The sequence below is a fragment of the Triticum urartu genome, chromosome 5A (assembly GCF_056163025.1).
Source record: "Triticum urartu cultivar PI428250 chromosome 5A, HENAU_Tu73, whole genome shotgun sequence".
NCBI lineage: Eukaryota > Viridiplantae > Streptophyta > Magnoliopsida > Poales > Poaceae > Triticum > Triticum urartu.
Window position 1 is genome coordinate 566823063 of NC_141877.1, and position 71140 is coordinate 566894202.

Sequence of the window (71140 nt, forward strand, 5' to 3'; positions counted from 1 at the left end):
GGGGTGAATAGGCGATTTTTATGAAAGTCTTCAAAACATGTAAGTTTCGAAGACAAACGATAGAAATAAACCTATTATCATGCAGCGGAAGGTAGAGTACACTAGACAAACCATAGTCACGTATCCAATGAAGTGAAAGCACAATGACTAATAGCAGCTAGGTAGTAAGGATCAGGTAGGAAGATATTGTGAAGCCAATCAGAACAAGTAATCACTCAGTGAAGTCGAATGGTGATGCTATCGTACAATGACTTCACAAGAACCAACAGTAAGTAAAGGGAAGGGAAGGATGAAACCAGTGACTTGTTGAAGACAATGGTTTGTTGGACCAGTTCCAGTTGCTGTGACAACTGTACGTCTAGTTAGGGAGGCTGACATTCAACTCAGAAGACCTCGTCTTCACCTTATTCCCCTTGAGCTAAGGACACCCAGTCCTCGCCCAATCACTCTGGTAAGTCTTCAAGGTAGTCTTCCAAACCTTCACAGACTTCGTTCACCGGCGATCCACAATGACTCTTGGATGCTCAGAACGCGACGCCTAACCGGCTGGAGGATTCACAGTCCTCAAGTGTAATAAGTCTTCAGATCACACAGACAAGAAGACTTAAGTGATGCCTAACACTCTTTGACTCTGGGTGGTTAGGGGCTTTATCCTCTCAAGGAATTCTCTCTCAAAGGCTTCGAGGTGGGTTGCTCTCAAACGACAAAAGCCGTACTTTAACTCTGAGCAGCCAACCGTTCATGGTTGTAGGGGGTGGGCTATTTATAGCCACTAGGCAACCCGACCTGATTTGTCCGAAATGACCCTCGGTCACTAAGGAACTGACACGTGTTCCAACGGTCAGATTTCAAACACACACGGCAACTTTACTTGGGCTACAAGCAAAGCTGACTTGTCCAACTCTGAACAAGATTCACTCTCATAGTTTTCACTCGAAGACATAGGATTTTGGTTAAGCATCACTTCAGTCATTCTGACTGGTTCTCTTGGACCCCACTTAACAGTACGGTGGTTCCTATGACTCAACAAAGAAGAAAAAGAACTACGAAAGATCTAAGTCTTCGCGCTCCATAGTCTTCATGCGATGTCTTCTCTTGTCATAGTCTTCAATGAGAATGTCTTCACATACCACCTTTGACTTCAATGTCTTCATACATTTTTAGGGGTCATCTCTGGTAGGAAAACGAATCAATGAGGGACTTCTACCTGTGTTATCCTGCAATTCTCACAAACACATTAGTCCCTCAACTAGGTTTGTCGTCAATACTCCAAAACCAACTAGGGGTGGCACTAGATGCACTTACAGAGGCCCATCTGTCCCAGTTCTGGATTGAACCGGGACTAAAGGGACAGGGCATTGGTACCGACCCTTTAGTCCCGGTTCAGGAACCGGGACAAAAGGTCCTTACGAACCGGGACAATAGGCCCTTTTTCTACTAGTGTATACATGTTCCTATGACTATGAGATTATGCAACTCCCGTTTACCGAAGGAACACTTTGTGTGCCACCAAACGTCACAATGTAACTGGGTGATTATAAAGGTGCTCTACAGGTGTCTCCAAAGGTACTTGTTGGGTTGGCGTATTTCGAGATTAGGATTTGTCACTCCGATTGTCGGAGAGGTATCTCTAGGCCCACTCGGTAATGTACATAACTATAAGCCTTGCAAGCATTGCAACTAATGAGTTAGTTGCGGGATGATGTATTACGGAACGAGTAAAGAGACTTGCCGGTAACGAGATTGAACTAGGTATTGAGATACCGACGATAGAATCTCGGGCAAGTAACATACCGATGACAAAGGGAACAACGTATGTTGTTATGCGGTCTGACCGATAAAGATCTTCGTAGAATATGTTAGCCAATATGGGCATCCAGGTCCCGCTATTGGTTATTGACCATAGAGGTGTCTCAGTCATGTCTACATAGTTCTCGAACCCATAGGGTCCGCATGCTTAACGTTCGTTGACGATATAGTACTTTATGAGTTATGTATGTTGATGACCGAATGTTTTTCGGAGTCCGGGATGAGATCACGGACATGACTAGGAACTCCGGAATGGTCCGGAGATAAAGTTTGATATATGGGATAATAGTGTTTGGTCACCGGAAGGGTTCCGTAAATCACCGGAAGGGGTTCCGGATGTTTCCCGAAATGTTTGGATACGAGAACACTTTATTTGGGCCAAAGGGGAAAACCCACAAGGTTTTTGGAAAGCGCAAAAGGAAGTTTTGCGGAGTCCAGTGGCCAGACGCCAGGGTCCCTGGCGTCTGGGTCCAGACGGCGGGAACCCTGGCGTCTGGCCCTGGAGTCCGACAAGGACTCTTGCCTTTCGGGTGAAACCGACTTTGTGGAGGCTTTTACTCCAAGTTTCGACCCCAAGGCTCAACATATAAATAGAGGGGTAGGGCTAGCACCCAAGACACATCAAGAAACACCAAGCCGTGTGCCGGCAACCCCGTCCCCTCTAGTTTATCCTCCGTCATAGTTTTCGTAGTGCTTAGGCGAAGCCCTGCGGAGATTGTTCTTCACCAACACCGTCACCACGCTGTCGTGCTGTGGAACTCATCTACTACTTCGCCCCTCTTGCTGGATCGAGAAGGCGAGGACGTCACCGAGCCGAACGTGTGCAGAACTCGGAGGTGCCGTGCTTTCGGTACCTGGATCGGTCGTACGTGAAGACATACGACTACATCAACCGCGTTGATATAACGCTTCCGCGAACGGTCTACCAGGATACGTAGACAACACTCTCCCCTCTCGTTGCTATGCATCACCATGATCTTGCGTGTGCGTAGGAATTTTTTTTGAAATTACTACGTTCCCCAACACCCCCAACGAGTATACAAAGAAGCAGTGCTCCAGCTTCGAAAAAAAATGTAGAAACCATACTATCGACGATTACATGTTAGAATTCCTATGGAGCAGAGGAGGAATGTGAATGACTCATGGTTAGGAGATGCTAGTCCACTTAATCAACAATACCCTACGATTATACAACAGTGTTCTTGTAATGCCCTCGATGCGGCTATATCTCCCACGTGTCGAAGCACGACTTAGAGGCATAACCGCATTGAAAGCAATGTCGCAAATGAGGTAATCTTCACACAACCCATGTAATACATAAGGGAAAGAGATACATAGCTGGCTTACAATCGCCAGTACACACAAGTACATGAGTAAAGCATTACATCATCCAAATACAATCAAGGTCCGACTACGGAACCAAAATAAAAGAAGAACCCCAAATGCGACAAAGGTCCCCGATCGACCCCAACTGGGCACCACTACTGATCAACTAGAACGAAACAACACAAAGGACAAGATCTTCATCGAGCTCCTCCTGAGCTTGGTTGCGTCATCTGCACAGACTCATCGGCACCTGCAAGCTGGTTTTGGGAGTATCTGTGAGCCACGGGGACTCAGCAATCTCGCACCCTCGCGATCAAGACTATTTAAGCTTATGGGTAAGGTAAAGGTATGAGGTGGAGCTGCAGCAAGCGATTAGCATATATGGTGGCTAACATACGCAAATGAGAGCGGGAAGAGAAGGCAAAGCACGGTCGATAAAAGTATGATCAAGAAGTGATCCTAAAACAACCTACGTCAAACATAACTCCAACACCGTGTTCGCTTCCCGGACTCCGCCGGAAAGAGACCATCACGGTTACACACGCAGTTGACTCATTTTAATTAAGTTAAGGTTCAAGTTATCTACAACCGGACATTAACAAATTCCCATCTGCCCATAACCGCGGGCATGGCTTTCGAAAGTTCAAAACCCTGCAGTGGTGTCCCAACTTAGCCCATGACAAGCTCTCACGGTCAGCGAAGGAATAGACCTCCTCCCGAGACGTTCCGGTCAGACTCGGTATCCTGGTTCTTCAAGACACTTCGACAGGTTAAAACAAATCCAGCAACACCGCCCGAATGTGCCGACAAATCCCGATAGGAGCCGCACATATCTCTTTCTCAGGGCACACTCAGATGAGACATTCTACAAGTAAAACCAACCCTCAAGTTGCCCCGAGGTGGCCTCGCAGTCTACTCGGTCGGACCAACACTCAGAGGAGCACTGGCCCAGGGGGGTTAAAATAATGATGACCCTCGAGAGAGCGACTCCCAGGGGAAAAGTAGGTGGTGGTGAGGCAAATGGTAAAACCAAGGTTGGGCATTGCTGGAGGAGTTTTATTCAAGGCGAACTGTCAAGGGGTTCCCATTATTACCCAACCGCGTAAGGAACGCAAAATCCGGGAACATAACACCGATATGACGGAAACTAGGGCGGCAAGAGTGGAACAAAACACCAGGCATAAGGCCGAGCCTTCCACCCTTTACCAAGTATATAGATGCATTAATTAAATAAGATATATTGTGATATCCCAACAAGTAAACATGTTCCAACAAGGAACAACTGTTGGGGAACGTTGCAGAAAACAAAAATTTTCCTACTCGTTTCACCAAGATCATCTAGGAGTTCATCTAGCAACGAGTCATTGGATGCATCTACATACCTTTGTAGATGGCGCACGGAAGCGTTCGAAAGAACGGTGATGATGTAGTTGTACACGACGTGATCCAAATCACCGATGACCAAGCGCCGAATGGACGGCACCTCCGCGTTCAACACACGTACGGGACGGGAGACGTCTCCTCCTTCTTGATCCAGCAAGGGGGAAGGAGAGGTTGATGAAGATCCAGCAGCACGATGACGTGGTGGTGGATGCAGGGCGTCACAGTAGCAGGGCTTCGCCTATACTACGAGAGAGAGACGTAACGGGGAGAGAGGGAGGCGCCAGGGGCTGGTGTATGAAATCCCTCCTCTCCCCCACTATATATAGGAGGGCCAAGGGGGGGTGGTGCGCAGCCTAGGAGATCTGATCTCCTAGGTGCGGCGGCCAGGGGGAGGATTCCCTCCCCCCCAAGGCACCTAGAGGTGCCTTCCACCACTTGGACTCCTCCCCCATGGAAACCCTAGGCGCATGGGCCTAGTAGGGCTGGTGCCCTTGGCCCATGTAGGACAAGGCGCACCCCCTACAGCCCATGTGGCCCCCCGGGACAGGTGGCCCCACCCGGTGGGCCCCCGGGACCCCTCCGGTGGTCCCGGTACAATACCGATAACCCCGAAACTTGTCCCGATGGCCGAAACAGCATTTCCTATATATAATTCTTTACCTCCGGACCATTCCGAAACTCCTCGTGGCATACGGGATCTCATCCGGGACTCCGAACAACATTCGGGTTTCTGCATATACATATCTTCACAACCCTAGCGTCACCGAACCTTAAGTGTGTAGACCCTACGGGTTCGGGAGACAAGCAGACATGACCGAGACGACTCTCCGGTCAATAACCAACAGCGGGATCTGGATACCCATGTTGGCTCCCACATGCTCCACGATGATCTCATCGGATGAACCACGATGTCGAGGATTCAATCAACCCCGTATGCAATTCCCTTTGTCAATCGATATGTTACTTGCCCGAGATTCGATCGTCGGTATCCCAATACCTCGTTCAATCTCGTTACCGGCAAGTCACTTTACTCGTACCGTAATGCATGATCCCGTGACCAGACACTTGGTCACTTTGAGCTCATTATGATGATGCATTACCGAGTGGGCCCAGTGATACCTCTCCGTCATACGGAGTGACAAATCCCAGTCTTGATCCATGGCAACCCAACAGACACTTTCGGAGATACCCGTAGTGTACCTTTATAGTCACCCAGTTACGTTGTGACGTTTGGCATACCCAAAGCACTCCTACGGTATCCGGGAGTTACACGATCTCATGGTCTAAGGAAAAGATACTTTGACATTGGAAAACTCTAGCAAACGAACTATATGATCTTGTGCTATGTTTAGGATTGGGTCTAGTCCATCACATCATTCTCCTAATGATGTGATCTCGTTATCAATGACATCCAATGTCCATAGTCAGGAAACCATGACTATCTGTTGATCAACGAGCTAGTCAACTAGAGGCTTACTAGGGACATGTTGGTGTCTGTTATTCACACATGTATTACGATTTCCGGATAATACAATTATAGCATGAATAAAGACAATTATCATGAACAAGGAAATATAATAATAGTGCTTTTATTATTGCCTCTAGGGCATATTTCCAACAACAACATCTCCATGTTCCAACAAGGAACAAACTTCAATCTTCACCTGCAACTAACAATGCTATAAGAGGGGCTGAGCAAAGCGGTAACATAGCCAAACAACGGTTTGCTAGGACAAGGTGGGTTAGAGGCTTGGTTCAACAATATAGGAGGCATGATAAGCAAGTGGTAGGCATCGTAGCATAGGCCTAGCAAAAGAGCGAGCATCTAGCAAGCAAAGATAGAAGTGATTTCGAGGGTATGATCATCTTGCCTGAAATCCCGCAAGGAAGAAGAACGAGTCCATGAAGAAGACAAACGAATGTAGACGAACGGGTCCTCACAAACACGACGTTACCGGATCCAACCCGAAGAAGCAAACACCGGAAAGAAGCACACAACATAGTAAACAACCAACACATGAACATGGTATGCTATGCGGGATGCGGTATGCGATGCATATGCATGATTTGACAAGGAATGATTGAACCTGGCCTCAACTTGGGAATCCAAGTGTGCCACTGGAAAGATGAGATGAAATCTCTTGAAAACGATATAAAGATCACCGGAAACAGAGCTACGGTTTGGAAATGGCAAACAATTCAATTATGACACCGGTCTGAGATTTACAGCAAGTAGCCATCTAAATGCAATGAGATGAACATGCTACAGCACCCAAACATGGCATCAAAATACATGGCAGAAATCCATTCATGATGCTTAACAAAAGATGAACACTGAGCTACGGCCAATTCATCCATTAACAGGTTCAAACAAGCATGGTAAAAATGCATATGGTAAACAGATTTCAGACTTAGTGAAATTAACACTTGCCTGGAATTTCAGATCAGGTAGCACTCTTCGGAGCATGAAAACTATATGCGACAGGATCTGAACATGGCAAAGTAAAGCATGGCATGGAGCTACTCAAAGAGCTTAACAAAAGTCCCTTAGTGACCTTGAGCCAAAAGGGATCAGAAAATACAATTGCAAGCATGTGAACATGGCAAAAACATAATCAGATCACAGACTTAGTGAAAACTGGAGCATGCTGAAAACAGATATCAAGTAGGCATGTTTACGAGCTCGATGCACTCACTACGGAGCAAGTCATGACAAACTAAGCATACATCCATCAAGAATACACAAAATGCAAGCTAGACATGGCAAGAACAATAACATAGCATGCACGGATCAACTACAACATCATCGGCAAAATCGCTAACAAGTAGACAATCTGCCCAGATTCACGAAATGACAAAAGTAGAGTTCGATTGACTCAAGCTAGGGTGCTCCATAATTGCAAACAAAGACATGTATGGATAGAGCACTACAAGATTAACAAAATATCCTTACTGATCATCCTCAAAAGAGGCACGGATCACTAGGAAACAACATGAACATATGGACATATGAGATAAACAGCTCAAGGACTTAGTGGAAATGCTAAGTTCCTGAAATCAGCATTAACAAATGCCTCACTTTGCAAGCTTGTGCTAGTCACCACACACATCACAAAAATACATGGGTTGCACCTCTGGAAAGATGGCAAAACCCTTAACAAAACATATGTAGAGCTCATGGGCATATCATGCACACAATAATCATGGCAAAAATGACAAATATCTAAATGGAGCAGCAGATCTGACAATTATCTCAAGTAGCACTCTTCCAACAGCATTTCGGGCATCAAGATGAACTCAAATGAAAATGATGCAATGAGATGAAATGATGTACTCTCTGAGACGAACATCTTGATATGCTATATGCTCAAAACAGATCTACGGATGCAAAGTTACGAGGCGATGAACATGTGCATTTAAAATGTGGGAAACTCGGGGCGAGGCTTAGCAGGACGCTCACCAAGTGGGCTTGGCCCACGGGAAGAGGAGAAGGCAGGCCGGCGGGCCGGCTGGAGCTGGGCCTGCGAGGCCAAGGCCCACGCGGCCACGCACGGTCAACGGCGTCGATCGGAGCTGGATCGGTTCCTCCCGATCCATGGTGGTGGCGGCGCTGGAGAATCTCCGGCGAGGCTCGAGGCGACGACGACGGCCGGAGAGTGATGGGAAACGCCGGGGACGGCGCGGGGGCTGCCGGATCTGGCCGGAGGTGGCCGGATCCGGGCGATGGCGAGGTGGAGTGAGGCGCCGGAGCGGGTGGCGCTCGCCGGCGAGTTGTGCCGCGGCGGAGGCGGCGAGTGGCACGGCGGCGGCGAAGCGCGCCGGCGAGGAGGCGGCGAGGACGGGCGGAGCTGGCGGCGGAAGGACCCGGGCCGGGGAGGGCCGGATCTGGGCGCCTCGGGCCCGGCGGCGCAGGGACGGCGGCGGTGGACAGGTGGCGCACCGCGGTTGGATGCGGACGACGGAGCGGACATGTCCTGCGCGGGGGAATTTTGTCCGGCGGCGCGGAGAGGACGAAGTTAGGGTTTCATCCGCGAATTTTGGGAGGGGAGCACATATTTATAGGTAGAGGGAGCTAGGAGAGTCCAAATGAGGTGCGGTTTTCGCCCACGCGATCATGATAGATGATGGAGAGGGTTTTGGTGGGTTTTGGGTCAAATTGGAAGGGTGTTAGGCTGCAACACACACGAGGCCTTTTCGGTCCCTCGGTTAACCGTTGGAATATCAAACGAAGTCCAAATGGCACGAAACTTGACAGGCGATCTACCGGTAGTAAACCAAGGCCGCATGACAAGTCTCGGTCCAATCCGGAAATGTTTAATCCCCACACATGAGAAGAAGATAGAAATGACCACCGGAGGAGAACGGAGCACCGGAATGCAAAACGGACAACGGAGAAAATGCTCGGATGCATGAGACGAACACGTATGCAAATGAAATGCACATGATGACATGATATGCAATGCATGACATGCAAGCAATGACAAGGCAACAATGGCGAATAACTGGACGACACCTGGCACATCGGTCTCGGGGCGTTACAGTTCTAGTGGAAACATGTTTCATTTGCAGATGTTATAATCGTGGTATCACCAATGTTAGCTTTCGAAGGACGCTTCAAAGATATCTGTCCTGGCTCCATTTGGTTCAGCGGTAAATGTGGATTAGCCCAGCATAAAACAAGTGTAATAACCTAACACATGAGCCGAGTGTGACAATGCGTTCCAATTTAGCTCCATGTTTTAGGCTCTTTCTCATTGAAATCAATGTATGTGCCTACTAGGTGAATGATGATTATCAATTTTGCAGTCAAAATCTTTATTTGGTACATGTGTAGAGGACCGCCCTCATATTTTGTGCCCTTGAAGTGGATTTGTATGGCATGTCGCAGTCTGTCATCCTTGGGTGATACTAGTAATATTCCCAACTCTCAAGGACAAAGTCAGCAAGCACCGGTGACTTGATGGCGGTTCCCGAGATGAAGCCAATGGAAAAAATCGCCCAAGCTCCACCTCCCACTTTGAGATCCTTTTAGTGGAATGTTGACTCATATCAATCCTAGGGATAATTGGTTGAGATCACCAGCAGATGTGCTTGGAAGTAATCTCGCACCTTGCGGGAGACCAGGACCACTTTGTAAAACTTCAAGGTGGTCGGGCATCGTTTCTTGGGACCATGTAGAACCTCACTGACAAAGTATACCTGTCACTGTTTCCTCTCATATTGTCCTTCCTCCTCTTGTCGCATGACCACCTGGATGCCACTCGCGACTATCGGTCTTGCCGCAATGTAAAGTTCATCGAGCTTGGGAGCTACCAGGACTGGAGGATTGGTAAGGTAGGATTTGACATATTGGAACGTTGTGTCAAATTCTTTAATCCACTTGAACTTGCCCATCTTATAGAGCACCTTGAAGAAAGAGGGGTCTTTGTTGCTCAGTCGAGCAATGAAGCGACCGATAGTGGTCATGCACCCGTTGACCCGCTACTCATCTTTTATTTTTTTCGAGGGGTTTCATTTATTTGATAACTTTGATCTTCAATGAATTGACCTCAACACAATATTGGATAACATGAACGTAAGAAGCTTGCCAACATTAACACCATAGATGCACTTCTCAGGGTTGAGCATCATATGTTTTTTCTTCGGATGCAGAAAGTGTGTGGGACTAGTCCCCCCTTCTTATTGGACAACATCGGGTGATTGATGTACAATTCATGTTTCAGCCCATCTGCTCTTCAAAGCTACTATGGTAAGTAGTCACAATATTAACTAGGTTGAAAGCATCTTGGCGTAACAAAACACTCCTAGTAGTGTGATGTGATTCAGAACTTCATGCTCACTTGGCGATATAAAGAGTATGCATCCCGAACACAAAGGTACTCGTGGTCTGATGTTGAGTCGACTATCTCATGGATTCACGATAGGGGTACATATATTTGGGACAAGCTTTCTTGAGGTTGATGAAGTCTAGGCACATCTGCCACTTACTTGTTGGGTTTCAGGACCAACACCAGCTTGGCTAGCCAGTCGAGGTGTTTTTGATGTCTGACCGATCTCTTCTTGAATGGCGACCTTTCGGTCAGGGGCTAATATTCCAAACTTCTGCAGGATAGCCACCAGGGAACACATGAAGGTGATATTCAACAACTTCTCGTGGGATCCCCAACATGTCCAAGCTGTAACAGTAACATCTAGATGGTTTGGAAGGACGCGAGGAGTTCCTGCTCATGCCGAGCATCTAGTGTTGCCCCTGATCTCGACGATTAGGGAGGGGTCTAAAGTGACCCCCTGACCTCACTGTGTATAGTCACAACCACCTTAATTAGGTTGGGCGTGCTTCTTCATGCCCGAGAATCCGATGATGGCCATGTCCAGGACAGACGCCTGCCGCGTTGTCATTGCCCTGTTTCTAACATGAGAGTTGTAGACGAGATTTGTTCGGGTCCCATAGTGGGCTTGAATTGTCGATGATTAATTCACCATCGGTCGTATGTTCTACTGGGAGGTTGTGGAAGACAGTAGTGGGAAGAGTGGTGCTCCAAGAATTTCATTGATGGTGATGGTGACATGGTGGTTTTACCCAAGTTTAAGCCCTCGGATGGGTAGGTGATGGTGACATGGTGGTTTTACCCAAGTTTAAGCCCCCGAATGGGTAAAAGCCCCTGCATGTGGTGTATATTGATCAATTGGGGAATTACAGTAGTGTAATCTATGTCGATAGTCAGGCAGTTATTTGTAGGGAGATACGATATGATTTAAAGACCATGTTGTTACTCGGGCATAGCTAGATCACAGGCTTAGTGTGCTAGTCCTTATCCCTTTTGAGTGTCTACTCGGGCATGACTGGATGTGGGCCCCGGTATGTACCAAATGTAAAAAAGAGGAGGAAAATAAATAAATAACTGCTAAGCTACAGGGGTTACCGTTGGAGTTGGATCATTGTCTGGGGCTAAAAAATGGAGCAGCCCCATTTGACATCCACGGGCTTTGTTTTACGGCTTTCTGCTAGAAATTCTCTAAGGTTCGAAATAAAGATTATTATAGCCTTTATCTTTAATCTATTGTCATTCGCCGAACTACCGTTGGCAAGGGATGCTCTGTCATCACACGTACTGTATACTCGTAACTACTCCCCCGTTGTCTGGGAGATAAGCCCTGTGAATCGGGAATGAGGGAGTATTTTCAGCATGAGCGGTGCTATGCTGAGCATCAACTGGGAATAAACAACTAGCTAGTCAACGATCCCGTCCATAGTTCCATATTGATAGAGTTAGAGACCCATCGACGCTCTGGAGGTCATAGTGCTGCCGCAGTAACCCGAGCAATTAATGTGGATGCAGAGATCTCGATCCCCATCTTCACTAGCCGCCGGGTCGTCGGAGCCAGTAGCAGATAAGGCGTGAGATCCACTCGTTCGAATCAGATCCGATGATTTCTTTCGCTTCTTTTTTCCCGCCTTGCGATCCTCGTGTGTACAGTGTACGTTAGACTACTCACTGGCCGGGCTATAAAAGGAGCCGGTGTTTCCTTTCATGGCAGGACACGATCTAGCTCGCTCGCCCTTCTCATCATTCTCTCTAAGGCAGCCTCCATTACAGGCAGCTCTCAGGCTGCTGAGTTCATCCTGCTGTTGCGAGAAGGTATCGGTTTCTCGCGCTTGTGTTGTGCGCTGCACACACATTCCATTGCCCGTTTCTACTTTTGTGGTATACACACACATACAGTATTACCGTACGTGTAGTCCCTGAGCTTTGGTTGTTCTCTGTCAACTGTTAAATACTCCTACATGCTGGGACCGTTGTATTTGTGCCGGCTGGTTTTGAAATTTCGATGTGTTCAGGTATAGGTAGATTGATATGTGTTAAACCTAGCTATAATCATGCTGGTTTCCACTAACTTGATGCATGCCGCCGCCAAGAGAGGAACCTCTTACTGCAATAGCCCACAGCCCCACAACTGTTCTTCTTTGCTGCATATATAAGATTCGTCGAATGTTTACTCACATAATTGGTATCCCTTTACTCAGGTCTAAGTATAGTCAGACAAGATGGGGAGTGTGCACAAGGCCACCTTCGTTCTCCTCATGTTCTGCTTGGCGGTGCTGGGGAGAGCAGAATATCTCAAGTACAAGGACCCGAAGCAGTCGATTGGTGTTCGCGTCAAGGACCTGCTCGGCCGGATGACTCTCGCGGAGAAGATCGGCCAGATGACGCAGATCGAGAGAGAGAACGCCACGACGGGGGTGCTATCCAAGTACTTCATAGGTAAACCATAGCTAAATAGTATGTTGCAAAATATGGTGAAGGACTGCAGAGTTTGTGTTTGATATTGGTGTGCATGCTGTGATGCAGGTAGCGTGCTGAGTGGTGGAGGCAGCGTGCCTTCTTCCAAGGCATCCGTTGCGGCTTGGCAGTCGATGGTGAACGAAATGCAGAAGGACGCCATGTCCACCCGCCTGGGTATTCCGATTATCTACGGTATTGACGCTGTGCATGGTCACAATAACGTCTACAAAGCCACCGTCTTCCCCCATAACGTTGGCCTCGGAGCTACCAGGTGTGAATTTCTCTTGATTTTTGATAGGTTGTGATAATTTTGTACAAGAAGAGAAGACCACAATGTGATGCATATGTTAATTCCCCGTCTATATGTATTGTTAACGTGTCCCGGTCTTCCAGGGACCCTGAGTTGGTGAAGAGGATAGGAGAAGCAACTGCTCTTGAAGTTAGAGCTACCGGGATTCCATATGTCTTCGCTCCGTGTATTGCGGTAATGGATAATATTGTTGCGTCTTGAACAGTTGGTCTGCATAACAAACATTTTTTTGAAGAAAATATGGCAAAGATTTACTGTACTTTCTTACTCATTTATTTGTTTATGATCAGGTTTGTAGAGACCCAAGATGGGGACGCTGCTATGAAAGCTACAGCGAAGACCCAAATGTTGTCCGTTCAATGACCACAATTATCTCTGGCTTGCAAGGTGATGTTCCCTCAGGTTCCGAGGGAAGACCATATGTTGGTGGAAGGTATATAATATACATCTAAAAGATTTCCATTATTTATGGTCTTATACCCGAACGTGTAAATGTGAAAGTAATGTTACATTAGGAGAAAAAATGTGACTAACTTTGTCATCGCTTCGATACCCCTTTGCAGTAAGAAAGTTGCCGCATGTGCAAAGCACTATGTTGGTGATGGTGGTACGTTTATGGGGATCAATGAGGGCAATACAATCATCGACGAGCATGGGATGATGACTATTCATATGCCTGCTTATTATAATTCTATCATCAGAGGCGTCTCTACTATTATGGTCTCATACAACAGTTGGAACGGAAAGAAAATGCACGCCAACCATCACCTAATCACGGATTTCCTCAAGAACAAGCTCAAATTTAGGGTATGTTTCTCGTGACTGGCAAAAGATTGATCTCCGTATTTGTTTTTCTTCTTCAATATTAAGAGATACTCATGTCATTAATCTCTTGGTATTTTGTGCATATAGGGTTTTGTGATTTCTGACTGGCAAGGCATTGATCGGATTACTACTCCCGAACACCTGAACTATTCCTATTCAATTGAGGCTGGAGTTGGTGCTGGTATTGACATGGTAAGCAAAGTCCAAGCACCTTCTATGGACAAAGGTTGAGTTAATAGCTAGCATGATAAAGTATGTTCCTTGTCTGGTTATGATACATTCTTGACAATTATTGTTATCTCATCTGCATCTAATACAAATGTGGCATTTTTTTCACTAGCTATTTGTAATATAGTACACATAATCATAAAAGAACAAGTTAATTTTAAGATGCAAATTAAAATATGAGAAAACATACCAATAGGCTTCACCTCTCTCTCTCTCTCTCTCTCTCTCTCTTCATTATTGGTTAAAAGGGTATTTTTCATGTGTTGTTTTGCAGATCATGGTTCCTTTTGCCTACACAGAATTCATCGATGAACTTACATCCCAAGTTAAGAAGAACATTATCCCCATGAGCAGAATCGACGATGCTGTCTACAGGATTCTTCGGGTCAAGTTCACCATGGGTCTATTTGAGAACCCTTATGCCGATCCAAGCCTCGCCGGCGAACTCGGAAAGCAAGTTAGTTCCGGACAACATACTTTCTTTCTCTCACACTTCATTCTTGAAAATATAAAATTCTTACTGTAAATTCCTTCCCATTGTTAGGAACACCGAGAAATTGCTCGGGAAGCCGTCAGAAAATCACTGGTGTTGCTGAAAAATGGAAAATCCGCCTACACTCCATTGTTGCCCCTCCCCAAGAAGGCCGGCAAGATCCTCGTCGCTGGAAGCCACGCCGACAACTTGGGCAACCAATGTGGAGGATGGACGATCACATGGCAAGGATTGACCGGCAACGACAATACTACTGGTAAATAGTGTCTGTTGTTTCACTGCTTCTAGTGCTAATTTGTAGCAACGTCGCCGTTCATCAATGAAACAAAAATTCATGGAAACGTATGATGAAACGCAGGGACGACCATCCTTTCGGCGATCAAGTCCACCGTCGACCCCAGCACGCAGGTGGTCTTCTCGGAGAACCCGGACAGCGCCGCCGTGGACAGCGGCAAGTACGACTACGCGGTTGTGGTTATCGGCGAGCCGCCCTATGCTGAGACGTTCGGCGACAACCTGAACCTGACGATCCCTGCCCCCGGACCCTCGGTGATCCAGACCGTCTGCAAGAGTGTCAAGTGCGTGGTCGTCCTCATTTCCGGCAGGCCGCTGGTGGTGGAGCCATACATCGGCGCCATGGACGCGTTCGTCGCCGCGTGGCTGCCCGGCACTGAAGGGCAGGGCGTGGCCGACGTTTTGTTCGGCGACTACGGGTTCACCGGGAAGTTGGCGAGGACGTGGTTCAAGTCGGTGGACCAGCTGCCGATGAACGTCGGCGACAAGCACTACGACCCGCTGTTCCCCTTCGGGTTTGGCCTCACCACGCAGGCCAAGAAGTGAGTCCGGTGAGATGACCGAGATGGAATGTATCTCGGTTGGGCTGTGAGAGATGGGATACATTGCGTTTATGGTTGATTTGCTTTCAATAAAAGAGCGATGTATTCTTCCGGCTGTTGTGGTGTTAGTTCTGTTGTGCAACAAAATCTAGCGCTTTGTTCTTGAGACTAGCGCTTTGTTGTTCGACATCCTCCCATCAGAGAGTACGTGAGAAACAACGCCCCAGCCTTTCAAAAATGTAGGGAGACCCAAAAGTGAAACAGCGCCCCAGCTTGGTGTGTAGTACTTGGCTCTACCTCTCTTGGATTGGCAACTAAAAAGAGTAGACTTTCAATTCCTTGAGCACAAGGTTCCAGGGAGGCTTGTCTCATGGGAGGGCAAGAATATCACTGCATTGGCCGCACCGCTCTTGTCAAGTCGGTGTTCACCTCTCAAGGGGTTTATCATCCGAGCACCCCTTACCTCGACCCCTCTTTGTCATCCAGATCCCACCTTGTTTCTGCTCGAGGGAGTTGGGAGCCGCCGCCCCTCTCCTCGACCCCCTCCCTCCCGATCTAATCTAAGGCTTCAAGCCACCGCCGCCCCTCTCCTCGCTGCCGCTGGAGCTCCGCGGGGCAAAGCCCAGGCGGGGGATGATGGCGGCGGCGGGGCCTTCCTCTACCGCGACGCCAGGATGCGGCTGCGGTGGAGATCCATGCGGGTGTCCTAGACTTGCGCATCGGTGGCGTAGCGGTGTGGGGCCCTCCGCCGTCGATGGCTCACCCAGGCGGGGCGGCGGTTTTCGGGCGGTGGTGCGGCTCTGGTCGTGCGGTTTCCTAGCGGCGGACGTCATCCATGGGCATGCTGGATGACGGAGGAGGTTGATCTGGTGGTCTAGCCGGGGATGGGCGCGAATTTGCCAGTGAAATCTTGGTTTGGTGTCAGCCAGAAACTGCCAACGACGCCGCCCGCGAGTGTTGTTACCTCGTTGGAGGCGTTGTGGGCGATTTGTGTTCCCTGTGTGCCCCGGGGAAAACACCAGATTTGGGCTTTCCAGATCGGATGATGGCAAGGTTCCTGCGTCGTCACCCCCATGGCATCATCTTTTGGGTTGTACATCAGCTGGAGGGACAAGTGTTTGGCTTGCTGGTGGTTGGGAGCAGGTCTCCGTATGCTTCTTATGCGGTAACCAAGGTGGAGCGGCGTGCCATCTACAGTATCGACGACGGTGAGTCTTGGCGGCAAGGTGCAGCGGAGTCTCGACGCTGGATACCATATGATGAGCACGCGTAGGAGGCTGGCGTTGTCCGGCATCGTGGTGGTGTCGACGGCAGAAGGGCCTGGAATGATCGGTGCATTGATTGCTCATGGGACTACGAAAGAAGGCGGTGACGGATTCTACAGCGTGCGCATGCGGTGCATGATGAAGGTTTACTAAACCAGTTGGTGCTCCCGGCTAGCCAGCGGGCGGCTTGGTGAGGCCACCGGATTTCTAGGTGTGCATGGCGTGACGTCAGGGCACATCATTTATCTCGTGGGTAGGGCGATTGTTTTTGCCAGAAAGGTGTGGCTTTGGGTTGATCTATGCATTTATTTTGTAAGACCTTATCGAATAAAATAGTAAAGATGGTTGTGTGCATCGCTTGATGCCGAAGAGGGGATAATCCTCCTTTGCGAAAGAGAAAAAAATCCAAGCACCCTTCACAATGTTAAGCTAGAGTAGGCTTTCCTTTGGTCGAGAACGAACAAGACCTTGGTGTAGAATGCGAAGTCAATTGGCATATTATTGTCCGGTGGCATGACTTTTGCGGTTTTCGTGTGCTCAATACCGAGAAATTCACAAGGCTCTTATATTGCATAGACCTTGGTTTGAATGGAAGGAGCTAAGCAAGATGTGGGTTGGAATGGCCAATCTTTGCGATGAAACGGGCGTCAAATTGTTATATCATTCACTACCATCGTCGTTGGTGACGACGCGAGGACTCCTTTTTGGGACTTCCCCTTGGTGAAGGGCATAATCCCCAGGAGATAACACCACTCATATATGTGGCATCCACGAGAAATAATTTGAAGGCAAGATAAACTTTAAAGGATGATGTTTAGATCACCAAGATCAAAATTTCTACTATCTCTCTATGACTCACATTCGAGAATTTATAACCCTTAGGGCACTTCTTCGCGACTTGCACCTGAATGAAAATGCGTGGTAGACATTGTTTGGAAGCACATGGCTAGTGGCCACTACTTGGGGGCATATGCGTACATGGCATAATTTTTGGGGCTACCCCTATGGACCTCACGGTGTGGTAAGCTTGGGCATCGTCAAAGATCAAATTCTTTGCTTGGATGCCTATCCAAAATAGGATTTGGACCGCCGATATACTGGACAAGAGAGGGTGGCCAAATTGCTCCTATGCCCCTAATGCAAAAGAGAGCATGAATATGTGGTGCATATTTTCTAAAAGTACTGGTTCATTCTGAGGCTATGGAATTTGACCAATGAGTGGTTCCAACTCGAGAGCATTGTCACATCCACATGACACTTGGAGCTCTCTAACAAGGACTGGTGGCTTAATTTATTTAAAAAATACAAATATGAAAGCCATAGCCTCCCTCACTAAGCCCATTAATTAGTTGGACTCTCCTGAACGAGCTTCCAGGAGTAGCAGGACGTTGGTCCTTGGAAGGTTGCTACGAAGCAGGACTGGGCAGAGAAGGTGCCGCTCGTGGACCATTTCCAGATCAGCTGGTCCGGTGCATCAGATAGGATGGTATGCGCGCGATCTGCCATAGCTACAGGTATTGGCTGATCTCATGGATGCAAGGATGCAGTGTATGTCGTGCGCCCAGGTGTTGCCATTGAGCCCTTCCACCACCGTTCTGGCCTTGCGCTGGCACTTGGGGATGCAGCTATAGAGCATGGGCATAAGCTCGCAATTTGACAACCCATTAAGCCAACGATCCTCCCTAAATAGGGCAGTCGATCCATTCTCAATAATCATGAAAGTAGATACCGAAAGAACCGCGCTTTCATCAGTGGAGAACTGAAGGTCGAGCCCCTGCCATGCGCACTCTGGGTCCGTGCGAGAGAACCAGAGCCAACACAGCTGGAGCGGAAGCCCGACATGCTCCATATCGCGAACTCCCAGACCACCAAGCTTGAGCGGGCGGCAAACATGGCGCCAGTCCTTCGTTGGCGTCTCCCTGGATTTTCTCTAGTTGCTAATGGCGTAGCTATGTACGTTGCTGGGGTGGCTGTGCCCCCCTAACATTGGACCAACTTGTGAAGGAAAATTTTCTTTGAGTGCTTAGGTGAAAACTTTTTTAGCTTTTGCCCCCCCCCCCAAACACAGATATTTTACCTTTCGCCCCCCCCTCCCCCCCCCCCTCCCCCCCCCCCCCCCCCCCACTGATTGTGTCTAGCTCCGCCACTGCTAGTTGCCTCGGATTTTTCTTTGGGGGGGAGGGGGGGGGGGCACGAGTAGCTAATGCACGGTTTTGTTCATCAGTCAAGCCTTGCAGGCTGGTAAGTGTCCGGCAATTGTGTCAACAAGGGGCTGCAACTGTGCGGCACAGGGGCGGCGCATCGTTAGTGGGATGCCGGGCATCCTAAACTGGTGATCGTTACTGGGAAGTGTTGCAACTTGCAAATCCTCATCAAGTTCAGCACATTGTTGCGCAGACGATCAGCTCCGGCCCTCAGCTCGGCCATATCTTGCTCTCTTTGAACACCTGCACAGAAAATAAGCAGAAAACACGATCTCAAAAAAGGATTTGATAAGCTTTTTGTCAAATGTAGCTCGATTTCGAGCATCCAAATGGCCCAGGTTACAGCAGACAAAAGTCCCACGGTATAAAATGTTGAGAAGATTCTTCCTCTCTACTACTAGTAATTTAGTGTGGGTTAGGCTGATAGAGCATCTCCAATAGACGGTTCAAATGTAAAAATACTTAACTTTTGGACCGTCTGGGGCAAAAAAACGCTGCTTCAACAGACGGTTCATATACAAAAAAAATTGGACCGCAGCCTCTTCGTGATGTAAAATGCAACACATCGCAATGCAAATATACATCGCGAGAGGCATCTGGTCCAAAACGAGCCGCCGCCCGTGAACGCCCAACCACCACTTCATTTTCGTTCCCGCCCGCCCGCGCCCATCCACCCGCATGCGACCCTCCCGGCCGCCGCCGCCCCCCGCCGTCCGGCGCCGCCATGGCCGATGCCGACGACCCTGCCGCCGCCGGTGGGCTGACCACGTGGCCACCGCCGCTGCCGCCGCTGCCATCCCGCCCGCATCCGTGACCATGCCGACGCCCCCCCCCCCCCCCCCCCGCCCGCCGGTCCCGATTGGCGCCGCCCCGGCCGGTGGCCACCGCGCAGTAGGCGAAGCCAGCGAAGGGACGAGGAGGCAGCGTCAAACGGCTGCCCAACCACAGCCGCAACCTGGCTGACAGTTCTACGCGACCGTTGAAGCTTTCAAAGGCGGCCGCGGCGGCTCGGGGCGACGAGTCACAGACGATGCGGCCGGCGGCCTCCTCCAGCAGCCACACATCCATTCCGCGTGGAGGAAGATGTGGCTGAACCGTGGCTGAGCAGTGGCTGGTAGCAGCCGTGCGGCCGTTTTCATCTTCATTTTGGACCATCTATTGGAGTTGCAAATTTGGACCATCTGTTGGAGTTGAGCTTTTTTTTGGAGCTCCAAACCGCATTTTTTGGCGGTTCAAATTTTATATCTCCGATTTTGGACTGCTAAATTTTGGACCATTTATTGGAGATGCTTTTAGGCTCTACCATGCATTGACTGATTCACGTGTGATCAGACTGTACTCATATTATTTTCACTTTTTCAATATGAACTGCGCCGGACGGTATGTGTAGGAGTACTAGTTAGCGTGGTCAGCATCAACGGCGAATTAACAACTAGTTAGCCAGCGATCTCGTCCACAGAGAGACGTCTCAATCGATTGATAATGAGAGAGATACCCATGGATCTTCTCTGGTGATCGTAGTGGTGCTGCAGTAACGCAGGCAGAGATCGGACTGTTCCTATATATAGCACAGCACGATCCGCCGTGGTCGTCGCTGCTACTAGCAAGTAAGGCGTGAGGTCCACTCTTGCGAATCAAACCCAATGATCTCTTTCGTTTCTTTTTGTTATCTTGAGATCCTCGTGTGTACCTGAGACCACTCACGAGGGTATAAGAGCAGCCATTGTTTCCTTTCATGACATGACATGCTCGCTCACCCTTCTCATCATTCTCACGCAGCCAAGATGGGGAGTTTGCACAAGGCCACCTTTGTCCTCCTCATGCTATGCTTGTCAGCATTTGGGAGAGCGGAATATCTCAAGTACAAGGACCCGAATCAGCCCGTCGGCGCCCGCATCAAGGATCTGCTCGGACGAATGACCCTCGCGGAGAAGATAGGCCAGATGACGCAGATCGAGAGGGTAAACGCCACCGCGGAGGTGCTATCGAAATACTTCATAGGTAAAATCATATCCCACGCTCACGCTAAAACATGTGCAAATGGTGAATGCCGTCTGCTGACTTTGTGTTTGACATTGGTGTGCGGTGACGAATGCAGGTAGCGTCCTGAGTAGCGGCGGTAGCCCGCCTTTTCCCCGAGCGTCTGCTGAGGATTGGGCTTCAATGGTGGATGAAATGCAAAGAGCCGCCCTCTCTACCCGCCTAGGCATTCCGATGATCTACGGCATTGACGCTGTGCATGGTCACAATAACGTCTACAAAGCTACCATCTTCCCTCATAACGTTGGTCTCGGAGCTACCAGGTATAAATGAATTGCTCTTAAATTTTTTTGTGATAAGATAGATAGATTTTGTATATTACGTCGATAGGGTGTGACAATTATGTAGAAAAAGAATAAACACAAAATGTGATATGCATATAGTTTGCAATGCATATGATTCCGTTTATATTGTTAATGTCTCGTGGCCTTCCAGGGACCCTATGCTGGTCAAGAGGATAGGAGAAGCAACTGCTCTTGAAGTTAGAGCTACCGGGATTCCATACGTCTTTGCTCCATGTATTGCGGTAATAGATAATACATGTTGCAGGTTGGTCTGGATAGCAAAGATTATTGTTCTTAGTTACTCATTTGCTTATTTTATTACTCAGGTTTGCAGAGACCCAAGATGGGGACGCTGCTATGAAAGCTATAGTGAAGACCCAAACATTGTCCGGTCAATGACCACAATCATCTCTGGCTTGCAAGGTGATGTTCCCTCAGGTTCCGAGGGAAGACCATATGTTGGTGGAAGGTAATATAATCCAACACATGGTAGCCAAATTGTCTCCCGGACGTGTAAATGTGAAAGTAACGTTACATTAGAAGATGTGACTAACTTTGCCGCCACTCGGATATCCTCTGCGGTAAGAAAGTTGCCGCATGCGCAAAGCACTATGTTGGTGATGGTGGCACGTTTATGGGGATCAATGAGGGCAATACAATCATCGACAACCATGGGATGATGACTATCCATATGCCTGCTTACTACAATTCTATCATCAGGGGCGTATCCACTATTATGGTCTCATTCAATAGTTGGAATGGAACGAAAATGCACGCCAACCATTACCTAATCACAGATTTTCTCAAGAACAAACTCAAATTTAGGGTATGTTGCTCATTCTCGCAGAAGATGTCTCCCCCTAGCTATTTGTTTTTCTTCTTGTATATTAAGATATATTGGTGTCATTAATTTATTACGACTTTGTGCAAACAGGGTTTCGTGATTTCAGACTGGCAAGGCATTGATAAGATTACGACTCCCCCACACTTGAACTATTCCTATTCAATTGAGGCCGGAATTGGTGCTGGTATTGACATGGTAAGCCAAGTCCAATCAACTTGTATCGACAAAACTCGAGTTGATAGCTAGCATGATAAAGGATGTTCCTTGTCTGGTTATGATACATCCTTGACGATTGTTATCTCATTTGCAACTAATACAGATGTGACAATTTATTCGGTAGCTATTTTCCATATAAGTACACATGATCATAAAATAGTATGCTAATTTTAAGATACAACTTCACTAGAAGGAAAATATACATTTGTTATACAATTTAAACTGAGAAAACATATCAATAGACTACACCCTCTCTCTATCTCAACACCCAAAAATTCATATTTTTGTTGAAAAATGTTTAGCATATTTTATTTTGCAGATCATGGTTCCTTTTGGCTACACAGAATTCATTGATGATCTGACATCCCAAGTTGAGAAAAACATTATCCCTATGAGCAGAATCGACGATGCTGTCTACAGGATTCTTTGGGTCAAGTTTACCATGGGTTTATTTGAGAACCCTTATGCTGATCGAAGTCTTGTTGGTGAACTCGGGAAGCAAGTTAGTTTTTACCACCACATTTTATTTCACTGACACTTCATTCGTTAAGATACTAGAAAGCTTTACTATAAATTTCTTCCCATCGTTAGGAACACCGAGAACTCGCTAGGGAAGCCGTCAGGAAATCATTGGTGTTGCTGAAAAATGGAAAACGTGCATCCACCCCATTGTTGCCTCTCCCAAAGAAGGCTGGTAAGATACTTGTAGCCGGGAGCCACGCCGACAACTTGGGCAACCAGTGTGGAGGATGGACAATCGAATGGCAAGGAGACACCGGCAACAATAAAACTGTTGGTAAATGGGTGTCTCTTATTTCAGTGCATGTTGTACTAATTAGTAGGAGCATCGTTGATCATTGGAACAAAAGCTCATGGAATCATGTGATGAAACGCAGGGACGACGATCCTTTCGGCGATCAAGTCAACCGTCGACCCTAGCACACGAGTGGTCTTCTCTGTTAACCCAGATAGCACTGTCGTGGAAAATGGCAAGTATGATTATGCCATCGTGGTGGTGGGTGAGGCACCCTATGTCGAGACATTCGGCGACAATCTAAACTTGACGATCCCTGCCCCCGGCCCCTCGGTGATCCAGACTGTCTGCAAGAAGATCAACTGTGTGGTGGTGCTCATCTCTAGTAGACCGCTGGTGGTGGAACCCTACATCGGTGCCACGGATGCGTTAGTCGCCGCCTGGCTACCCGGCACGGAGGGCCAAGGTGTCGCCGACGTGCTCTTCGGCAACTACGGGTTCTCCGGGAAGCTGGCGAGGACATGGTTCAAGTCGGTGGACCAGCTGCCAATGAACGTTGGGGACAAGCACTATGACCCGTTGTTCCCCTTCGGGTTTGGCCTCACCACGGAGGCAAAAAAGTGAACGGGGTGAGATAATTGAAATGGGAGGAATGACGGTTGGTATGCGAGAGACGAGACTGTCAACTGTTGAATCATGTCAACCTCCATAGGGTGCGCATGGCTTTATCTATCTACTATCTACAACTTATTACCTGTACTTGTATAAATAAAAACACGAGTGGGGTGAATCCAAATAATCTCACTCATTTGACCACCTATATCCAATGTGTCCATGCACCAATGAGCTGCAGTCTATGTTACGGCCTAGCAAAGCACCTAGCCAAGTCACTCAACTGGTGGTGCATACGGAGGTTGCACATCGAGCTAGACCAGAGCAACTCAGAAGCAACATCACCAAGGACGGCGAACCATATGTTGCGAGTTAGGACCTTGTCGTCTGAGAAGCTGAAACCTAAAGGCGCGACCTATCCTTTTAGTGGACAATAAGGACACCAATGAAGGCTGCAATCGATGCAATGTTACCACAGTCATACATGCACCATGTCATATCTCAGATTCTTGGAAGACCAAAACCTTAGGGGACATCCACGTAGACAAAGGGGAGTCGCCGGAGTGAAGGACGTCAAGGTAAAGCTTGGAAATATGCTATTGAATTGGACATGTGTTGCACCTGCGCGATTACTAGTATCGATAGGCATAAGAGCCAAAGAATTGTTCTAAAAAAACATACAAGCAAAATTATTCTCAGAAAAAAACCGTACAAGCAAAATTAATAACTGAACAAACTGAAACCAGTGAATATAAAAGTATAACGTTACTTCTTGAATATACGCTAACAGGGTGTCATGATAACTCACGAAACATGCATGTACATGAGTAACCAACATAAGAATAAAAGTAACTAACTTCATCCCACAATACAGACCATAGTAGACCATACAAGATACAACAAACCAGGGCACCCTTCTTTATCTTTGGTACTGAAGATTAAAAGCTGCAGTCGAAAATAAAATCCCTTCACAACATCAGACCATGTCCCTTCTGAGTAACTGAAAAAATATTGGAGACCAGGGAGAGCTGCTGGACAACCAAAAAGATCCCATTAGTACGCATGAACAGACATTTTCTATCAAGTCTACTACTCCACTGTATTCAATCAATTGCATCTTCAATGAACCTTTTTGATGGAATCAACAGAAACTTCCGAATATACAACTCCAGTGCTTCAATTAAAAATAGTTGGAGCCATGGAGCTAAGCAAAATGGATGTGAAACACTGGTTTCAGATTACATATATTGTCTCAGCTGTGAATCCCTATTTCTCCTCTATTTTAGATATCCATCATTTCAAATTTGATCTTTCACTGTGGGTTAGTTTACAGTTTGCATTGTGGCGATTCTCCTTTTGAAAACCATCCAAGCTTGAGATATTAGTACTATTTCACAAGCTGTCTATCAAGTACCAACCATCCATTATAATTTCCCACATGTATTTTCTTTGTTTCTTCGAAGCCTTGTTAACAATCCTTGTGTGTTTTCACAATCTATCCCGGAAAATCCATTTCTGAAATCTTGAATGTGGATCACATGGTGCTGTGATCAGTATGATTTTAGCATTTCTTGTGCTCAAATAGTTAGAGAAAAAAAATTGCACGTAGAGGATAAAGTGATCATAACGAGCGATAAAGATCCCTAAACACAGCAATAGCTACAGAGCGCACCACAAACGTGTGGTAACCAAACAATGAAAAGTACCTAAATTCCGTGAATGAACTACGATGCAAAGGACTTGTATAATGAGGTCTGAATCTAACAGTTCCTCATATGCTGCATGTGTGCTCACATGTACAAGAAAAATTGTCTTCCCAAATAACATTTGACAATTAAATAAAGACATCAAAAAGGAATAAAATAAGACAGAGCTATAAACTGAAAGGAAGTAGAGCAAACCTGGAACCACAGGGCATTTGGTGCAAACAAAAATATAATCGAAGGGTTTCCATATCAGTTGCTTCCTGGTAAGTTCCTCATCCAACATGAGGCGTATGAAAAGGAGTCTTGTAGCTCGTCATATCCATACCTCATCTCACCCAAGTATAGAACTTTGCAGGTATCAAAATTGTAGGCCACTGTTCTGGAGGCCCCATGAAAGAAAACAACCTCTTTGTAAGGATGAAATCCAAGACAATAAAAATAATCCCGATAACCACCCTTGTCATCCCAATCATCTGTGCTAACCACGTATTCATTGTCAGAGTCCCAGTCAAAATCGCCTTCCGTCATTGCTTTGTCATTGTCATGTGCAGGCTGAAGACTGATGTCATTCTTCAACACCAGGTCCATCTGATCCTCCGGCTGCAAGACCCAGTATGGACCATCAGCGTGGTTGGCAGGATAAATTTCCACTACTCGCTGAAGGTCGATGACATTCCTCAGTGCCCACTCCATCTGACCATGGATTTTTTGTCGAAAGAGACCCTCTGCCCACTGGAATTGCTAAAAAAGACCCCCTGCGGACGAAATTGACAAAAAAGACTCCCTCACTAGTGGTGGCAGGCGCGGCAGGCGACACATGTCACCTGCCGCCACGCCATGAGGCGGCGGGCCCTGCCGCCACCAGAGGAGGCGGCCGCGCGGGGCACAACGGCCTTCGTACAGTGCAGCGTGCCGCGACGGAACGGGCCGGGCTAGGTGGGCCCGGCCGCCAACGGGTGAGGCGGCCTCCACTGCCACTGCCGCTCCCCGGCCGACACGGCCTGCTGCGCGCGCGACGAGACAGCAGGCCCGGCCGCCACCGGGTGAGGCGGCAGCGCTGCATGTGGCCCGACAGGCGCGCGCAGCGACACTTTTTCAGGTGCTGATTCCCGTGCGCGACACTTTTTCAGGCGCTGATTCCCATGCGCGACACTTTTTCAGGTGCTGATTCCCGTGCGCGACACTTTTGTTGCTTTGCCAGGCGCAACGACGACGAATTTCACGGGCTCGCTGTTGCTAACTGGGCTGATTCCCACGCGCGGAGGACGACCAATTTCACGGGCGGGAATCACTCTGGCTTTTGTTTCTTTTGCCTCAGCGGATGCAGCGGCACTACGAGAATCACGTTGATTATTGCTTCAGCAGATTCGATGGCACTGCGGGAATCACTTGCTGCAGGAATCCGAGGCTGCGGCAACCTGTTGTGTCGACACTACAGGGATCCTCTTCCTTTTATATAGTATGCTTCTGCTCCGTGCGCAAGCACACCGGCATCCTCTTCTACCTTCTGAGTGTGTAAGAACAGAGAGAAAGAAAAACTCAGTAGGCACATTCACTCGTGATTTAGGGCGATTGAGAGTTGGATTTTGAATATGTTGAAGTTGAAGAAAAGATAGACGAAGGTAAGATCTATCCATTTTTGTTGGTTTCGTTTGCATGCATGATGTTTTTACTCTTTTTGTTTAGTTCATAACTATGTGTTATCTATTTTGTTAGGCATTATTTCATCACTTTTTGGAGTCATTTAGAGTTTCAGGAGTACGATTTACCTAGCGAAGTGAACTACGAAGTTGAAGATCAAGGTATGAGCTTTGCAATAAATTGATTTTTTTTGTGCATGCAAGGTGGTAATTAGTTAGTCTTTTAGCTCATCATTAGCTATGCAATGTTAGTGATTAGAGGTTAGAAATAATTTCAGACGACAGATGTAGCATTTATAATATATTTTTTAGAAGAGTAGGTTGAAGATGTTGTATCAATGTTAGGTGCGTCCATTAGTATTGACATGCAAGAAATCTTAATACGGTAATTAAGAAACACTTGTACTGTAATTGTTCATTGCATGTGGTATGTTATTTCATGTGGTATGTTTATTAATAAGTCTATAGTTAGGAGGCTGTAGGTCTACTTTGTTATGTTGCAATAATCTAAATTTTATATGTTACGAATATGTGCTAATGTACTTGATGATGTATGTAATTAGGTAAAATAATTCATCTTAGTAGCAAACAAGGAGGAGATGACGTGATTGAAGAAATTGTGTTTCCATCTTCGCTGTCTCTTTTGAGGTGATGACCACATACATGCAAGTGTTATTTTCATATTTTTGATAGCAGAAAGAAAAATTCGTGTTTAATATTGATGTTCATATGATAATAGGTTGACTCTATTCATGTAGTACTGGTGACGGATATTTATTCGAACTATTTGGACTCTTAATTGCATTCGCAAGTACATCCATATTGGAGCTAAGGTATAAAATGACACCGTAATTTTGTTAATATTTTTTATATTGATGTACTGTTGTGAATAATGTGCATGCCCCTGCAAATATTATTATTTGTAAATAAATGATTGTTATCGTATGATATGAAAAAAAATTATGAAGCCGGAAGAAATTAAATGTTTTACTCATATGATATTAAAATGTTATTATCGTACTATTATGTATAGTGGTTGTTTGGATAGTGAGTAATTACCCTCGGTTTTGTCATAACTTGTTGTAAGAAAATTAGCTTTTACTAATAGTCGTTTTTTCAAAAGCTCGGTTTTTGCATGTTACGAGAACCAGTTTAGGATATTTTAGGGGTAGTTAGAGATAAGCAAACAGAGTTTTAGTTTGTGACGCTAGTAGACGAGTTTGAGAAAAATTAGATCTCTAAATACCCGTTAACCAAACAACCCCGGAAAGTCTAAGCAAATGATTCTAGAAACAAACCGAATATTTGTAGCGAAAATACGATTATTATTTTAGTCGTATGATATGTAAATGTTGTCATCGTACTACTACTAAATGTTCTGTTACTAATTGTTTGCAATGTAAATATGTATGTTGGTTAGGTACTATGGAAAATTTAGTAGTGTACTATGGGAACGTCTTACGCGACGGTCCATTGGGGGTGGATGTGTCCTTGTGCGAGTCGACTACTGTTGTAGTGAGAGACATGGTGAACGTGGGTTACGCAGCAGTTAGAAGGTGCATCCCAGAGGTGTTTGGCCCAGGGATGCAGGGGAAAAAAATGACAATGGAGGCCTTCGTCGTTGACGGAGGAAATGATGGGACAGTTGCCCGTTGGGGTTTGCGGCCGGTCATAGGTGATCGGTCGTGGGGGTCGTACATGAGGTTTGCAAGCAATCCCAATAACTCAATGTATGGTCAGCCGATGGTGTATGTGGATTTCATTTCAGTCACTGATGTTGCCGGATGCAGTAGCAGGGGTGGTGAGGTCGAGTTGGCCATCACATCAGCCCCTAGCGTCGGCCCATCGGAACCGACGGGCGGCCAGCCTGTGTATGACACAGGATATTGGTCTGCGGCCGTTGACATGAGAGAACATGTGGAGGGATTGCCGGAGGCGCTAGATGATGATGATCATTCTTCCGCGTCTTCGGAGTCAAGCGAAGAAGAAGATGTTCCTCCTCAGAGGGCGGTCGCGGCGGCACTGCAACCTGGGTTTTTACAGGATATGAGCATCACCAACGAATTTCACTCTGCTTCTGGCCTAGGAGCGGGGAGCCTGGAGGTTGGGCAAGTTTTCCCAGACAAGAAGTCTGCTTACCAGGCAATGGGTAGGTATGCAATCGGCATCCACCGCCAGCATAGAGTGAAGCAGTCTGATAAAAAAGAGTTGAAGGTCATATGCATCCACACCGCGAAAGGTTGCCGCAGAAGAGTTCTCGCTAGACTGAAGCCTGGGGTATGTCAGTCATGGCATATCACAAAAATAGTGGAGCATACCTGTGAGCAAACTGGGACTCTTTCAGATCACTGCAAGGTGACAGCAAAATATGTGGCACAGACGATGGAAACAATTGTGCAGGGAAGTCTCAACATTAGTGTTAGGGCTCTGCAAAAAGATGCAGGGGATCTAATTGGATTCCCTGTTAGCTACAGCAAGGCTAGGCGTGCGAAGGAAAATATATTCAAGAACTTGTATGGTACCTATGAGGAGGCATATTCTTATGCCCCTAGAATGCTTCATCAAATAGCAAGTGTTAATAGGGGGACTCAAGTTTGGCGGAGAGAACGTCCAAACCCAATGAACCCGGGTGAGCTAATCCTGGACCGCTTATTCTGGGCATTCGCCCAGACTATACAAGCCTTCAAGCACTGTCGCCCGGTATTATCAGTTGATGGTACCTTTCTTACTGGAAAGTACAAGGGCATACTATTGGTGGCAATTGCAGCGGATGCAAATAATCAGCTTCTTCCTATTGCATATGCATTGGTCGAGAGCGAGAACAAAGATAGCTGGTTGTGGTTCCTGAGCTGCGTGAAGATTGGTGTCGTGAAAGAGCGTAAAGGTGTTTGCATCATCTCTGATCGCAACACTGGATTATTAAGCGCTCTTGAAATAATTAAGGCGTCGGAAGAAGAGTGGGGCTGGCCCGATCTAGAGGGAAGGTGGTGCATGAGGCATTTGGCAGCAAACTTTTACTCCAAATTCAAAAACAAGGATTGGTTCAAGTTATTCAAGAGGATGTGCATGCAAAAAACTGAAGCCAAAATGAATGCGATCTGGTCAGGTATCAATGGTGAGATCGACCGTGCGGTCTTGCCGCAGAGAGAAGATCGGAGGGGTCGTAGGACGCCCATAAATTTGAGCCAGTGGATCCGCGAGAATTGCCCTCATTTGGACAAGTGGGCGCAGGCTCACGATACCGGGGCTCGGTATGGAATAATGACCAGCAACATGTCAGAGGTGTACAATGGTGTTCTTAAAGGGGTGCGAGCACTGCCTATCACAGCCCTAATTGAAGAAACTTGGAACCGGACCCTGTCATACTTTGCAGACATGGTCACCGTTGCCAAAGCACAAGTTGAATTGAACAAGCCATGGTCCGAGAAGATGCAAAGACATCTGGATGAGAAAGCAAAGAAGTCCCAAAGTCATGGCTGCAGGAAAGTGGACGCACTTAAAAATAAGTGGGAGGTCAATGTGCGAGCCAAGTACGTTAAGAGTCACCACAGAGGATCAAAAAAGCAAGCTGTCACCCTTGGCTCAACCTCCTGTGAGTGCACTTGTAACAAGCCCAAGCTTGAGGGCTACCCTTGCAGTCATGTGCTCCGGGCGGCTGCTGATCAAAAAATCAGCGTTGAGCCATACATATCGCCGTACTTCAACATGTACAATCTGTACAACACTTGGAACGGTGAGTTCTGGGCTTGGGGCATTGATATGAACTACAAAATGTTGTGGCCAGATGGGCCGAAATGGGTTCCGAACGCCGACTTGATGAGAACCGCAAAGGGACGACGTCAGTCTAGGCGTCATCGCAATGACATGGACCATAGCCAGATGGGAGAACCAAGGCGATGCCGCGTTTGCAGGTGTCCTGGACATTCACGCAGAGACTGTCCGTATCGAGCCAACAACAACGCATGATGTTGATATATATGTACTCGCCATGTCTATTTATATTTCTACTTGTTATGTGTACTTATATTAAATTTAAATTGAATCTCTTTGTATTATTGTACTCCTGATGTTAACTTCAGGTAATTAATGTAAATCGTATCTCTTTGTATTTTTAAGTTAATTTTGATTTGTATTTGTATTTATGTCTTCCTCGTAATTTATATTTGTATGTTTGTGTGCAGGATATGGGTGAAGTGCCGGTGCTTTTGCAGGGGCCCCATGACGCCGGCCACCGTTGCCACCTATTTTTGAAACCAAATACTAAGCATGCCGGTAGCGAGGACAGCCAGACCGAGTGCGGCGCCGTCGTCCAGACCGAGCGAGGCGCGTACGAGCCATGGGAAGTGCGGGGAGGGTCCGAGTACTAGAACGACATTGCCACGACATGACTCATCTCTGTCACTGCATCGCTCTTCTTCGATGCAGCTTCGTCAGGGGCAGACATCTCAGGACCATGGCACGGGCTTGGATTCGATGCCCGAGCAGTTTCTTTCCCCTAACCCATATGCGTACACAGGGTATGATGCATACACCCAAGGTGAGGGATCTCAGCCGTATCTCTCCACGCGAGGGATCCCCATGCCCGAGGAGACTCGTGTACCAGATTTAAACCAGCACCACGTACAATGGCCAGACAGTATAGGAGAGGGATTTGATCAGGTAGTCATGTTTACATTTCAATGCATTTACAATGATATCATATATTATCCTGTAACAGTTTGTTTATAATGTTTCTATGTGTAGGACATACCTGATATTAATTGGGCGATGAGAATACCCAACATGGCGTCAACACAGGCCTCCAGGGAGCATCACATGATCATGGCGTCAATACAGGCTTCCGGGGAGCATCACATGATCATGGCGACACAGTTACATCATTAGTTACAGAGTTCTTCGGAGGGGACGTTATTGGCCCATCTTTTATCCCCGCGGAGTCACAACCATACGCCTACAATTACGCTTCAGGTTCGCAACAAGGATTCGCGACTCCACCACCTATGCAGGACTCGCAGACACATGAAGCCGAATTGGAGTACGGTCGCGGTCTTCGTGTAACTCGGCCACCTAATCGCTTGTCGCCTTCCGGTCGTAAGGAAAAGCCAGGTGGTCGTCGTAAAGTAGGGTGATTCATCTATCCACATGCGCGACCCATTGTATCTACATATGTCTGTATCAAACTTTTCGATTTGAACATCTATGTATGCTGAAATAAAAATGCACCAGTCAGGAACAATTTTTCCCGCCTATATCTCCCGCCATACTATCCCGCTCCACTCTTTTGCTTATGTTAGGACGAAATGATTTTTTTTTAATTTTGGCTGATGAATACTGTGCAACCATTGCCCATCTTAGACATTGAAAAAAAATATTTTCAGGCAACGCTTTCCCCTCAATATTTTCCCGCCAATGCTTTCCCTCCATATGTTCCCGCCACCCGTTTCCCGCCAACCCCTTCCCGCCATATCTTCCTGCCACCCGTTTCCCGCCAACCCCTTCCCGCCATATGTTCCCGCCAACCCTTTCCCGCCATACCGCAGTCGTTCTTTCCCGCCATTTTCTCCTCTCTACCTATAAAACCCCCTTCAGACGGAGGTTGATAAGCATTCGAGTGTAGTGTAGGCGAGATGTCCCATTATCCTTTCGATCGTAGTTTTCACCCTGGGATGAGCAGCACTCTTTTGAGGCTAGCTACCGATTTCAGGATGGACAATAGAATAGTTCCATGGGACGAACTCACCGGTAGTGACACCATAATGAATGAGTTGGCTCACCAATTACGTAGGTCTGGGTGGCCTGAAAGGACCTATGAGGAGGTACGCAAAGAACTTCTTAGGTTGAATGCAAGGTGGAAGAAGCTAGTGGAGCCGAAGAGTGAAACTTTTAGAAGGACTGCAGAAAAGCATCCATTTTTATGGACTGAGGAGAGCGAGGACGAAGATGATATCTTCATGCCGCCGCTTCCGGGTTCTGCATCGTCGAAGGGCAAGAGTTCTGCATCGTCCAAGGGCAAGAGTACTGCATCCTCGAAGGGCAACAGTTCTTCATCGTCCAAGGGTAAGAGTTCTGCATCCTCGAAGGGCAAGATTTCTGCATCGACGGAGGATGACGATGATGACTTCATGTAGTTTTTAAGTTGTATTCCAGTTGTACCGTTTAATTCAGATGTACTTGCATTATTAGTTTGTACTCTCTTATTGTAAGGCATTATGTTCTATCTTAATTTCATTTTGTAGTTGTTGCACGATGTTCGATAATTAGTGGAGGGAAAGAAAATGCCACTACTTTATTCTAAAACTATATTTTTTCCATCACGACAAGGTACAACTGAAAATAAGATACAACACGACAAGGTACAACTGAAAATAAGATACATCGTAGAATTTAAATAAAGCTACATTTAACTACTGAAATAAAGCTACATTAAACTGCAGAAATAAAGATATAAATGATTGCGAAATTTAAAATACTACCACAGGAATCTACTGAGTCCAACGTGGATATTTTCCTTTTCCATCGCCAGCTTCTTCTGCTGCCTTGGCCTGACGAGCCCTTTCTTTCTTTCTCTGCCTCTCCGCCTCACGAGCCTCCTTTCGCTGTCGTTCCTGCTCCTCCATGCGACGAGCCTCTTCCCTATTTTTCTTTCCTAAATCCTGAAAAAAACCGGTGTTGCTCCGCATAGTATTCTTTTAAATGAACAAAGTTGCTGATATGGTGGATAATGATCGATTTAACTTACTTCTTGAGGATTTCAGTCATGTCCGCATACTCCTTGGGATCTTTTCGTTTAGAGTCCAAGACGGTTACTACTCCCTACTCAAGCTTAATCTCTAGGAGAATATAGTGGAAACTGCACACACATGCATAACTCATGAATTACATTACTATAACCTTGACTAATATATAAGGGAAACCGAATACGCACAAGACAGTAACACTCACCTGAAGTTGTAAGGAAAGAGTATTATATCTTTGTTTTGATTTATTACGAACGATCGTAGCAAGCTGGCCTCGGTAGCTGCGGCATGAAGTTTAACCTGAGTTGCATCTATGAGATATGTGTTAATGAACCCAATATCACCGACTTGTCTTTTCTTCAATTCGGCGATCTTCAATCTGCATAATATAGTGAGGATGATTATAAATACATGCAATGAAAGAGCTAAGCTATATAGAGAAACTTAATGACAAAAGTAGTACTACTTACAGACAGTAGCAGGCGACCGTTGTTTTATCGAGGGCCAATTGATTGAAAAACTGATAGAACTCCTCAAATGGAACAGGCAACAGATCAATTCCAACGAGGTCATGCTCCTTTTTAACTTTCACATACAAAGTACTCCTCCCCCCAGAGTCTCTGCAGATTTTCAAGTACCAATCATGCAATCTTCGCATCATCGTTGATAGAGATCTTTCATCTTTGACGAGAGGCTTCCCGTACTCGTATCTTTGTATCTGCACCTCCATGGGTTCATAATGTACTTCGTCGGGCAGGTAATCTGCAAGATTGCTATAACCGGGCACCATCCTCGGATCATTATCGACGTTGTGGCTAGGCACCTTGAGCGGGGGGCACGATTGCTTCGCTTGTTCGCCGAGCTGGGCAATTTGTTTCCCAGCTCGTCATTCTTTCAGCCTTTGATCACTGACAGTACTTCCCGACCGCTCCGCTTCGGCAAATTCCTTTCCAATAATGCGGTCATAGTTTCCTTTCGACGGATCAGACTTCGGTGGTTTTGTCAGGGCAGCCAGAGTGTGCTTCACTTTCACCCGATCTACCTTCTCCTCCGGAGGTGGATGTTTCTTTGCTTTCACCCCTTCAAAGAAGCTCCTCACTTCTTCTCGCGCGATCTCGGCGTTCTCCTCCAGGGTCCTCTCATATGGTAACTTCTCTGGAGTCTTCAGAGAAGGACCGAATCTGTATGTCCTCCCGCCTCTGGTTGTACTGCTAGACGCCGACCGAGCAGACGTAGCGGTTGTCTTCTTTACTTGCTTAAGAGGCGGAGGAGAAGGACTACGACGCGCCGGAGCAGCTGGAGCGGCGGCAGGTCTCTTCCGCCCTTGCTGACGAGGCGGAGAAGGAGGAGGCTGGCTGCTCGGGCGCGTCGGCGCAGGCGGAGAAGGAGGCGGAGTGCCGCCGCGCGCTGGAGAAGGAGCCGGCCGAGGGCCCTGATCGTCACTCGCCGGAGGAGGAGGCGGTGGAGGCGGAGTGCCCTGACTCGCCGGAGGAGGAGGAGGAGGCGGTGGCGTCCAGTTCGGAAGGTTGATGAGCTCCTTCCACCATAGGCATGGAGTCTTCAGAGCAGACCCCAGCCGAGTCTCCCCTTCACCGGTAGGGTGGTCAAGCTGGAGGTCCTCAAATCCCTCCGTTATCTCATCCACCATCACCCTAGCATATCCTTCTGGAATTGGCCGGCAGTGAAAAGTTGCGCCAGGTTCAGTAGGAAAAACAGAGCCAACAGCCGCCTTGACCTTCAAATTCATCCATTGCGTCATAAGGTGGCAATTTTGAGACTCCGTTATAGCATCCACGGGATAGTTGGCAGGAGCCGTCAAGGCATACTCCGGCTGAAGCAGCTCGGTGGAAGCCACGCTGCTTCTGCGCTGAGATGGCGGGGTAGCTTCGGGGGAGGCTTCGGCAGTACGTTTGCTGCGATTTGCTTCTCGTTCCTCTATCGCGTCTACCCTTGCTTGCAGCGCCTGCATTTGGGTCTGCTGCACTTTTTTCCTCCTCTCATGGCATTTGTAACCGCCTGTGTCCGGAAACCCAACCTTCCACGGAATGGAGCCTGGCGTGCCTCGTGTCCGTCCAGGGTGCTCAGGATTCCCGAGGGCCATTGTGAGCTCGTCGTTCTCTCTGTCTGGAAAGAACGTCCCTTCCTGCGCTGCTTCGATATACTGCTTAAGCTTACTGACTGGTATGTCCATTTGATCGTTCGTCCAAATGCACTTCCCTGTTACAGGGTCCAGGGTTCCGCCAGCCCCGAAGAACCAAGTCCGGCAACGGTCTGGCCAGTTAATTGTCTCTGGTTCGATCCCTTTATGAACCAGATCATTCTCAGTCTTGGACCACTTAGGCCGGGCTACGAGGTAGCCACCTGACCCCATGCGATGGTGAAGCTTCTTCTTCGCAGCATTTTGCTTGTTTGTCGTCGACATCTTCTGACTCTTTTCCGATGTCTTGTGGGCCACAAATGCGGGCCAGTGATCTCTGATATTCTCATATCTGCCCTTGAATTCTGGTGTCTCATTATTTTCGACAAACTTATTCAGCTCTTTCTTCCACCTCCTGAATAGTTCTGCCATCCTCTTCAGAGCAAAAGACTTGATTAATTTCTCTTTAACTGGGTTCTCTGGATTATCCTCAGGCGGTAGGGTGAAATTTAACTTCATCTCAGTCCAAAGATCATTTTTCTGCATATCATTGACATAAGAGACCTCAGGGTCTTCTGTAGCTGGCTTAAACCATTGCTGGATGCTTATCGGGATCTTGTCCCTAACCAGAACCCTGCATTGAGCAACAAATGCGCTCTTTGTTCGGAGGGGTTCAATAGGTTGGCCGTCGGGCGCGATTGCTATGATCTCAAACTTTTCATCCGAGCTCAACTTTTTCTTCGGGCCTCGTCTCTTTATCGAAGTTGTGCTCGATCCGGAGGGCTAGAAAAAAGAACAAAGACTTAATTAATATGTGTACATACCAAAACAATGAATGCATCAATCAGCTAGTCAGCATAGGCTTAACTAATATATATATACCTGGCCGGACTCGGTTCGGTCACCGGAGCCGTCATCACGGTCTCCTTCTTGCACCGGCATTGGGTCACCGGAGCCGTCCTCATGTTCTTCTTCTTGCACCGGCATTAGGTCACCGTAGCCAGCTTGTTCACCCTCTCCTTCCAGACCATCGGTTTCGTTGAGAAACAACGAGATGGCATCACTTCCTTCTGCGATTATGTCCCTCAACAACGCTTCTTTTGTTACTTCGTCTAGGGCGGTGTCCATAGTTTCTACAAATATTTACAACATGGCAATTATTATTCAAACATGACAGATGGATATATTAGTGCCAAACGTAGAACTAGCTACCTAATCATAGTAAGCTATCGGGAGGGGGTATATATCGACAACGACGACACTACATCTATGTCCCTCGACGACCCTCGTTCCCGATAAAAAAAAGAGGAAGAAGAAGAAAAATAAGACGAGAAGAAAGAATAGAGGAGAAGATCTCCTCTATTCTTTCTTCTCCTCTTTTTTTTCTTCTTCCTCTTCTTTTTTTTATCCTCTTCTTCCTCTCATGTTCGATAGGATCGCCGAGGGGTCGGGAGGTTGCCTAGTGTCAAGGGATTCAACAAAACCATGTCTTCATCATTAGGCGAAAGTAACATGTGCATGATGGTACGAAGCTCTTCAAAGTTGTTCTGGAACGGAGTCCCAGATAGGATAATTCGCTTTTTGGTACAAAGTTCAGCAAGAGCCTTCCGAATATCGCTATTTGGAAGGCCTTTGCTGAATTCGTACCAAACGGCGGATTATTCTATCCGGGACTCCATTCCAAAACAACTTTGCAGAACTTCGTACCAACATGCCCTGGTTACTTCCGGCTAATGATGAAGGCATGGATTTCTTCAATACTTTGACACTAGGAAACCTCTCTCTACTTCCGGCTAATAAGAATAAGAAGAAGAAGAAGAATAAGAAGAAGAACAAGAACAAGAAGAAGAAGAAGAAAAGAAGAAAAAAAAGAGGAGAAGAAGAAACGAATAGTGGAGAAAAGAGAAAATAGAATATATTCTATTTTCTCTTCTTCTCCACTATTCCTTTCTTCTTCTTCTCCTCTTCTTTTTCTTCTTTTTTCTTCTTCTTATTTATTTCTCCTCTTCTTTTCGCTAGAGGAAACCCTAAATAGCTAGCAAGTATCGTGGGTGTGAGATACATGTGGCCTTCGGTGTCGGACACTACATCCACGTCCCACAAGTGACATGGGCATCGAAGCCCGCGCCACTTGTGGGATGTGGGTGTAGTGTCCGACACCGACGGTACATGTATCTCACACCGACGATACTTTCTATTTAGGGTTTCTCCTCTACCGCTCCTCGACCTCTCGACAACCCTCGTTCCCGATAAAATAAAGAGGAAGAAGAAGAAGAAAAAAGAAGAAAAGAAAGAATAGAGGAGAAGACTTCCTCTTCTTCCTCTCCTCTTCTTCTCCCTCTTCTTCCCCTTCTTCCTCGCCTCTCTCATGAATGTCCGACGTTCTCGACCCCCCCCCCATGTGTCGAAGAAAAAAAAGAAGAGAAGAAGAAAGGAATAGAGGAGAAAAGAGAAAATAGACTATTTTCTCTTTTTTCCTCTCCACTAACATCATCATATATATGAAAAAATGCATATATGAAAAAAAAACATCATCTGATCATCTATGAACAAAAAAACATCATTTGATCATCTATCATCTATGAACAAAAAAATCATCATTTGATCATCTATCATCTATGAACAAAAATATTCATCATTTGATCATCTATCATCTATAAACAAAAATATTCCTAGATACATAAAAAAGTTCTACAAATGAAAATAACCTAAAAAAATCATATGATCATCTATGAACAAAAAAAACATCATTTGATCATCTATCATGCATCTATGAACAAAAAAATCATGTCTATCATCTATGAACAAAAATTTGCAAAGGGATGGCGCCGGCGGCCGGGCCAAGCTAAGGAGAGGTCGGCGGCGAGGATGGCATCGGGGCAGGGGCGCGGGCGACGGCGAGGGCGGGCCGGGGCGGCGCGCGGGCGACGGCGACGGGGGCGGGCCGGGGCGGCCGCGTTGGGGCAGGGGCGGGCCGGGGCAGGGGCCCGGGCGACGGCGCGGGCGACGGCGGGCGACGGCGAGGGCGCGGGCGGGTGACGGCGAGGGCGCGGGCGACGACGGGCACGGGCGAGGCGACGGCGACGGCGGGGCAGCCTGGCGGCGTCGGCGTCGGGGCGGCAACTGCGAGAGACGGGAGTGAAAATTTCCAAAGTCTGAACTTATATAGCAAAGCCTTTAGTCCCGGTTCGTGGCACAACACGGGACTAAAGGTGGGCATTAGTCCCGGTTGGTGCCACCAACCGGGACCAAAGGCCGATTTTTGGCAGCCCAAAGGGCGGGAAGCGGCGGCCTTTGGTCCCGGTTGGTGGCACCAACCGGGACTAAAGGGGTGCAATGGTCACGGTTGGTGCCACGAACCGTGATCAATGCCCCCTTTAGTCCCGGTTGGTGCCACCAACCGGGACCAATGCCCTTGTGCTGCCCGCGCCCAAAAGTTTAGTCCCACATCGCTAGCTGAATGGCGCCGGCACTGGTTTATAAGCGCTACTGTGCCTCTCCATTCGAGCTCCTCTCTAATGCAGGCTTTCGGGCCTAAACTTGCTACTGGTTGTGGGCCTATTGGGCCTCTGCGGGCCTGAATCCTGGCCCATGTAGGGTTTCTAGTCGTATTCAGGCCGTGGAGGCCCAGTAGGTGGCATTTTTTTTTGGTTTTTTCTTTTTTATTTCTACATTTTTTGGTTTTTATTTTTTTATTTCTACTTAAAACTAAGTACTTACAGTTTTTAGTGATTTCTTTTTGATTTTAGGTCACAAAAATTATAAACTTTCTGTTAGTGCCATTAGTTTTAAAATTTTGAATAGTTTAAATTGGAATTTTATAAAATTTGTGTGAATCACTAGTTTATGAATAACTTTACTATAAAAATAGAAATTTTTTTCTATTTATTTTTTATTTATACTTACAACTAAATACTTAGAGTTTTTTAGTGATTTCTTTTTGCTTTTAGGTCACAAAAATTATAAACTTTCTGTTAGTGCCATTAGTTTTAAATTTTGAATAGTTTAAATTTGAATTTTTAAAAATTTGTGTGAATCACAAGTTTATGAATAACTTTACTATAAAAATAGAATTTTTTTTCTATTTATTTTTTATTTATACTTACAACTAAATACTTATAGTTTTTTAGTGATTTCTTTTTGATTTTAGGTCACAAAAATTATAAACTTTCTGTTAGTGCCATTAGTTTTAAAATTTTGAATAGTTTAAATTGGAATTTTATAAAATTTGTGTGAATCACTAGTTTATGAATAACTTTACTATAAAAATAGAAATTTTTTTCTATTTATTTTTTATTTATACTTACAACTAAATACTTATAGTTTTTTAGTGATTTCTTTTTGATTTTAGGTCACAAAAATTATAAACTTTCTGTTAGTGCCATTAGTTTTAAAATTTTGAATAGTTTAAATTGGAATTTTATAAAATTTGTGTGAATCACTAGTTTATAAATAACTTTACTATAAAAATAGAATTTTTTTTCTTCTTTGCTATTTATTTTTTATTTATACTTACAATTAAATACTTATAGTTTGATTTTAGGTCACAAAAATTATATTCTTTTTGCTATTGAAGAATATTATAGTTTTATTTTAGTTGATCATAACATAATATTTTAATTGATTGTTTTTATTTTCATAAAAGTTTTGTAGTTCATTCTGTTTGCTATTAATTCATTCTTTGAGCTAAATGACTCTGAAATTGGAAAGCATTTCAAAATGAACTCTGAAAAGGTTGAAAGTTGGCATGGTATCATCATTTCACCCACATAGCATGTTCCAAAAAGTAGAGAGGGTTACGACAAAAACTTGATGCACTTCGTGTACAAAATGGACAATCACTTTCGAAGTATCAAAGTTTCGAACCATAAGACATGAAAGCATTTCAAATGAACTCTGGAAAAGTTGAAGGTTGGGATGGTATCATAATTTCACCCACATAGCATTTGCTTATTGCGGGAGAAAGTCTTCACTTTTTCTTCGCTTGTGTCATTTGCTTATTGCGCCGTAACCATGGATAATCTTCATTGTTTATCAGGATGCTTGGGTGAGCCTTGACATTGAAGGGAGGAATTTCATGAAACTTTTCATAATCTTCAGACATGTCTGTCTTGCCGTCTACTCCCAGGATGTCCCTTTTTCCTGAAAGAACTATGTGGCGCTTTGGCTCATCGTATGATGTATTCGCTTCCGTATCTTTTCTTTTTCTCGGTTTGGTAGACATGTCTTTCACATAGATAACCTGTGCCACATCATTGGCTAGGACGAACGGTTCGTCAGTCTACCCAAGATTTTTCAGATCCACTATTGTCATTCCGTACTGTGGGTCTACCTGTACCCCGCCGCCTAACAGATTGACCCATTTGCACTTAAACAAAGGGACCTTAAAATCAGGTTCGTAGTCAAGTTCCCATATGTCCACTATGTAACCATAATATGTGTCCTTTCCGCTCTCGGTTGCTGCATCAAAGCGGACACCGCTGTTTTGGTTGGTGCTCTTTTGATCTTGGGCGATCGTGTAAAATGTATTCCCATTTATCTCGTATCCTTTGTAAGTCAATACAGTCAAAGATGGTCCCCTTGACAACAAGTACAGCTTATCACAAACAGTGTTGTCACCTCTGAGACGTGTTTCCAACCAACTGCTGAAAGTCCTGATGTGTTCACATGTAATCCAGTCGTCGCACTACTCCGGGTGTTTGGAGCACAGACTGTTCTTGTGTTCATCGACATACGGGGTCACCAAGGTAGAGTTCTGTAGAACTGTGTAGTGTGCTTGAGACCAAGAATATCCGTCCCTGCATATTATTGAGTCTCTTCCAAGAGTGCCTTTTCCAGTCAGTGTCCCCTCATACCGCGATTTAGGGAGACCTATCTTGTTAAGGCCAGGAATGAAGTCAACACAAAACCCGATAACATCCTCTGTTTGATGGCCCATGGAGATGCTTCCTTCTGGCCTAGCGCGGTTACGGACATATTTATTTAGGACTCCCATGAACCTCTCAAAGGGGAACATATTGTGTAGAAATACGGGCCCCAGGATGACAATCTCGTCGACTAGATGAACTAGGACGTGCGTCATGATATTGAAGAAGGATGGTGGGAACACCGGCTCGAAACTGACAAGACATTGCGCCACATCACTCCTTAGCCTTGGTACGATTGCTAGATCGATCACCTTTTGAGAGATTGCATTGAGGAATGCACATAGCTTCACAATGGCTAATCGAACGTTTTCCGGTAGAAGCCCCCTCAATGCAACCGGAAGCAGTTGCGTCATAATCACGTGGCAGTCATGAGACTTTAAGTTCTGAAACTTTTTCTCTGGCATATTTATTATTCCCTTTATATTCGACGAGAAGCCAGTCGTGACCTTCATACTGAGCAGGCATTTAAAGAAGATTTCTTTCTCTTCTTTCGTAAGAGCGTAGCTGGCAGGACCTTTATACTGCTTCGGAGGCATGCCATCTTTTTCATGCAAACGTTGCAGGTCCTCTCGTGCCTCAGGTGTATCTTTTGTCTTCCCATACACGCCCAAGAAGCCTAGCAGGTTCACGCAAAGGTTCTTCGTCACGTGCATCACGTCGATTGAGGAGCGGACCTCTAGGTCTTTCCAGTAGGGTAGGTCCCAAAATATAGATTTCTTCTTCCACATGGGTGCGTGTCCCTCAGCGTCATTCGGAACAGCTAGTCCACCGGGACCCTTTCCAAAGATTACGTAGTGTAAATCATTGACCATAGCAAGCACGTGATCACCGGTGCGCATGGCGGGCTTCTTCCGGTGATCTGCCTTGCCTTTGAAATGCTTGCCTTTCTTTCGACATTGATGGTTGGTCGGAAGAAATTGACGATGGCCCAGGTACACATTCTTCCTGCATTTGTCCAGGTATATACTTTCAGTGTCATCTAAACAGTGCGTGCATGCGTGGTATCCTTTGTTTGTCTGTCCTGAAAGGTTACTGAGAGCGGGCCAATCGTTGATGGTCACGAACAGCAACGCCTTAAGGCTAAATTCCTCCTGTCTGTGCTCATCCCACGTACGTACACCGTTTCCATTCCACAGCTGTAAAAGTTCTTCAACTAATGGCCTTAGGTACACATCAATTTCGTTGCCGGGTTGCTTAGGGCCTTGGATGAGAACTGGCATCATAATGAACTTCCGCTTCATGCACATCCAAGGAGGAAGGTTATACATACATAGAGTCACGGGCCAGGTGCTGTGATTGCTGCTCTGCTCCCCGAAAGGATTAATGCCATCCGCGCTTAAAGCAAACCATACATTCCTTGGGTCCTTTGCAAACTCATCCCAGTACTTTCTCTCGATTTTTCTCCACTGCGACCCATCAGCGGGTGCTCTCAACTTCCCATCTTTCTTTCGGTTCTCACTGTCCCATCGCATCAACTTGGCATGCTCTTCGTTTCTGAACAGACGTTTCAACCGTGGTATTATAGGAGCATACCACATCACCTTCGCAGGAACCCTCTTCCTGAGGGGCTCGCCGTTAACATCACCAGGGTCATCTCGTCTGATCTTATACCGCAACGCACCGCATACCGGGCATGCGTTCAGATCCTTGTATGCACCGCGGTAGAGGATGCAGTCATTAGGGCATGCATGTATCTTCTCCACCTCCAATCCTAGAGGGCATACGACCTTCTTTGCTGCGTATGTACTGTCGGGCAATTCGTTATCCTTTGAAAGCTTCTTCTTCAATATTTTCAGTAGCTTCTCAAATCCTTTGTCAGCCACAGCATTCTCTACCTTCCACTGCAGCAATTCCAGTACGGTACCGAGCTTTGTGTTGCCATCTTCGCAATTGGGGTATAACCCTTTTTTGTGATCCTCTAACATGCGATTGAACTTCAGCTTCTCCTTTTGACTAATGCATTGCGTCCTTGCATCGACAATGACCCAGCGGAGATCATCATCATCGGGCACATCGTCTGGTTCCTCTTGATCTTCAGCAGCTTCACCCGTGGCAGCATCATTGGGCACATCGTCTGGTTCCTCTTGATCTTCACCAGCTCCCCCTGTTGCAGCATCACCGTATTCAGGGGGCACATAGTTGTCATCGTACTCTTCTTCTTCGCCGTCTTCCATCATAACCCCTATTTCTCCGTGCCTCGTCCAAACATTATAGTGTGGCATGAAACCCTTGTAAAGCAGGTGGGAGTGAAGGATTTTCCGGTTAGAGTAAGACCTCGTATTCCCACATTCAGTGCATGGACAACACATAAAACCATTCTGCTTGTTTGCCTCAGCCGCATCGAGAAACTCATGCACGCCCTTAATGTACTCGCGGGTGTGTCTGTCACCGTACATCCATTGCCGGTTCATCTGCGTGCATTATATATAATTAAGTGTCCAAATTAATAGAAGTTCATCATCACATTAAAACCAAAGTGCATACATAGTTCTCATCTAACAACATATAGCTCTCCAGAGCATCTAATTAATTAAACCATACATTGAAACTATGTAAAACATTTCAATGCGAAAGCAAATGCGATCATAATCGCAACCAAGGTAACAATTGATCCAACGGCATAATGATACCAAGCCTCGGTATGAACGGCATATTTTCTAATCTTTCTAATCTTCAAGCGCATTGCATCCATCTTGATCTTCTGATCATCGACGACATCCGCAACATGCAACTCCAATATCATCTTCTCCTCCTTAATTTTTTTTATTTTTTCCTTCAACAAATTGTTTTCTTCTTCAACTAAATTTAACCTCTCGACAATAGGGTCGGTTGGCATTTCCGATTCACATACATCCTAGATAAATAAAATCTATGTCACGTTGGTCGGCATAATTTTCATAAACAATAAATGAACCAATAGTTATAAAGATAATATACATACCAAATCCGAATCATAGACAGGACGAGGGCCGACAGGGGCGGATACCAAAACCATCGCACTATATAAGATGCAATAATAAATGTAAGAAAATGATACAAGTATCTATCTAAACATACAAGTAAGAACATTTTTCCTTTCAGAAAGAAGATAAGAACAAGAGGCTCACCACGGTGGTGTCGGTGATGAGATCGGCGCGGGTGATCGATGGCGGTGAAGACGGGGACGGGGCGTGACGGACCGCTAAATCTAGACAAATCTCGAGGAAAATGGAGCTTGGAGGTCGAGCTTCGAGAGGAGAAAGCTTAAGTAGTGTGGCTCGGGCATTCCATCGAACACCTCATGTGCATAGGAGGTGAGCTAGAGCACCACAAAGCCCTCTCCCCCTCGGCCAGAAAAAACAGAGCACTGTGCTCTGCTCTTGCGCGAGGGGGTATATATAGGCACCACATTGATCCCGGTTGATGACATGAACCGGGACTAAAGGGAAGCCTTTGGTCCCGGTTCAAGCCACCAACCGGGACCAATGGTGGTGGGCCAGGAGCGAGGCCCATTGGTCCCGGTTCGTCCCACCAACCGGGACCAAAAGGTCCAGATGAACCGGGACCAATGGCCCACGTGGCCCGGCCGGCCCCCTGGGCTCACGAACCGGGACCAATGCCCACATTGGTCCCGGTTCTACACTGAACCGGGACTAATGGGCTGAGCCGGCCTGGACCATAGCCCTGTTCTCTACTAGTGCCATCGCATCCGCTGAGGCAAAAAAAGCAAAGGCAGGACTGATTCCCGGGCGAAAGAACCAAAAGCGTCCATATTCCCGCGCGTCGGAGCCACCGCCGTCAGTGTCGCTGTCGCGCCTCGGAATCAGCGCCGTTTGCGCACTGTAGCGCGTGCAGCAGCACAACACATGCCGCCTCAGCTGGTGGCGGCGTGGCCCACCTGCTGGGCCCGCGCGCAGCAGGCCGTGTCGGCCGGGGAGCGACAGCGGCAGCGGCGGCCGCCTCACCCGGTGGCGGTCGGGCCCACCTGACCCGGCCCGTTCCGTCGCGGCACGCTGCACTGTGCAGAAGCCGTTGTGCCCTGCGTGGCCGCCTCATGGCGTGGCGGCAGGTGACACGTGTCGCCTGTCGCGCCTGCCGCCACTTGTGAGAGGGTCTCTTTTGTCAATTTCGTTCGTAGGGGGTCTCTTTTGGCAATTTCAGTGGGCAGAGGGTCTCTTTTGATAAAAAATCTCTGACCATGCGATTCATCAAGGAACCAAATCTGAAATGTGTTGCGGTCGACGCGGAATGCGCAATACACCCCCTTCTCTGATTTTCCTATGCGAGGCACAGTATATCCTTTATTTCCATCTGGAAACTTGATCACTCGATAGGTATCATGCAACAAGTTTATTCTGAAAGAACCAAATCAACAATGATAAACATTATAATAAGCAAAATTATACGAATATTGGTGGGCAAAAGAAACAACTGAACATCCAATTGCATCTGGTGCCTAAGATGGGGGGTAGATATATAGTACTACCTCAGAAGAAATTCCTCTTCGCAACGAACATAGAGCGCGTCCTTCCAATAGGCGGCGTAGAGGAAAAATGATACAGTGTCATAAACCGCTTTCACATCCGCAACCGTCCCCGCGGCCTCCCCTTCGCGAAGAAGCGATCTTTCCTTCCAGCAACCGGTCTTGGAGGAGAAGACGTGCACGATGTAAGGCGAGGGTGGCCATTCCATCGCGGGCACGGATTCATCATCACCACAAATGTGCATACAGATATGCCCCGTCGGAAGCTTGAAGGGAATGTTAGGGATCAAGAACACCTCGTAGTGCGGCGACAGGGCCGGATCGTACACGAGGTAGCGATTCTCGTTGCTGCAACGTGTGCAGCCTGCCGCCGTGCACGAGGGCGGCAGAGGGGGCAGACGCACCCACTGCCGCGTGGCGGGGTTGACCACGTGATAGCACATCAGGAGGAGGCCGTTGCAGCAGTCCATGATCGGGAAAACGTCGTTGAGCGGCCAGTCCAGGTAGTCGAGCCGGTGACCCTGCGGCCCGTGGCGGGGCTGGAGAAAAGCATGGGTATGTTATAGGGACAGGTCTCGTAGAAGATGGCGTCGAGCGTGAGCGGGAGCAGATCCGCGCGGAGCAGGCCGTTGGCGTCGACGACGGCGCGCCACCCCTTGCACACGCAGCGGCACGCGGCCAGGCTGCGCGGCGCGAGGCGGCGGAGGACCTCCGCGAGGACGTCCTGGGGCGCCAGATCCATGTCGAGTTGTCGACCACCGGTCGGTTGCTTGCTACATGCGGGGTGTGGAGGGGGCTGGCGGCCAGGACTAGGTGGTTGTGGGCTGGAGAGCCGGGGAGGCGAGATGCGGATCCGGGAGATTGGATGGCCGCCGGCGCCCTGAAAAATTGGTTCGAAGGAAGGATTGAGCACCAGCTAGCAGATCTCCAAACATTTAATTCATTGAATTTATTATACTCCTGGACGCGACCACTCCCACCCACGCATCCATTTCCAGCTAGAGTATATCGATCAAATCGATCACCATGGCTCGCGTACTTGCGTAGTACAGTACGTATCTCCGAAGGAAAACATCCAGCTGGTACGTGTCTCCACCAAGAATCAACCAGCCTGCCTGTCTGTCTACTTGCCAAGTCAGCTCATAGTGCGTCTGTTTTTGCTGCTAAAAGCATTGCGGAGTGACACTCAGAGCTCGGCGATGTAGACACGGAACGGACCTTATCGGCTCTGTCGTGTACTGCATGGCCGGTGTACCCCACGCGCCGTGCCGCTGCCCCGGCTTCGACAGGACAAGAAGGTCACCACCGTGACAAGACGGCCGTCGGGATTCACCGCAGGCTTGGAGCGTATGAGAGCATCCAGTGTGTCAAATTTGCTGCCTCTAAGGACTCTCTCCACCAAGAGGCAGCCTCCACACATTGTATTGTATCCATCGTCTCTGGCCAAAAATATGTTAGAGTCGCCTCCAACGTTAGAGGCAGCCTCCATTGATTAAACAATCCAAAGGGCCTCTCTTGCCATTGTGCGTTGTTTGTGCCAGCTCTCTGTAGTTGTGGAGATCAACGCAAGTTTACGCGTTCTATATGGTCCGTCATTTAAATAGCGTTCAATTTATATTCACCCACAAGTGTTGTCAATATATATGGTCACTGACTTAATGGAATACTAAATAATTTTAATATGCTAATACGAGTGGGAGCGTCTGTCTTATTATGGTCGCTTTAACTATGTAGAAACGATTGTGTTTTTAATGACAAAACCTCTTCTGCTCTGCAGGTTATTTACCGTTGTACACACTGGCTTCGTATATGGTCTATGCTACAATGAATGGAGTATCAATTGTTGTTTAAGACGGTGTGTCTACGGTTGGGACGGGTGGCCAGGGAGGTTTTTACCCAACATGGGTGGCAACGTAATCTCTGGATCGGTCCACCTCCTTAGTCGACACTGGCATAGTTTCGGACTCGTGGCTTTACTTTTGCTAGCTTGTCGTTTTTTTCATATATATTTTGTTAGACTGTTCGTTTCAGGCTGTATGTATCTTAACTATGCAGAGGCTGGTGTCTCTCATTATGCTTTGTATCCACTTGATGCTATATTCTAAATTAATAAAAGCGCCCTTTTATCGAAAAAGAAGAAGTTGTGAAGAAATTGTATTTTATTTCTGTTGTGGGGGCCATCTTAGAGGCTGAGTGTTCTGCTATACACTACCGGGATTTTAGCTATGGCTGGAGACAGACGTGTGGGACCCATAATAGAGGCAATGATGCCTCTACACACTGCTGATGCCCTAAATTTGATGCGGGAGCGCGTCTGCAGAGCAAGCCAGGTGACCATGGCCCATGGGACCCATGTGCAGGTAGCTGACTCACCCGATCCCGTCCTTTCCGAGGCCATGTACGAATCCTCCGTTTGGATACGACCTAAAAGTCAAAAACAAATGGGATCGGTGAGGTAAAGGTATGGACTTCAGGAATTTAAACATCAGGGTTCATTTGCGTTGGGCTCTACATCCTCAGGGTTTAAAACAGACTTCACTCCTTTCGCTTGCATCGCGCTTGCCACACAGGAGAGACGCCCGCTTCCGCTTGCACTGCGCTTGCCACACAAGAGAGACTCCCAACACCTGAGCCTCTGACCACAATGTGACTGTCCCGCACAACGAACCCATATCCTCCTCACCAGCCATTGCCGTCAAACACCCCATCGGTGTTTATTTTAAGGACCTCCCCTGTTGGTGCCCGTAGATACGCAGTCCTGATACTACAGTGTTTGTGTGAGAGCTGTATTATTTTTGCTAAATGACCCCTTAAAAAACTTGAACCCTTCACTGACCCTTCAAAAATCCTAGTCAAATGTGGATACATGCCAATTTATTTGGCGTCGTTGACTTTTGATATGTCACATCGACTTCCAATGTGGATTTGGTGGCGCCAAATAATTAAACACTATTACATGTATTAAAAACACCAAATAAATTGGGTCTATCTCGGAGGTCAAATTCCGAAATCAGTTTTTTTTGGGCCTACGTCACTACCAACTCCAGTTTGTTTTTTTTCTCAGAGGTCGATGTGACATATCAAAAGTCTGACATTTAGTGCATTATGCTTGTGCTTGCGTCCGTGCGCGTGCGTGTGTGTGTGCGCGGGGGGGGGGGGGGGGGGGCATTGCCCCCTGTCCCAAGACACAATGCCGATGGAGAACAAATTTGGTTCACTCACCGACTAATCCGCCGCCAAACTTTGGATGAAAGCAAATATTATTGGTCAGGGTGAAGAAGAGGCAGAGAGCAAGCCGACAAATTGTACATGTTGGCATTCGCCAACAAAACGGGTATAGTGCACCATACGAAAGAATATGGCTCGTTGTTTCGTCAAGGTTCCATTGCTCTCCAATTCAAGTCAGCTATTTTTTTTGGTCATCTAGACCTCATGACAAAATTGTTAAGACAACCATACTGACCGACCAATATTAAGGGGGGCGGGGGGTGGGGGGTAGTGCACTCAATCTACCTGTGGCAATGTATTTATTTTCTGATGAGGTGCTAAGCGCATTAAAGAGTTTAGCAACTAAAATCTCCAATGCATAGATGCATAACTTGTTGTAGTTAAGTTTCCTTCATTTAATTATTTAGCAACTAAACTCTTCTATGCATTGGTGATCTTTCTTCGTTTAAGTGTTTTGCTAGGTTCATGTGCGTGACGTTGTTTCTTCCCAGGGTCACAGGCCTGCTCTCTCTCCTTCTTAATTGCATTTTCATGTCATTTTTTTTGCTTATGTGGCAATGATTAGCACTTGTACACCATGGAGAAAGGGCCTAATGCACATGAGTTGTCAATGAGCCTACAATTTCTACTTGGCAATAGAGGTTGCAGTCCACATGCAGACAGTGACTACAATTATACTGGCTCATTTCATTCAGTTTTTGAGACGGAAACTTAATTAAGAAGCATCCTTTCGTGCCCAATAGAAACGGTAAGTATATGCCCCCGCCAATATTGGCGACATATGTACTAAAAAAAAAGAAGCGCTATTGACACAAAAATGTTGTTTGTGCATGCACTAAAGAGGGAAAAAAACAGGCTGTAGCAGTCAACATACTAATAATGTTTTACAAGGACACTCGTCTCAAGGGCTCTTCCAACAATGAACGCAAGTCCATTCTATGACTTTTACCAATATTGTGATCTTTTCATATGAAAATATACTAAACATCCATCCTAATGCAACAGGAGGGAGTTTTTCATAGACATCAGGTAGTGGTTGAGAACAAGCTGGCCTGTAAATATAAGAGGCCAGCAACATAGTGCCAGACATACACCACATGATCTTGAAACTGAGAGTGGGCGAAGAAAACACTGTATCTTTGACAGTTTGCCAGACGTCGACTAAATGAAAATTCAGGTGGGCAGTTTGACCCCGGTGATGTTTCCAAAAAAAAAAGTTTACCTAGCATCAACCATCATTTGAACCTAGACGCCATCATGATGAAGATAATAAAAGAAAAGCTTGGAAGATGATGTTATCTTGGGCATGATCCTTGGGTTGGAAAACAGCCAGCGGACGCCAATGTATGTGCAAGGCAGCTGAGCAAGAGAGTTGAGGAGTTGCATCACCCTTTGCATGTCCATCCATCGCAACAGATGGGCTACATATTACTTTTCCTCGTATCTTGTAAGTAGACACTTGACATTTGAATTATGCAAGCAATCAATTTAAGCAACTGGTCAAGAATCTGGAAGGAGAAACCAGGATGAAAAGTAAAATGAGAAAAATAGTAAAACAATTAAAAAATGATTTTTTACAACAAACATTGTTGAGTGTTTCACCTACATGCAAAGTTCCGTAAAGAAACAAAACATTCATAATGCTCTGGTAAAAAAGAATAAACCCTTCAAATATGATGTTTTTGAAAGCATTTCGAAGCATATAGTTTTTTTTTTTGCCAGACCACCGGAAATAACATTACTTCACAAAAATTTGCACGTAGGGTAGACCACTGAGCAATGTTTGCTGCCAAAGAAGTCAGATTTTTTTTTTGTTCAGAGCAAAAGCAAACTCAAGACGATAAAAGATAGCACACACGGTGGGGTAATCTGGAAGCGCAGCTGCACACGAGAAGATAAACTGCTGATTTACCATGAAGAAAAGATCAACTTTGTTAAACTCTCCACTCGAAGGTGCAAGGAGCTGTCAACCATGTACATATTACGTTGATATATTACGAAATATAGTTCACTTTATTATAATCAAGAGCCTGGCACGGAGTGCAACGTGGATGCAAAAGTGAGTGTGGACATCAGAAGCCAACATCCTCACCCGGGATCACAAGCACATTATAGAAAAATAAAAGACATCATATCAAGTGGGAACAAATGGCTATTGATATGACAAAGAAATTAGTAAAGTACTCCCTCCATTCCATAATTCTTGTCTTACTGAACTAAAACCACGGCAAGAATTATGGAACGGAGGGAGTAACTGATCCATGAGGAGCAGGAACGAAACAATATTAGGAAAAACACAAAGAAGAAAATAACTATTTGACGATGCACAAAACAAATGTATGACATTGTGTGGTGAAACCCAGCGATTATGAGCACTAATCCTTAGCCTACATCAGATCTAGCTTCAACAAATAATCGAGCGGCTACATCATCTAGAGAAGTCATTTTCTTTATTCTATACTCTAGACACCCAACTATTGCTTAAGAAAATCAGATATGGATTAGAACAAAAATCAGATGCCATCAAAGTATCATGTGTATGTTACTAATAGACCATAGCAATGGCATCACTAAGATAAAAAAAAACTCTGGGGTTACAAGTTCTAATGTTGGAGTATTACTGAAACAAAAGTATTCAACTGTTGTCTAACCAAAAACTAAGATTAAAGTGACGAGTATATCAGCATCTTCCTTCGTACCCAGTCAAGCAAAAAGCTTGCTGCTTCACTTAGTTTATGTTACACAAGAATATTTTCCCCCATCTGTGGCTACATGAAGAATCATCTATACAACTTAGCACTTTCTACCATATGTCAGCATACACAAATACAATGGGTGATAAATGATTCACTCTTCAAACATATTATCGCCCTTGCACAGAAAAGAAAAGGTTAGAAAATTGAAAACAGTATCCTAAGCTCACCTATTGCAGCCCAAATAATTATAGGCAAGAATTCTGAGTTTGCAGGGCAATGGTCAAAAGGAAAATGCCTATTCCTGTTTAATTTTCCTTGATACACACCTTTCCTCATCAAATAGATTGGGTCAGGGAAAATTGAAGTGCCTTTTCTATTGGCCTTATCAACAGAGTCTGCACTGCATTAGCCAGAACTTATCACGGCATGTCATTCACGATATGACAACTGACGCCTGGTATAAATTGTGGGCGAAATCATGGTACCAGCTTCAACAAACTGCAAAGCAAATTCAAAAGGCTATAATCAAGATTGACCTCTAGGAATAGAAGTTTGCGATCTAATACGAACATTTCAAAGCTAAATTTATCCCAAAGAAAAATCTATATGGTTAAGTAACTGTTAAACTATGGTTGTTCCAGAAGATGGAGAAGAACAATATTATTTTGTTTGATACAGTGTGTACATGGTGCCATAGATTAAGTACGACCCAATGAAAACAAATGACACCTTTTTTTGCCATAAAAAAGCGAACGACAACTTAATAAATAATGAACAGACAGATAACAGGTGACCTAAGAGTAGCAACCAATGGCAGTAGTAAAATCCCTTTTGTCGAAATATTCGCTTAACAATGTTACTGAACAGCCTAGGCTCATTGCAGCTTGTATTTGATTAGTCCACATCTGAACTGGGAGCTGCCATCGAGAAGAGCAATGTTAAGTGAAGTGCTCCTAACAGAAATTTTAAAGATCCATGAAACACCAACACATTGCTTTTTGTATGACACTCAAACTGATTTTCTTAGTAAATACTCCCTCCGTTCAGAAATACTTGTCCTAGAAATGATTGTATCTAGACTTGTTTTAGTTCTAGATACAACCATTTCTAAGACAAGTATTTCCGAACGGAGGGATTATAACATAGCACACACCTAGAGTGTCAGTTTTAGTATAGATCAAGTAAAAAGTGGCACCAACAGGGGAAAAAAAGCTTTGAAGTGAAGCATATAGCACACACCTATATTGTTTTGTAGCAACCTTTGACGAGAGGAGAAAGATGTCTTGATTCAAGAGTAAATGCACCACCATGAGGCATATCCATCAGACTGTAAGATAGATACTGCAAAAATTATCGACATTATCACAAATTGTCACAATACACAACTTCAAAGTGAACCATGCAACTTGACTGCAAAACAAAAAGGACACAAATAGAGGAATGACAACATGCTTTAACGCATACTGGAGTTTTATGATAACACATGTGTATCGACAGCCCGTCTCATATGATTCATAAGATGATACAAACCTGGCTACTTGGCAATCAGCAACACATTCCTAAATCTGAGTAACCATTTTAAGGCTGGTCAATGGAACTATAGTGCTGCAATTGACGCCCTGTATTTGATGCTAGGATGGTGTACACTTTTCTTTTAATGTTTCTTTCTTTGCCTTTGCTTTCTGTTTTTGCTTTCACTTTTTAGTTCGTGTTTGTAAGACTCCCACCATCTTGCCATTCCTTCTAATACAATGACGAGCACTTAGGTGCCCGTTTGAGAAAAAAAATCTTCCTGTACATAAAGGGAACTAGGAAGCAGCCAATTCTTCCCTCCTAAGGATGGAAAAAAAAAACTGAATGCTAGCTTGCCACAATGTACCACTGTAAACTGCGCAGAAAGAAAGGGAGCACCATTGTGGTAACAACCTTTATCACCTATCATGAATCATGATCAGTACTCCCTCTGTAAACTTCTTTAGTGGCCTAAAACATCTTATAAAAGTTTACAGAGGGAGTAATTGTTAACTATTTTACCAAACCAGAGGTAATTGGCCCTGACATGCAAACCATGTCTCAAATGAATTCTAGATTGGTAAATGGAAAAAAAAAACAATCGAGCATGAAAAATCTCTACAGAGAAGAGCAGATCAAACTGAAGTTGATAATCTTAAATCAGCCTGCATAGATTCTGAACACAAAACCAGTGATGTGAGGATACCATTTAGAAGGCCTATATCTGAAGCAAATATGTAAAGCATATATTGTGTGAAGAAAGACTGATATTTCTCATAGCATCCTAACCTTTTCCTGAATAGTCCATGTGATTTTAACACAGTGCAGAAAGTGAAAGCAAGAATGGCCAGGCAAATTTGATCCAAAAGGAAAGGAAGCAAGACAATGTTTTTAGGATTTGCACATGTGACATAATGGTAAGTAACGTGCAATTAAATATTTTGTCATTAAGTTCATAAATAGATTTTCTAAATAGCAGTTTTACATGCAAAGGAGTAGTGTAACTGCCTAGAGAAGAAAATAGCAGTTTTCTGGAGATGTATTGCCTGTCAGCTTTGTCATATATTCAGTTGCTGCCATTTTAGTTCTTTAACGAATCATAACTGTACGGATGGCAAACCAAATGAATAATCACACAAACGAAGCTGCTTGCTATCATAATTCTTGCACAAGAAGAATCCAATCAGGAAATGTAATGACCTATTACTGAATAACTCCACTGCTTCCAGAAAACCTCTCCATATTTTCACCCTGGAGTTCCTTCCTCACTAAGGACACATTATTCCAGCGAGCAGCCTCAGCAAAGATATTAGATAAGGCCACTTTGGATGCTCCATGGTTTGGATCAATCTTGGCCAATTCTTCCGCGGCCTTTTCTCCTAAGGCTACATTTCCATGTGTCCTCGCGGCTGCAAGGATGCTGCCCCATATCACCACATCCGATTTCATAGGCATCATCTGGATAAGATTTTCTGCCTCTTCCAAGTGTCCAGCTCGACCAAGAAGATCAACCATGCAACCATAGTGTTTAATTGTTGGTTGGATTCCATATTCTCTCCTCATGGACTCAAAATGGTGCCTCCCTTCGGTTACCAGCCCAGCATGAGAGCATGCATTCAAGACACCAATGTATGTGACTGAGTTGGGCTTAATATTGGTGCTTCGTAGTTCTGAGAACAGTTCAAGCGACGTGTGTGCATGGCCGTGGATGGCTAAACTGCAGATGATAGCATTCCAAGGAGACACAGAAGATAACTTATGCTTAACATAACTGAATAATTGAACTGCATCAGCGACACTACCACACTTTGCGTACATATCAATCAGTCCAGCACTCAGGTTGTCTGTAAGTTGGATTGATTTGCTGATTATATAGTCATGAATAAATCTGCCTTGCTCCAATGTGCCAGAATCAGCAACTGCGGATAGAGTACTTGCCAAAGTGACGTCATTCGGTTCAACACCAGCACCCAGCATCAAGTAGAACAACTGCAAAGCCTTGTTTGAATGTCCACTCTGTACATACCCAGATAAGAAAGTACTCCATGAAATGGTGTCCCTCTCAGGCATGTCATCAAACAGTTGCCTTGCTTCACGCATTAGGTTCCTGTGTAGTAGACCAGACATGAGAGCATTCCAAGACGCAATGTGTGACTTGTCTGATAATTTGAATTGCATCCGGGCAAGGTCAAGACGATCACAGGAACCATAGAAATGGATAAGGGTCGCTTGTACAAACGGATGGGCATCAAAACCATCCTTCAGAATGACTGTGTGTAGTTGCTGCCCTTCTAAAACCGCAGCATGTCGAGCACACACCTTTATCAAATCAACAAGCAGCGCCGCATTGCCCCTCGTGTCCACCTCAGCCATCATGGCAACATATGCCCTCAGGGCTTCTGATGTACCATCTGCACGGATATACCCATCTATCATCGTCAGCCAAGAGACTGCATCCCTTTCCGGGATCCTCCCAAATACCTCAGCAGCCATATGAACCATCCCTGTCTTCAGATAGCCGTTAAGCATGGCATTCCAAGTGACTGTGTTCTTATATGGCATCTGCTCAAAGATCTCACGGGCATAACAAACCTGTGACGCTGCCGCATAAGCATGGACCAGGTTGGTGGCCACAATGAGAAACCCGTCGAGCCCACGTCGCACGGTGACTCCATGCGCCACACCCACCGGCACCGGCGGCCTCTCCTGGGCCAGCGCCGTGAGCACGCCCGCAAGGGTCACCTCGTTGGGAGGCACGTCCTGGGCGAGCATGCCGCGGAAGACCGCCACGGCGTCCTCCGCGTGGCCGGCGCGCGCGTGGGCGGTCAAGACGGTGGTGTACGAGACGGTGTCCCTCTGGGGCATCTCCGCGAGCATGCGCCGCGCGAGGTCGAGCCGGCCCGCGCGGGCGAGAGCGGCGAGGAGGATGTTGTGGGCGGCGGGGTCGCGGAGGACCAGGGGTATTTCGTCGAACAGGTGGTGGGCGAGCGCCGGCGCCTGGGGGGAGGGGAGCCGGCCGTAGAAGGCGAGAAGGGAGTTGCGGACGAAGGGGTTGGAGGCGAGGAGGCCCGACTTGGCGGCGAGCGCGTGGAGCTGCTCCCCGTGGCGGAGGCGCGCGCCGGCCTTGAGGGACGAGACGAGGAAGACGGCGAGAGGGGCGCCGCCGCTGGGCATGTGCTTCCCACTTCTTCGTGCCAATCCGCTGTATCTGCCTCGGCGAGAGTCCGCCGTCCTCCCGTCGCTGCCCGCCGCCGCCTCCCGCCTATTCCGATGGCCCCGCAGCCGTCCGCCTCACCGCCTTCCTTGTTCTTGTTCCATCGCCTCTCGCTTTGGTGAACGATGCGCCGTTGCCATTCTTCTCACCGTCGAGATCTCTACGAGGTGAACTCGGGAGCACACGCTCCTCGCTACGTACCAGTACGTACCCAAAAATAATACTTACTCCTGCATCATTTGATTTTTCTTCAGTTTTGCTAAAGCACGTGTAAATGTGTTATAAGTATTGCACATCTAAATCATGACATGGTCGCGTAATCGCTGATTGCATTTTTTGATTTGTCGATCGCAACTTTTTTGGTTTGCCGTAGAGGCTTTCTACTTCGCCGGTTGCAGCATGGATGGCGTGTCGTGGTCCTGTGTGCCCGTCAATTGTTTTTTCTTTTCAAAATGGCAGAATTTCTGCATTTATCAAGAAGAAAAAAGTTGCTTGATTAATTAGAAGAAAACGAGCAAAACCAAGCTTGCCTAGTTATTGATGGAAACCCGGGCGAAATCATCACAATCGCTAAGCGGCACACTTAGATACCACGTGCACATCACTCCGAAGAGGGTTTTGCCGAGATAGCACACGGGCGTCATCATCATCACTCCTCCCCTAAAGGTGGCATTGCCATCTCTAAACCCTGAGCAAACGACTCCGACTTTGCCGTAGGTGATCGTCAACTCAACCCACGTTGTAAAGGCATCAGAGAGTTGCATGAAGATCCCGATCCATGCTACAGCTCAGCCAGCTACGACCAAACAACGCAACTCTGACTCCGACGAAGCTACGAAGGACAAAACTAGGCACGTCTGGCGCCATGGAAGATCGCCGAATAGTTCACCTTCAGCCAGTCATCGTGTACCACAGTGCCCATCGATTGTAGCTTTCAAAAGCTTCGCCAATAGAAGCTTCATGCTCCGCCGATTGCAGCATCTCTAGTCATCGGTGTGGTCGCGTGCCAGTCAGTTGCAACTTTGGATTTCGTCGGTTGTAGCTTTCAGTTTCACCGGTAGAAGCTTCAAGCTCCACCAGTTGTAGCATTCGTGGTCGCCGTCGTGGCCGCGTGCCCTGCCAGTTGCAGCTTCCGATTTTGCTGGTCATAGCGTTTAGCTTCATCGGTAGATGCTTCCAGCTCTGTCGGTAGCAACATTGGTGGTTGCCAGCGTGGTCGCATGCCCTGCCGGTTGTAGCTTTCGATTTCGTCGGTCGTAGCTTTCAGCTTCACCTGGTAGAAGTTTCCAACTCCGTCGGTTGTAGCACCTCGTAGCTCCTCCCCTCAACGTCCCAACACCAGTCAGGGGTGCTCGCAACGCCTCTCGCCTGCTCTACCATGCACCTCGACCGACCCCTCCCTTTTGTTGTTCACAACTCATGACAGCCTTGGCGCGCAGTGGAATGCGGCAGAAGCCTTGGTTCGATCGATCGATTTTAATCAATTCCCATTTCCATAACACATGGCATCTTCTACAACCTGAAAATCTTTGTTTCAGTTATAACATAGCAACACAATGAACTGCTGCCCTTGCTTTTTCTCAAGAAAAGGGAGAAACTGTAAGGCTAACTCCAACGCACGACCTCGTCTGGTTCGAGTGTGTCCGTTTTGGCTCAAACGAGCAGCGCCACGGCCCAACGTGCGACCCCATCCTCATATTTTGTCCATTTGGCATTCGGCCCGCCCCATTCATGGTGCAAAACTACGCGCGGTTTGCGTCCAGGCAGACGACGAACGGATGCCCACGCGCCCGCTCCGCGTCCGCCTCCGGCCCACGTGGCAGCCGCCCACCTACCTCCCACCGCCCGCATTTAGGTTGCACGCGCGGGCAGCCCCGCCTATCAGCCATCCAGCCACGGGGTCAGCGTCCTTTTTAATGTGGAAGCCGTCGAACGGTCAGTCCACACTTCAACTCCTGACGACGCGTGCCTCCTCGAAGCCCGATACGCCCCAAACCCTAGCTCCTCGCAACCGCTCTTTCCCCTCCTCGTCGTCGGCCATAGGCTGGCATTGGATGCCCAACTGCAAGAGGAAGCACCGCCATGAGGCTGGGTCATCCTCTGGCCACCGCAGGCGCTCCTTCCCTCCACCTCCCGTGTTCCACATCTTGCTGCCAGCGGACACACCTCGCAGGCAGTCATACGTCAAGTGAAAGTGCGTTATATCGACTAAGGGGGGTGAATAGGCGATTTTTATGAAATTCTTCACTGAGGAATTTGCCGGTGAGGAAATTCCTTTATGAAAAACTACTAGCAGCGGAATGAGTACTCAAAAGTAAACATAACATAATACAAGCATAGTCATCATGATGAAATGAAGACAGGCACAGAGTACAGGAAGCGTAAGCACAGGATAACACAAGATGAAGACAAACAGACTGAAGAAAGTGAACTGAAGAAATTGAGAAAGTCTTCAGTCAAAGTCTTCAAACACAGATATGAACAAGCACACAACACAGTTATGAGGAAATGAAAGAGTTGAGGAAATAGAACCAGTAAGCTTGGTGAAGACAATGATTTGGTAGACCAGTTCCAACTGCTGTCTCAGTTGTACGTCTGGTTGGAGCGGTTGAGTATTTAAACTCGAGGACACACAGTCCCGGACACCCAGTCCTGAACACGCAGCTCAGGACACCCAGTCCTCACCGTATTCTCCTTGAACTAAGGTCACACAGACCTCGTCCAATCACTCGTGGTAAGTCTTCAGGTGACTTCCGAACATTCACAAACTTGGTCACTCGGCGATCCACAATTCCTCTTGGATGCTCTAGACCATGACGCCTAACCGTTTGGAAGAAGCACAGTCTTCAAAGGTAACAAGCGTCGGATCCACGCATGATCAATCTCTTCAGTGATGCTCAATCACTTGGGGTTTGTAGGTGTTTGGGTTTTGGGTTTTTCCTCACTTGACGATTTTCGCTCAAAGTCCTCGGAGGATGGGTTGCTCTCAAATGACAAGTGTCAGTTTCTCTCGGAGCAGCCAACCAGCTAGTGATTGTAGGGGGCGGCTATTTATAGCCTAGGGAGCATCCCGACATGATAAGACATAAATGCCCTTCAATGATATGACCGTTAGATGGATAGATATTTTGGGACAGCTGGCGCATAGCACAGCAACGGTCGGAATTTTGAGTAGCAAAATCCTCAGGGCTATCATGTTCCTCACTGTGTAGGAAATCCGCACTGGTGAATTCCTAACTCCTCAGTCAGAACAAATTCCTCAGAGACCCGAAGAACTTCGTCTCTGTCATTGAAGAATATGACTGGACTGTATGAGATTTCCAATGGCTTCACTCGAAGGGATTGGTAGGTGTAGGATTTTGAGTTGAGCATCACATGAAAAATTTTCCTTAGTATTTTCTCGACCCCCTTTAACAGTACGGTGTTTCCTAGGACTCAAGAAAGAGAAAATGAAACTACGAAAACAAAAGTCTTCACGCTTCATGTTCCTCGAATGAATACCAAGTCTTCAAGGTCACACCAATTTCTTCACTTTCAAAGTCTTCAGAAAGTCTTCAGAGATTTAAAGTCTTCAGTCAAAGAACTTCATTTTTAGAGGTCGACTTTCTCTGTAAATATCAAACTCCTCATAGACTTATAGACCTGTGTACACTCACAAACGCATTAGTCCCTTAACCTATAAGTCTTCAATACACCAAAATCATTAAGGAGCACTAGATGCACTTACAATCTCCCCTTTTTGGTGATTGATGACAATATAGGTTAAGTTTTCAACGGGGATAAACATATGAAGTGTAAATATTGATATTGAGGAATTTGATTGCAAAATATAGAAGAACTCCCCCTGAAGATGTGCATAGTGAGGAATTTGCTTTTGAAGCAATGCACACTTGAAGAGTTGAATCATGGAGATCTCCCCCTATATCTTGTAATTCATACACGCATTTGACATATAACAGTGAAGAATTTGAAATGCATGATGAAATATGGTGACTGATGTAATTCAGCATGCGTGCAATAATATTAACAAGGAATAAGCATGTAGAAAAACGTATCAGGAGTATCAGAGCACCATCGGGTTTAAGTTTACAGCTCGATCCAATAAAGTCTTAGAAGAACGAGAGTTGTAACTTGAAAAAAAAATGCCCATATAGAAAGACCCGCTTGAAGACTAACTCAAAATTCTCCCCCTTTGTCATCAAATGACCAAAAGGATTGAATATGAGGACTAACACCCCTGAAGAATATCAAGTTGATGAAGGAGCCCCAACATTGTTGGGGTCGTTTGTTGTAGTAGGGCCTGCCGCAGTGTCGTCCAAGTCTTCATTTTCATCAGTGTCGCGTGATGAAGAATATGAGCTGGCCACCAGAGAAGGAACCTTGACCTTCTTGAATTTCTTCGGTGGAGGTGCAGACCAGTCAAAATCTTCCTTGAGACCCATTTTCTTCAGATCGTCTTCACCATACAGATGTGACAGGATTGCCCAGGTGCGACCGAAGACTTCATGGAGGTAGTAATGGTTTTTCTTCACTTCATTGTGTGTAGCAGTCATGTTGTGAAGAAATGAACCAAACTGACGCTTAACCCATTTGTGATTTCAATCCACCTTCTGATGAAGACTAAGCAGAAGCTCATGATTAGTCATCACACGAGGAGCAGTGGCTTGATGAGTAGACTTGGGTGCATTGGCAGAGTCATGTGTGGCAGAGTCATCATTGGTGGAATAAGAGGCAGCTTTGCGAAACTGGCCATCCAATGGACGAATGCCTTCATCTATAACAGCTGGTGCCTTGCCCTTTCCATCAACTGAGGAATAGGTCCGCTTGAGGACTTCAATGGGGGGCAGGTAGCTGAGGTGATTCTGAAAATCAGCTTTGTAGTTGAGTGAAGACCTTGTCTTGAGGAATCTCATAATCCAAGGTGCATAAGGCTTCAGCTCAAACGGAGACAGTGCAACATTTGCCAGAGTCCTCATGAAGAAATCGTGATAATTGACAGGAATGCCATGAACGATGTTGAATACCAGATTCTTCATGATGCCAACAATTTCCTCATCAGATGAGTCGTGGCCTTTGATAGGACTCATTGTCCTCGTAAGAATACGATAGACAGTTCTGGGCACATAAAGCAATTCCTTCACGAGGAATTTGGTTCTTGGTGCCTGGCCTGGCTTTAAAGGTTTCATCAGAACCTGCATGTAGTGATTTGTAAGCTCAGGTTCACTGTAGATGCAACAAGTTTCTTCAAGTGGAGGATTGAGTGGTAAGGCACGAAGCAATTCAGAAGCTGGTGCAGTGTAGTGAGTGTTTTCAGACATCTAGTCCAGCACCCATAAATTCACATCTTTAGAATCTTCTGTGATGTGCAGCGTTGCATAAAATTGAAGAATCAGTTCTTCATTCCAATCGCAGATGTCAGAGCAAAATTTTAACAGTCCAGCATCGTGAAAAACACTGAGGACTGGTGCGAAGCACAGCAGAGATTCCATATCCACGTGAGGAATATGCTCATGTAGAAGATTTTCTCTTTGTTGAACAGCACTGAGGAATAGAAATTGGCTTGACTAGCAGTCCAGAAACGCCTCTTCCTAATGCGAGCACAGTTATATGGGTTGTAATCTTCGAAGAATACGTGCTCGCCGAAGAAATCATCAGCCTTGAACTTTTGCTTGCGTGAGAATGCATCCTTTGGCTTCGGCAGAGGAGTGTCAGTGAGTTGCATCACGACCTCAGGAATCGCAATCTCAGGTTTTTCAGGCTGAGGAATTTCTAGTTCCTCTTCAGTGGCAGTCTGCGTCTTCAGATGTTCAGCAGCAGCATTTTCTTCAGCACTAGTGGCTAGAATTTCCTCATGTACAGATAAAGTGGGGTGAGTTTCTTCAGAGCCCATTTGAACAGTTGTTGCAGGCGACTGAGGTATTTGCTGCAACGGTGTGAACATTGGAGAGTTTGGATGCTGACTTTCCCAGAATTCATCACTGATTATGGGTGTGGAGCAGCCAACATCCACATCTTCATCTTCCATTTCTTCAACGCCAGCCTCTTCAGCTGTGAACTGAGGCATGGGCGAGGAGATGACTGGTATTAAAGGGATCGTATCCACTTCAATTTCTTCATCGATCTGCTCTGACGAAGCAGCAGAATGATTTTCTTCATCAGATCCGCTAGGGATCTCATATTCTTCACCAAAAGGAATAAGGTCCTTTGATGGCCTGGTTGAGATGGGAGCAGCATTAATGGGATTAGCAAATGAGCTTGTCATAGGCTTCATCTTCTTCGGAGCTGAAGAATCTGAAGCAGTTGATGCTTTCCTTTTCTTCACTGCTGCACGCTCCGCAGCCTTGGTCTTCTTCACATCTGATGCAGATGGAAGGATTGGAGTTGGTGTAGGCGCAGGAGGAGCAGAGGAATCTGGTTGATTTTCTTCATTTTCTTCAGGCGCACCACTAGTGGGTGCCCTGGCAATTTCTTCAGCGGCTGGAATGCAGTCATCAGCCCTGGAACTCACGTTTTCTTCAGCAGCCTAATTGTCATCAGGGGTGTTGGCATTATCTTTAGTAGGATGAGCAGATGCTTCAGCCTGAGGAATTTCCTGTTGCGTTGGGGCTGCAACAGTGGAGGTGAACTATTCTGTGATCTTTACAAATCTGACTTTGGCTCCCAGCCAGTCAGCATAATAGTGATCAAATTCATCACTCAGTTTCTTGATTTTAGATTGGAGAGCAACAAGTTCTTCAGGTGAAAGCTTCAGAACGTTTTGCTCCAGAAAGTGCTCTTTCTTGTACTGCGCTTTCTTCACTCTCCTCCCCTGTTCAAATTTCCATTTCTCTTCTTGTATGAAGTGAGTCAGCATGTGACTTTGACCAGGAGTCAGCTTGAAATCAGGCATGGGAGTGTTGGGGTCCTTGTGCCAAACATCAATGTATTCGAGGATCAACTTGGGATCCAAAAGCAGTGGCACATATGTTCCCTTGGCTCTAGCGGCCTTGACTTGCCTATCTCTGATGATTTCTGCAAGTTCATCATCATCAGCTTCGTCTTCATCAGACGACACTTGGAAGGCGACCTGCTTCTTCTGAGGAATGGGGCGAGAACCTCGTCCAGCAGTGGCCTTAGTCTTCAGTAGAGAGGGTCCCGTTGAGGAAGTTGGTGCAGCTGAGGAACTAGCTGAAGCTCCTGAGGCAATGAACATGCCTGTAGTCCTTTGGCACGAGGCAAGATGCACAGGTGCTGAGGACTTTGTTGGAACAGCTGAGGACTTTGGAGGAGCTGAGGATTTTGAGGGAGTAGGAGCAGCATGAGGAATTGGCCGTAAGGGCTTTGAGGGTTCTAGCCGTGAGGGCATTGCCGAGGAGCTTGGCCTTGAGGGCATTGTTGGTGAAGCACTTGGCTTGCGCGCAGGCTTCTTTGACATAGCCTTCTTTGGTTTGACAGCAGAGGCAACAGCAGCAGCAGAGTCTTCATTGAATTTCCTCACTGCTTCTCTGGCTTGCTTAGTCAACTTGGCTCGGCGCTTGGCCCATTCGTCAGGATAGTCCTCACGCGCTTGAGGCTGGTGGGATCAGCTATTTGGCCAGGTGCCAATGGAGGTCTTGGGCATGAAGGATTGAGTGCGAATCTCTTCATATACTTGAGAGTGACATATCTGTACTCTCTCCACTCTCTAGCCCATCTCCTCTCTATCTTCTGAATGCGCACTTTGCGCTCATTCTTGGTTTCCTCAGTAGGTGTGCAATACCCAACATATATTCCATCAGGGATCTCAAATGCTGTATTGACCTCAGGCCTCTTTCCCCCTTTCTGTGGCTTCTTACCGTCAGCCATTTTCTTCAGTTGAGGAATTTGGACAATTGAATTCTCTGAAGAAGTATGCAACTTTTCTTCGAGGAACGCTGCAAATGAATTAAGTTGATGAGAACCTAGCGATTTAGCAGCTGACATGAGTACCTGTGAACAGAGTATAGTTGCGAGGAATTTGGAGAGGTCATATGCGTTCTCAGAAGGTTTTTCAAAAAGAACAAGTTTGAGGAATTTGACCAGATGAGTCTTGAAGAATTTCACTAAGCGTTCTTTGTCTTAGTTTCCAGAGTTGTATAGATCGAAAATCCACACAATTGAGGAATCTTGAAGAAAAATGATGCTTAGAGAAACGAATCAAGAACAGATGACTTGTGAGGTGTTTAGTATGTGAAGATATGAAGAAAAACATCTTTGAAGATTTTGTAGATAATCATTCGAATCAACGAGGGCAGTAAAAGTAACTTTTAATTATCCTGGATGAAGAACACGACGAACAGTGAAGAGGAGAGGTGAAGTTCGTTTGTGTATATCTTCCATGCCCTAACTCGGCGGAGGAAGACGGCTACGGCGGCGGCGGAGTGAAGATTTCCGCGGTCGGCGCGAGTACGGCGGCGACGAGGTCGAGGCAGTGAAGCTCTTCCTCATCGGCGACGATGAAGTAGCGGCGGCGTTAGGGTTTGAGAAGCTCGAGCTGGAGAGAGGTCGAGCGGAGTAAAAGAAGTGAGGAAGGGAAGGAGGGGTATTTATAGCCATGGTGAAAAACTGTTCGCCCGAAGAAATTGGACGAACGTGCCCCTGACCCTTCTCATTCGCTTGACATGTGTCACCCACGTACTGAGAGGTGGAGATCATGTGCGATCGTGGGTGAATGGATAAGTGTATCGTGGGATGCGGAACGGTTTGAGCGGCAAAGCCGAAAGTTTAGATAAGATAGGTTTTAAAGTTCCGTTCGCAATTTCTTCAGCTGACAAGGACACAGTGAAGATTTTGAACGAGTTTCAAATAGAACGCACATGAAGAATTTGTGAACAGATTGGGTTGAGTATAGCATAGAGGGAAAGGGTCCCATCACATTCACTTAGCAGAAAAACCAACTTGAAGAATTAGCAATAAATGAATGTTGTAGAGGATATAAACTTATATATATATGGAATGGCTTTCCTATCTACACTAGCAGCAGAGTGTGCTATCAGAACCTTTGGTTTGCATCAAGATCCGAACTTCTATATGGATAAGGTTCCTAATTCTTGCATTATTGGAGATCGCATTTACAAAAGAGAAAAGCATGTGCGGCTCTTTCTGGGGCTGTCGATGGAAATGGCAAGCTAGGTTCTGAAAAGACATAGTATTCGTGGAATGGGGGCAGCTCCTTTACGACACCTGTCAGCTAGCATGCTCTATTTCGAGAAGGCTATTGTGTGGTTTTGTTTCGTGGCTAGCTTCGAAAAGTACCATATATCTATACTTTTTCAGTAGGTTTTAATCTCAGAGGTTTCATTCTATCTGATGCTAGGTTCGGCACCTTTTGCTTCTCGTACTGTGAAGTACTCCATTTGTTCATACATGCATGCATAGCTTGTGCATGACTCTGACCAGACACAAAGCAGTACCAACACACGTACTCAGCTAGCACATGCAAACTAACTAATCTGAGATTAATCAAGATTATGCTACAACAGGCTAGGCGAAATGGTGATGCGTTAGAGAGACCTGGTTGTGACACCCACGACCGCTCAGTATCAGTGCAGAACGGCACCAACACGCTGTTTGGTGATGTGCTGGAAGTGTTCTATCATCCAGGGATTATGTGAGTGTCGGTTTTTTGTGCTTCCATTTCTAAGTCGTTTTCCATTTTTTGTGATGATTTTGATGAATGTCCAACCCCTAAACAGTGAGCTAGAGAACGGCCCTTCATTCTGTCTGATACAAACCCAAACTGGCGCCAATGCAAGCCAACTCAGGTTTAATTATTTCACGTGCACTAGCAATTAATTCATCATTTCACGTGCTTATTACTCACACCTCACGAAAAATGTTTCAGGTCCATCATTGAAGCTCTTAGTTTTTCATTAATGCCATTGAACAAGCTAGTACACTATCTATGATTGCTTTTGTTTACTTCTTCCCTTTCTCAGCTCGTTTTCATTTTTGCAAGTGTCCTTTCTCTATTTGTTGACTCTGACTCTCTGAGCTTGTATGGGCTGATGATTACCGAGTCTCCTTTCTTTGCCACTTATGTGCGACAGTACATGGACCTGAACATTACCAGCATACTAAGTTCAACTAGTGCCCATATAGGTTGTACATCAACGCTAGCATCTATTGGCATGTTAGGTTCTAGCTGTTCTATTCCATGAAATCAGGGCACGCCTGAAGACTTTCTTGTTAGAAGTGTTCTCCAATCTGTGTCGCACTACACGTTGTTCGGTTCTAGCTAGGCAAATCTCGTCGCAAACGTGGCTGATGGACTTAACAAGGAGGCATATGAAATACTAATGCACTGCATGTCAGATCCGACCGACGCAAGAAACTAGATGGTAGCACCGCTTCCTTCAGAGAGGGAAGAAAACAAGCATGCGATAATGGAAACGGTAGTTTTGTGTTGCGAACAAGATGCAAATTTTCTGCTCTTTCTTTCTTGTTTTATTCACTGTAATTCTATAACTTACATAAAAAATTATTCAACTGTCTCTATGAATAGATTAGCCTTAGAGCAACTCCAACGGGCCGACCCAAACGGACGGCGTTTTTGTCCGTTTGGGTTGGCCGCCCGCCGTCCGTCCTCTTTTAGTTTTGCGTCGACAGTGCGCCCAATGAGCTGACCCATTTCATGACCGCGCGCGTTTTAGATCATGTCGTCGCCCTGGTTTTGGCGCACCAGCGCGCGGAAAAGGTTCGCGCGGGCGGGGGAAAGCGGCCTAGCGCGCGCTGGTTTTGGCGCTCCAGCGCGCGGGAAAGGTTCGCGCGCGCCGCTGCCGGCGCTCGTTATAAAGAAGGCGCTCCCTCCACACTCAGTTCGCCGCCCACTCTCGCTGCCTCTGCTCGCCGCCCACTCTCGCCGCCTCTGCGCCACCATGTCGATCCGCCGCCTGGGCACTTCCGATTTTCGCGGAGTCCGCAAGCGCCGCTCCGGCGCATTCTCCTCTGAGATCTGGTTTCGCGAGAAACGTCTTGTCCTCGGCACCTTCGACACCGCAGAGGAGGCGGCCCGCGTGCACAACGCGGCGGTGTGGCGCCTCCTGAGGCCTCGTCGGGACTTTGAAGACGAGGCGTATGCTGACGCCTACATTCAGACATCGAAGGAGGACATTATCGAGTCAGAGTCAGAAATCGACGAGTAGTGGTCTTTTCTTTTTATCTGTGTATGCTAGAATTATCTATGTATCCATTTTTATCTGAAAAAATGGCCGGCGGCATCGGCGACGTAGCAGGCGGGCGAGAGTGTGAATCCAATGTGCCACCGACCAGCGGGCTCGGTGAGGAAAGAGGGCGAGCGCGCGCGTCCGTCTGTGTCCGCGTCGACGCAAATCAGCCTTAAAATGGGCCGGGATTAATGGGTCGGCAGGCGGACGAAAGCGGACGCACGTCCGTTTGGGTCGGTGCGTTGGGCCGACTTTTTTGTTCGTGCCGACCCAAACGGACGACCACGGACGAAATGGGTCGTCCCATTGGAGTTGCTCTAACAAGATACACATGCAAGCCAGTGATAGCGCTATGGTCCACTATTCATGCACAACCTTGTGTGCTAAAAAGAAAATAAGAGAACCAGTGCAATGCTTTTGCCACACATGTACTAGAAAGGTGTCATGTGCTACCCAGCATTGCCAAGACAAGGACAACCATATACAAACAAGACGCTGCAGGACCATTTTGGCTGCAGGTGCACTGTCATCTTTAGAGTTCTAGTCTGCTACTTGTAATAAGATTACCATTTTGGTACGCTGGCACTACTTTCCGCTTTTACTCGTCATAACCTGCAGTTGAAGGACCGCGTCACACTGTCCATTGATCAAACACATGTGTGTCTTAATGTTTATAACTAGCCAATTATATTAAACTCTCGTCCAATAAAAAGGTATTGCATGTCCACGGCGCTTCTACATGAGAGACAAGCATGTACAATGTAGTTAGAGCAACTCCAACACACTGACCCATTTTGTCTACTCGTACCCGTTTGGATCAAAACGCACACAAAAAGTGAGCTCAACGCACCGACTCAAACGCACGCGTGTCTGTTTCTTGTCCTCCTGCCGACACATTCCTGGCCCAAATTTGTGCCTCATTTGCGTCGGCGCGGACACGAAGAGGGTTGCTTGGTTAATTAACAGAAAACCGGGCTGAAACCGTCACAACAGCCCACAGAGGGCAACACAGGCTGACCTAACCACCCACACGAACATAAAACCACGCTGCATAGAAGAAACACAAAGTCAAGGTCATCACCAAGTGTCATCGTCATCACTCCTCCACGAGCCAGTGGCTTCGGCTTCCACCAACGAAGTCCTCATCGCCGCAAACGCCGGCAACCATGCCAGCCCATGCCAACAGTCGGCCATCGACGCAGGTGGCAAACAACTCCGACTAAGAAGACCACTAAAACACAAGGGAGATGTGCAGAGTTGGCGACGACTAACACCTCTTCGAAGACCACCAGCCACTTGTCATCGTCACCGCCTAGGCAGCGCCAACTCCGCGACGGCGCGACGAGACCCGGAAGAGACCAGTCAAGCACGCCGGGATCGACAACCGAAGCACTATCATGACCCTGCAACGCTAGCCATCATCATCGTTGCCAAACTGGACACCGCACCACCACACTACCGGTCGGGCACCTACTGACCGCAGTGCTTTGAGCGTCTAGAACATGGAGAGCACGAACGAGAACTAATGCTCATCAAGGCGACGCCCCAAAGAGGGAAGCGACAATGCCGATGTCGTTGCCCAACCCAGCCGGGCCTTAGGCTTTCACCCGAAAAGCTGGATCCGAGGGTGTGCAGGGGGTGAACTCCACGGCGATGCCTCCAAGGAGGTAACACGACGCCTACGGACGCCGACACCATCGGCCGTTCCAAAGCCGCTCGGAGCACCGCCCAACATCACAACCCCACGCACCACAACTCCACTAGCCCGCACACCACCCCAACGCCACCACGCCAGCAGCACTAGAGGACCACCACAAACCACATCACCGCCGATCAAAGCCAGCAGGCCAGATCCGGCGAGCCCGACCGGATCCGGCGATCGCACGCACCTGCCCGCAATGGACCAGATGCTGGCATATCTACGCGTCGTCGGGCGCGCATCACCCAACAGGAACCAGGCGGACCACCCCCTGCCACAATCTAGTGCAGCCGGTGCGCGCCGCCAGGGAAGACGTCGAGCCGGGCCCGGGGAGTCGCCTGTCGTTGCACGAGAACGCGAGGAACTCCCTGCCGCTGTTGTCTGCCGTGCGGGCTTAGCCCGCCGGCCTCCTCCGACGGCGAAGAGGGGGGAGGAGATGGATGGAGAGGCGGCGGCGGCGGCGGGCTAGGGTTTCGCCCGAGCCGCCGCGGGAGCGACGATGCGGGCGTGTGGTTATGTTTGCTATTTTTTCCATTTCACATTATCAAGTTTATAGATGTGAGTTGTGGCTTCCGATTGTTTGATGTATATTTTTATCAGACCTTTGTCGAATAATAATTAATAAATATAGTTGTATGCATGTACTGATGCAGAGGTCAGGGTTTCAACCTTCTTTTTCAAGAAAAAGGAAAACGATAAAAATAACACACTGGGTGTACTGGCAAAATTGAAACGTATCTTGACCTCTTTCCTTGCTCTATCAAACGACTGTAGATTCCCAAACTTTCTCGTGCCGTTCACCTTCAGCTGCGGGACCTTCTCGGTCATAGTAGTGGTTTTGACTATAGTTGCTCGTAGAGAGAGAGACAACCTCAGTTGCTCGGGCCCACTCATATACCGTTTCGAAGGTGGAAAGAAGAGCTGCCAGTATACACGAGACAATTTCTGATCCCAGGATTCCAGGAAGTTGGGCCTCTGATGCACAGGCGTAGAACATCTAGCATTTTAATAAGGAAAATGATGCACTATGTTACATGATAGATTCGTACTAGTACGTGACTATTATTAATCTATACAGCTCACTCTCTCTCCCATCTTTGATTAGTATGTATAGTACACATTTAACATCGAATTGACTTGTGTAGAACTCAAGCAATCGTTGACCACCTCTGGTTACACCGGGCATTATGGATGAAATGTCACAATTATTTTTCATCAAGTGTTGACACGAAGATTAAATCCTAATATGTCTATCTCTAAATCAGCACACACACACAAAGAAAATTTTGTCAAGTGTTGACACGAA

At 46.7% G+C, this 71140-nt stretch overlaps 4 protein-coding genes and 1 pseudogene across 10 annotated transcripts; 4 read left to right on the forward strand and 1 right to left on the reverse strand.

Moving 5' to 3' along the window:
- Positions 1-12022: 12022 nt before the first annotated feature.
- LOC147972917 (uncharacterized) lies at positions 12023-15610 on the forward strand. The gene is made up of 10 exons (XM_087521742.1): positions 12023-12158; positions 12545-12782; positions 12870-13074; positions 13197-13287; positions 13404-13546; positions 13677-13920; positions 14026-14130; positions 14441-14623; positions 14711-14915; positions 15018-15610. The coding sequence occupies exons 2-10, from the start codon at positions 12566-12568 to the stop codon at positions 15497-15499; spliced, it is 1875 nt and encodes a 624-aa protein (XP_087377868.1). The 5' UTR covers positions 12023-12158; positions 12545-12565; the 3' UTR covers positions 15500-15610.
- Positions 15611-20748: 5138 nt separating this feature from the next.
- Positions 20749-21761, forward strand: LOC147972918 (uncharacterized; annotated as a pseudogene). Its single transcript, XR_015603568.1, has 3 exons — positions 20749-21267; positions 21440-21530; positions 21615-21761. The product of XR_015603568.1 is annotated as an uncharacterized LOC147972918 (transcript).
- A 135-nt stretch (positions 21762-21896) lies between these two features.
- Positions 21897-23839, forward strand: LOC147972919 (uncharacterized). Its single transcript, XM_087523887.1, has 5 exons — positions 21897-22114; positions 22223-22327; positions 22668-22850; positions 22940-23144; positions 23245-23839. Exons 1-5 carry the CDS (start codon positions 21923-21925, stop codon positions 23724-23726), a joined length of 1167 nt encoding a protein of 388 aa, XP_087380013.1. The 5' UTR covers positions 21897-21922; the 3' UTR covers positions 23727-23839.
- Positions 23840-28659: 4820 nt separating this feature from the next.
- On the forward strand, positions 28660-31026 carry LOC147972920 (uncharacterized). The gene is made up of 2 exons (XM_087523888.1): positions 28660-30342; positions 30574-31026. The coding sequence occupies exons 1-2, from the start codon at positions 28660-28662 to the stop codon at positions 31024-31026; spliced, it is 2136 nt and encodes a 711-aa protein (XP_087380014.1).
- Positions 31027-52229: 21203 nt separating this feature from the next.
- Positions 52230-57204, reverse strand: LOC125530631 (pentatricopeptide repeat-containing protein At5g19020, mitochondrial). 6 transcript variants are annotated; one of them, XM_048695011.2, is made up of 4 exons: positions 54960-57204; positions 53487-53588; positions 53042-53164; positions 52230-52745 (listed from the first exon to the last, which is right to left on the reverse strand). In XM_048695011.2, exon 1 carries the CDS (start codon positions 56931-56933, stop codon positions 54963-54965), a length of 1971 nt encoding a protein of 656 aa, XP_048550968.2. In that variant the 5' UTR covers positions 56934-57204; the 3' UTR covers positions 52230-52745; positions 53042-53164; positions 53487-53588; positions 54960-54962. The 6 variants fall into 6 exon arrangements, with proteins under 6 accessions (XP_048550968.2, XP_087377872.1, XP_048550967.2 ...); XM_087521746.1 differs by lacking the exon at positions 53042-53164 and having other exon boundaries at positions 53487-53574; XM_048695010.2 differs by lacking the exon at positions 53042-53164.
- Positions 57205-71140: the final 13936 nt, after the last annotated feature.

What these genes read in the sequence shown, in the direction of transcription:
- LOC147972917 (XM_087521742.1), top strand. Translation starts at nt 12,566, where the DNA reads ATGGGGAGTGTGCACAAGGCCACCTTCGTTCTCCTCATGTTCTGCTTG. An exon ending in TCTTCGCTCCGTGTATTGCG is followed by an intron (nt 13,288 to 13,403) that starts GTAATGGATAAT and finishes GTTTATGATCAG; the next exon opens with GTTTGTAGAGACCCAAGATG. An exon ending in AGAACAAGCTCAAATTTAGG is followed by an intron (nt 13,921 to 14,025) that starts GTATGTTTCTCG and finishes TTGTGCATATAG; the next exon opens with GGTTTTGTGATTTCTGACTG.
- LOC147972920 (XM_087523888.1), top strand. Translation starts at nt 28,660, where the DNA reads ATGACAATGGAGGCCTTCGTCGTTGACGGAGGAAATGATGGGACAGTT. An exon ending in TGACCAGCAACATGTCAGAG is followed by an intron (nt 30,343 to 30,573) that starts GTGTACAATGGT and finishes AATAAGTGGGAG; the next exon opens with GTCAATGTGCGAGCCAAGTA.
- LOC147972919 (XM_087523887.1), top strand. Translation starts at nt 21,923, where the DNA reads ATGGGGATCAATGAGGGCAATACAATCATCGACAACCATGGGATGATG. An exon ending in AGAACAAACTCAAATTTAGG is followed by an intron (nt 22,115 to 22,222) that starts GTATGTTGCTCA and finishes TTGTGCAAACAG; the next exon opens with GGTTTCGTGATTTCAGACTG. An exon ending in TTGGTGCTGGTATTGACATG is followed by an intron (nt 22,328 to 22,667) that starts GTAAGCCAAGTC and finishes TTTATTTTGCAG; the next exon opens with ATCATGGTTCCTTTTGGCTA.
- LOC125530631 (XM_087521746.1), bottom strand. Translation starts at nt 56,933, where the DNA reads ATGCCCAGCGGCGGCGCCCCTCTCGCCGTCTTCCTCGTCTCGTCCCTC.